Source organism: Mesoplodon densirostris, chromosome 18, assembly GCF_025265405.1.
Source record: "Mesoplodon densirostris isolate mMesDen1 chromosome 18, mMesDen1 primary haplotype, whole genome shotgun sequence".
Classification (NCBI taxonomy): Eukaryota; Metazoa; Chordata; class Mammalia; order Artiodactyla; family Ziphiidae; genus Mesoplodon; species Mesoplodon densirostris.
Window position 1 is genome coordinate 6,123,897 of NC_082678.1, and position 70,513 is coordinate 6,194,409.

The 70,513-nt window shown below is 52.5% G+C and overlaps 2 protein-coding genes and 1 non-coding gene across 3 annotated transcripts; 1 reads left to right on the forward strand and 2 right to left on the reverse strand.

Moving 5' to 3' along the window:
* Positions 1-1,586: 1,586 nt before the first annotated feature.
* Positions 1,587-27,625, reverse strand: LOC132478521 (keratin, type I cytoskeletal 42-like). The gene is given in 19 exon segments (XM_060081702.1): positions 1,587-1,942; positions 2,066-2,115; positions 3,108-3,328; positions 3,533-3,658; positions 4,219-4,380; positions 5,519-5,675; positions 5,799-5,821; positions 5,824-5,883; positions 8,677-8,894; positions 8,897-9,055; positions 9,058-9,153; positions 9,998-10,098; positions 11,245-11,381; positions 11,517-11,582; positions 20,655-20,752; positions 20,936-21,085; positions 24,771-24,924; positions 27,187-27,314; positions 27,556-27,625. Coding segments are annotated over 19 exon segments (2,532 nt in total).
* Positions 18,772-18,874, reverse strand: LOC132479427 (U6 spliceosomal RNA). The gene has a single exon (XR_009530543.1). It is a non-coding gene; the product is annotated as a U6 spliceosomal RNA (small nuclear RNA).
* A 21,823-nt stretch (positions 27,626-49,448) lies between the features above and the next one.
* Positions 49,449-52,090, forward strand: EIF1 (eukaryotic translation initiation factor 1). Its single transcript, XM_060082378.1, has 4 exons — positions 49,449-49,640; positions 50,349-50,512; positions 50,657-50,758; positions 51,212-52,090. Exons 1-4 carry the CDS (start codon positions 49,610-49,612, stop codon positions 51,254-51,256), a joined length of 342 nt encoding a protein of 113 aa, XP_059938361.1. The 5' UTR covers positions 49,449-49,609; the 3' UTR covers positions 51,257-52,090.
* Positions 52,091-70,513: the final 18,423 nt, after the last annotated feature.

The window sequence follows — 70,513 nt, forward strand, 5'->3', positions numbered from 1 at the left end:
CTGGTCTCAGGCCTGTCACCTGTAATTCAGGCAGGCCCTTCAGCTACGCTTTCCCAGTACGGACAAGAGGAATAAGCAGGACGTCACCGTCACTGAGCCCTCCCAGGCAGCTGCCCCCAGCCACACACCACGCCACACACGATCCTGGCCCTGGGTGAGGTGCAGGGGAGACAGCAAGGACCGGTACCCCATCCTGCCTTGGAAACTAGACCCAAACCCACCAGGCTCACCACACAGTAGCTCGGTCAGGTCTCAGATTACCACCCCATTTACAGATAAGGAAACTGGGGCTTGTAGAGGGAGAGTGTCCCAGCGCCCCACCTAACTCAGAACGGGGCTGGCAGGGCTTCATCCTTCATCCTTCGTCGCACACTGCCACAGCACCTATACGCCTCCCCAGGGGCCTGTGACACACTGGCCCCCTTCTGTAGAGCCCTGACACCAAGGAAGCACTGCAGGGGCCGTGGTTCCCTCTGTCCAGTTTTCTGACCCTGTCCCCATCCCTGGAACCCCCTGGAGACGCAGCGTCCTTTTCTGACCTTTCCCCCTCTCTCTCTCACAAGTGGGGAGTCCTGGGCTGGAGTGGGCAAAGGGGAGCTTAGCTGCAGGCTGGGGAAGTGGCAGGCTGAGAGGGGGCATCGTGGTAAAGGCAACAGGAAGAAGGGTGAGGGGCAGGCCCCTTCCACCCTCCTTGCCCCTCCTATTCCCCAAGAGGCCTCAGGCTGGGGGCATATACCTTTGGGTCCCAGCCAGCTGGAAGACTAAAGGACACTGCCCAAGAAGAGGGTCTTCTTGAGACCCCTGACCCGGCCAGTCCCCTCCCCCCCTCCCCTCCCCCTCCCCTCCCCCTCCCCCACCTCCGCTCCCCTCCCCTGCAGTCTCCCCCAGGGGCCCCACCCAGTCCCCTGACCTGGCTCCTCAGGATGGGCCAGGTGCCCGCCCCACAGCCCCACCCTGCCCTGCCCACCACCCTCAGTTCCAGGGTCTCAGCAGGCCCAGTGGGCGGAATGTACTCGTGTCTCAGACTGCCAATGGCTTCCACTTCCCTGACAGGCCCAGACAGCCCCTGCCAGCAGCTGAGAGAGATTCCCCAAGAGCCCAGCAGCTGCTAAGGCACTAAAGCAAGAAGGACGCCCCCCCCGCCCATGCTCACATGCAGAGGGGCCACCCCACCCCACACACCCGCAAACCCAACAGAGCCGGTCTGGACTCCTGGACTGGCCGTGCCACTGCCATCCCTCGCACGCTTCAGCGCCCTGGACCACTTCTCCAGAAAGCCCCCTGCCCAGCCCCTCTCCCTCCGATCTCGACCTTGTACTGCCCCAGGCTGAGACAGGGAGCTGTCTGTAACAGGTGTGGCTCCCCGGAAATTCTATGGGGCCCTCCCAGGGACCAGCCACAGGCAATGGGCACCCAGGGGCTGATTCTCAGGAACTTTCCCAACCTGATGGGCTGTCCCACCCCTCAGCCCTCAAGCCTCCCGTCTCCCTCCTTTGAGCCCCAGGCCCGGATGGGGTGGGCAGAACAGGTTGGCAGGGGACAAGCAGCCCCTAACCCTCAGCAAACTCTCCTTGTCCCCCCATCCCTCAGCCCACGCTGCTCAAGCCAAGGACCAGACCAAACCACAGGAGGCATTGAACTTCAAGCAAAGCTTTAATTGCAGTCACTGGGGCAAACTCAGAAGGTCCCCTTGGTGAGGGGCTGTGAGAAGCAGATACAGAAAGGCAACCGCTCTTGGGCGGTGGCCCAGACGGGCACTTGGGGCGCAGCAGTAGTGTGCTGGGAGCTGCAGGCAATGGCTGCCCCTTGACCCTGGAGGCTGGGCTGTCGCAGGTAGACGGGGCCTCAGTGGGTGAGCAGTGGACCCGCTCGCGGGAGGGGACCACCTTGCCGTCCTGGACTTCCTCCATGATGGCACGCACCTGGAGGGTGGTCACCGCGGCTACGGGCGGAGGAGGAGGGAGGCACAGGGAACCTCAGGCTGGAGGCCCTCCCCAAGCCTCCCACACAGAAGGGTCCTCAGCCTCTCCCCACCCATCCTGGGCAGGACGGGGCAGGCTCTTACCTTCCCGGGTGGGCTGAGAGACCAGGGACGAGTAGTACTGGGTGGCCAGGCTGCAGGGAAAGGGGGACCTGTCAGCCCAGTGGTGTTGGTTGGGAGCCCAGCCCCCAGGGAGGAGGAGCAGCTGGGGAGGCCCCGGCCGAGGGGAGAGAGGTCCCAGCATATCGGACAGAAATCACAGCAGGGAGTATATGAGAAAGAATGGCAACCACAGGGTCAAAGGGCACAGGCCCAGTGGGCGGGAGTAAGGAAAGGGGATACCCCAACAGAAGGCCCAGAGGCACTTTGCGGCCAACCAGGCATTTACAAGGAAAAGCTGAGCAAGTGGTTTCTCCGTTTCCTGAAGGGCCCAACAAATAATTAAAGCAGGAGAGACTGTGGCTAGATTATAGATAGACTTAGCCATCGTCATAGAGCAAAAAGCTGGAATGTGTGACTAAGCATGGAGACTCCAGGACATCCTCGGCCCCTTTACACTAGGGCCCCACCACCCACCCAACTCCAAACCAGATCGCCACCCATCCCAGACAATGGGATCACCAACCACGCAATCACTGGAACCAGAAAGCCAGGATCATTATTAACCACTTCACGTGCTAACTCAAACGTTCATTGAGTCCCGCCAGCAAGCCACACTCGCCCCCGCATTCAGACCTCCAGTCCTGCTGTTTTCAGCTATAACACATCCTCTTGGTGCACCACCTCCCCTTCCCTGTCCTTCGCCCGCCTTATGGCAGGTCTTCTCTAGCCTGACGCCCTTGCTCCAGCCTCCTGACTGGTCTCCCTGACCCCACCCTCGCCCCTCGGATGCATTTCTCCCTCTGCAGCCAGAGTGAATGTTCTAAGATGTCTTGATGATCGTACTTCTCTCTGCACAAAAGCCCCCATGGCTCCCCACTGCCTACTCCATCAAGTGGGACCCCAGCCAGTGTTCTCAGCTTCACCTCCTGCAAACCTCCACACCTCCCCCTGCCTCGGCTGGTGCTGGCCCTCCCTGGGTGAAGCCACCCAGCCCACCGAACAGGTGCGGGCGCCCTCCACTCACTGGGCGTCCTGGCCCTCCAGCAGGCGGCGGTAGGTGGCGATCTCCCGCTCCAGCCGCGTCTTCACGTCCAGCAGGATCTTGTACTCCTGGCTCTGCTGCTCCACGTCACAGCAAAGCTAGCACAGCTGGGCCTCGATGCTGCTGATGAGGCCCTGCAGCTGGGCCAGCTGGGCACCGCAGCACGCCTCGGTCTCTGCCAGGCTGCCCTCCAGCGATGCTTTCTGTGGGTCAAGGTGGAGGTGGCTGGGGAGACCGAGCCCCCAGAAGGGGGCCCCACGTGTGTGGGTTTGTGGGCAGGGCAGTAAGTGGGGAGAGTGTGCAGTGGCAGGTGGGGCAGGCAGTCTCTGGTTCTCCGAGTGGGGGTCCAGGAAGCAGGGCCCACTCGGAGTGACAGGTACAGGACAGGGAGAGGACAGAGGCCCTACCACGCTGAGCCGGGACTGCAGCTCCATCTCCAGGTGCTGCGCAGTGCAGCGTGGCTCCATGATCCCCGTCTGGCTGCTCGGCAGGGCCTCCGTGTTCATGGCCACCTCGCGGTTCAGCTCCTCCGTCTGGAAGGCAAGATGGGCCCTAGGGGCTTGCGGAGGCTTGCAGAGGTGGGGCAGGGGCCTGACCTCCTAGACCTGCCACTCCAAGGCCTCTGTAGGACCCCAAGCCCACCTGCACACCCTGGAACTTGTAGAATTCACCTTGCTCTGTGGTCGTTTGTTTCCTTACTGGACTGCAGGTACTGCTCTAGGTCAGGCCCTGGGTTTCACTCTTTTTGTCCCTGTCACTGTCCGGGCACTGCAGCTGCTCGGTGCATGCTTACTGGGGGCATGAGAGTCTGCATCCAAACACACACCTACCTACGAATGCCCGGGCTGGAGAAACCCTAGTGGGATCGGGAGACCTGAATCTGCTCCCCCGGCCACAGTGAAGGGTTGTGTGAGCGTAAGGCCTCTCTGAGTCTCATGATGTCCCCCTGAACGTGAGGGGTTGGTCCCCTGGTTTCCAAAGCTCCTTCCAGCTGGGAATCCACAGTCTGTGGATCTGTAAGTTTTCCAACATGTGCTCAGCACATGGCACATGCACGCACATGTGTGCACACCTGCTCACGCAGGCCACCCACCTTGCTGAAGAACCAGTCCTCGGCATCCTTGCGGTTCTTCTCCGTGATCTTCTCGTATTGGTCGCGCATCTCGTTCAGGATGCGGCCCAGGTCCACAGCGGGGGCGGCGTCCATCTCCACGTTGATCTCACCACCCACCTGGCCTCGCAGGGCATTCACCTTCTGGGCAGACAGCTGAGCAGGAGCTCACTCAGGCAGCTCACTCAGGGCTGCCTTCTCTGTCTGGGGGAGATGGGTGCAGAGGACAGACAGACACAGACAGGCCAACAGCTCCTCACACTGAAGGTGGAGGTGGATGTCATCACATCTCAAACATGCAGGGCTGTGGATATCAACAATCTCCCGAAACACACACTCGCAGGGTGGACTGTGCCCAGTGCCGGTGTGTGCTGGGCCAGGAGAGATGGCAACCCCCGGTCATGGTGGGGGATGAGCCAGGACAACCTCACTCCAGCCCTGACCACCCGCCTCACCCCCCTGTCACCAACCACGCAGCACGGGCATGGGGAAAGCAGCCCCCTGTCGGTATCGGGGGAGTCAGACCTCACTAGGAAATGTGAATCTGCTGGGGGATGCAATCCCTATAACCAGCCTCAAAGCCAAGTAGAGACATTTTCTGGACTCCTGCTACTCGGGCATTAGGCTCCCTCAGCTCAGGCCAGCCCAGAAGTCGGATGGGAAGGAAGCCACAAGGTTCATTAGTCCCCCTGCAGGGTCTTGGATCCCTATCCTTGGGTTGAGCCTTGGGGTTCCTGGGAGGTGGGAGAAGTGGCAGAGTGGTGGAGTCAGGGTTGGGTGTGGATATGGCTCAGGCAGACCTGAGGGAAGACCCACCCTTGTACAGCCTTGGACAAATTCCTTAACCCCTCTGAGCCTCGGTTTCTTCACTGGTAAAGAGAAGAACCTGCTCCTTTCTCCCAGTGAGGCTGTCGGTATCAGCTGAGGTAATTGCTGTGAAACACTCAGAATGGGCTGGGCAGATATCTGTGGTTGTTATGAGTATCACTATTACAATTAACTATAATAATTAGCCTGCGTGTTCTTAGACTGATTCACCCATTAGATAGTTAACCGCCACCACACAGTAGGCAGTGCCTCGAGGGACAGAGAAGTATCTCTGGGGGGAAAGGGCCCTCCAGGCTTCAACCAGGGCCCAGTGAGAGTCTCTCAGGGTCAGAGCCAGGGACCCACCAGAGATGGAAACTGGATGGAGAGCGTGGCCCTGGCCCAGGAAGATTTGGGGGCCCCAGCCTTGCTTGTTCTCAGGCAAGTTTCTCCTGCATTCCCGAGCTGGCCTCACCTCCTCGTGGTTCTTCCAGAGGTAGGCCAGCTCCTGCTTGAGGTTCTCAATCTGCATCTCCAGGTCGGCTCTGGCCAGGGTTAGCTCGTCCAGCACCCTGCGCAGGCCGTTGATGTCGGCCTCCACGCTCATGCGCAGGTTCAGCTCCATCTCATACCTTGGCGGGGGAGCGGGGGAGGCAGGGAAGCCTGAGCCATGGAGTGCCATTAGGACACCCTCGTACACACAGAGAGCCAGACCCCCACCAGCCCCCTGAGCTGTCCCCGAGACCCAGACTCACTTGGTGTGGAAGTCATCGGCTGTCTCAGGCGGGCATTATCGATCTGCAGCACCAAGTTGGCATTGTCGATGGTGGCCGCCAGGATCTGAGGGACACAGTGGGCTTGGTGAGCAAGCGCCCTGGGCAGCCACAGGAAGACCTTGCAACACCCCTCCTGCAGCCTTTTGGAGAGTGGGCCAGAGTGAGGGAGATGAGGGTCCCTGTGGTTTCCTCCTCTGAGCACCCCGCTGGGGGGCTCACAAGGAGTGGGGGCATGATACCCAGGCACAGGTAACCATGGTGCCAGGAAAGAGACCCATATGCACTCCTCTCCCACCATGAGGGTCACTGCCCAAGCTGCCTGGACCTCACTCCATCTTTCCCCAAGTAAATTCACCTCTAGGGCTTCCTTCATGGCTCAGTGGTTAAGAATCCGCCTGCCAATGCAAGGGACACGGGTTCGAGCCCTGGTCCAGGAAGATCCCACATGCCACAGAGCAACTAAGCCCGTGCATGCACCACAACTACTGAGCCTGCGCTCCAGAGCCTGCAAGCCACAACTACCGAGCCCACATGCCACAATTACTGAAGCCCGTGTGCCTAGAGCCTGTGCTCCGCAACAAGAGAAGCCACCACAATGAGAAGCCCGCGCACCGCAACAGAGTAGCCCCAGCTCGCCGCAACTAGAGAAAGCTGGCGCACAGCAACGAAGACCCAATGCAGCCAAAAAATAAATAAATAATAAATAAATAAAGAAAATAAAATAAAATAAATTCACCTCTAAGCTCAGTTGCCACCTCCTCCAGGAAGCCCTCTTCGATTCCCCGTCTGGGTCTTTCTTCCCCATCATACCTCCCCTCAGCCCATCTCTCTTACACAGTACTTCTCCCAAGTGCAATATTTTTCTGTGGCTTTTTTGTGTGTTTTTTTCTCTCCTCCACTGGACTCTGAGCTCCAGAGGAACAAGGCCCTGTCTCACGTCTGTCTCCTTCAGTTTGGAACCCCCAGCCCTGAGTACAGTGCCTGGCCGAGAGTCAGCCCCCAGGAAACATTAGTTTAATTCAACGATTAATTAAATAATTAATAATATTATGGCTGGCCCCACGTCAAACCTAGGGCAAGGTTTTCTTTTCCCACAGGGTCATCTGGGAGGTTTAAATGACGACAGGGAAGGGAGAGGCTCTGGAAGGAGCAGTGGGTTGGTTATTATTACTGCTGCTGTCGTTATTGTTGGGAGAAATACCCAAGAGAGGCTCTAGTCAAAGGCCATGGGGCTGGGGGGAGGGGGAGGCCCCTCCACACTGCCCAGAGGAAGCAGAGGGGAGGTCGCGGTGGAGGTGGCAGATGAGCTGAGTAGAATCTGGAACTTTTCAAGGCTGAGGGCTGAAGTAAAAAGCTGTAAGAGGGCGCAGCCCCAGTAAACTCATCCTGGGCCTCAGAGCCCGCTTGTGGCCCTAAGTTCTGAAAAGGCACCCTGAGTCAGGCTCCGTTTCCAGACTGAACCCAAGAGCCAGTCTGACAGAACCCACCCCAGGGCCTCACTAGGCCCATCGGCAACCTGCAGACTGGGCCCCCCTGCTTAGGAGGCTGATTGGGTCCAGCGAGGGGGCAGTGCTAAAAACCCGCCGAGGGGCAGTGACTCAGAGGCCTGGTGCGCAGTGCACTGGGGGCTGGCGGTAAGGAGCTGGCTGACCCTGAAGCTCAGGAACACTGACTCACCAGGGCTCCCCTGAGTTCCCTGCTGCCCAGATCAAGCCCAGTATCTGATCCGGCGCTCCCAGTAGCTCTGCTTCCAGTGGGCAATTGCAGGAGTTCCCTTCCAGGCCTGGGTCCCGGGCAGGAGCAGGCAAAGCCCCTCGCAGGGCAGCAGGCCTGGTTCTCCACCAGGAAACTGAGTGGACTGACCCCGGGCCAGCCAGCCCCCAGCCCGGCTCTCCCCAATCCCGGCTTTTGCACCTCTTTGACCTCTCTCCTGCCACTGCAGGCTGCAGCCCTGTAGGTCCCTCCAGGGGCAAGGTTTGCGCAGAAGACCCAAGTGCCGTGTTTACAGAATGCCAAGGTCATGTTCACAGAGATCATAGTGTGTGTGTGTGTGTGTGTGTGTGTGTGTGTGTGTGTGTGTGTGTGTGTGTGTGTGGTCTCCTCCATCAGACTAAGTTAGAGAAATATCTCCCCTTGGAAGCTTCCAGTCTGAGTGGGAAGACACAGCTCCTTTCCTCAGGGACCACCCCCCCAATCTGCATCTGCAAGCAGAGACAGCCTCTGCTCTTAGGGACCCCCAGAGTGACCATCATGGAAGGAGTGAGGAGGACCAACAATGAAAGCAGCTGTGAGAACATGTCAGACTCAGTGAAATCAGCCCAATGAACAGAGCATAGACTGAACCTCAAAGTGCGGAAGGGACCCCCAGATCCAAGGATAAAAGGCAAGTACCGTGCATCCAGGAGGATGGCCTGGAGGAGGTGAGGCAAGCGGGAGGGTGGGGCAAACTCAAAGGGGAATGGGATAGTGAGAAGGAGACATTGAGCCTCATCTCCCCGCAGCCACACCAAACTCGTTCCTATGCCTTTCTCCACACTGATCTCTATACCTGGAATGCCACCTGCTGCCCTCAATCAAGGTTCTGAAGCCTTGCCTGCCCACTCCTCTATCACCCACCCCAAATACCCTCCCCCAGAAAGGAGGAACTCCAAACAGTTTCCCAACATGGGATGTCCTCCAGGCCTGGGACCAGTGACTGGTACAGGGCTGGGCTCCAGAGCAAGTGAGAGTGAGTGAATGGATGAATGGGCGAGGGATGGAGACCTAGAGGCTGGAGGAGACGTGTTGGCAAAGGTCCGAAGTTGGGATGGTGTGAGTTAGAAGCAGGTGCTAAGGACAGGGGGCAGAGAGCGCCCACCTGGTCCCGCAGGTCCTCGGTGGTCTTGACGTAGTGGCTGTAGTCGAGGGTGGGCCCGGAGCCCTGCTTCTTGTACCAGTCGTGGATCTTCACCTCCAGGTCGGCATTAGCCTCCTCCAGAGCACGCACCTTGCCCAGGTAGGAGGCCAGGCGGTTGTTGAGGTTCTGCATGGTCTCCTCCTCGCTGCCCCCCAGCAGGGCATCTTCCACCCCAAAGTGGAGCCAAAGCCCCCACCCAGGCTGCAGGAGCAGCCCCTGCCATAGCTGCTCCCCGTGCCCACGGAGAAGCAGGACGAGGACACAGACATGTTGCCAGAGCTGCTGGCTCCCAGGAGGCTGGGGGGCCGGCAGGCACCCCCAACACGGATGGAAGACATCGAGAGAAACCCCCACCACAGGGCACACACAGGCCCTTGACGGAGCCGGAAGTGGAAAGCCGGTGGATGCTGGTGGTGGGGGCGGCCACGGTGTCCACAAGTCAGGCGCAGGGTCTGGTTTGCACAGAGACCCCAGGTAGCCCTTTATAGCCCTTTATAGCCAGGCTAAAGGGCAGCTGGGCCCCTGGCTCTTGAAGTCAGAGCCAAAACCCCAGCCGTGTAATTTGCCTCTGTACCAGCCGCCCAGGGCCCGGGGCTCAGGCTGGACACACCAAGGGCATCCCGAGCCTGGCCTGGGCACAATGGCTTCTTAGCAGCCCATCGTCTCTTAGAAACAAAGGTGGTATTGGAGCCGCACCCCCGGGGTAGGGTGATCCTCCATTCTCAGCCGCAATTAGGTGGCTGAGCTCGTTCTTGGGGGGAGTCCGGAGAACCCAGCCCTGGGAGCCAGAAAGGGCCTGGAACAAGGCACAGGCCCAGAGCCCGGGGCTGGTCTGGCCCCGCACTCAGCATTCTTGGGTCCCAGGGAGAGGGTGGAGAGATGCGGGGGACACCCTCCCCTACCACGTCAATGTGGCCCTGAGGGAGGCCCCCAGGCGGGGGGTGGGGGGCGAATCAGCCTCTGACCTGAGGGAGCCCCCCAGGTCTCTTGGGATTATTCCAAGTCTGTGGGAGGAGACGTAGGCCCTGGCCTGGGGGCTGCCTTATCTGAGGGGAATAGTCACAGCCGCTGACCTGAGGGAGCTTTGGATCCAAACCTTTCAGGAAGTCAGTTCAAGAGCCTCAGTTGCCTCATTTGCAAAATGGGGTTAATTCCTGCCTCCCAGGGTCTTTGAGGGAATCTGGAGAGACGGTTGACATCAGTCAAGCTGGGGCTGAGGGGGAGAAGGAAGCAGAGGGTTAGGGTGACCACTCCTGCTCACACCGCCCCGCCCCCCCAGTACCCGAGGGAAGACACTTCCTCAGGAGATGCGGGGCACAGGAGAAGCAGGACCTGTACGGCGGGTACCCCTCCACGGAGACGCGCCCTGGGGAAGTGTGGCCTCTGCGAGGACAAAGCACAAGGCACCCGCCCACACCCAGACAGGAGATTACCAGCCTTGATTACTTCAGTGCTAATGATTTATGTGCTGCCAGTACCACGGCGTCTGCAGTCTGCTTGGCCTGTCTGAATGGGGAGCTTCCAGGGGCGGGGAGGCCTTCGGGCCAAGCAGGGGTGGAGGGAGACGTGTGGGTGGCCTGGGCTCTCGGCCCACACACAGGGAAAGAAAGTGAGTGCCCTTGCACGCAAGGGTGTCTCCTTGCTTGGAGAGTGGGGACTCCACAAGCTACTGTGAGAGAGGGGACAACCTGATTGACTGCGTCCTGCTCCCACCCCGCCTGTAAAGTCTGGGGGTTCTCAGGGTTCCTGGGGGCACGGAGGGGGATCAAGGTCAAGGCTAGGGAGCGACGTCAGAACACCAGGGCTCTTCCATGAGGCCAGACGCCAGGGAGGACTTCCTCCTACTCCGGGCCAGTCTTGGGGAAGAGAACCAAGAGAACCTGGGGTCACCTGAATGGGTCAGAGGCCAGCCTTGCACCACCCACTCACCTTCACAGGGAATGACCTTCCCCCTTCCCACTGGAGCCACTCTCCCAGGAAGCCCCCTCCCCCAGGAGCTGACTGATCTCCTCCCTCAGTTCAGAGAAGTGCATATGGAGCAGAACCAGGGGCCTGGGGAGGGGCCCGGCCACAGGGCACCACCCACCCTCTGCCTCGCTCAGAGCCTGCATCCCAGCCCGCACCCCACCGCCAAAGCCCTCAGACCTTAGTCTTGTGGCCCAGTTTGAAGCGGCGGAGAGTTTTCTAACCTTCCTTTCTCCCTCCAAAATCACCAAGGTCCCCCCATCCCCCCATCACTGCCATTTGCCACCCCCGGACGTCAGGCTGTGTGTCAAGGTCTGGGCCTCGGTGGCTCCACACCAGTGACCCCCCAGGCCCTTTGCCTCCGGCCTTTGGAGACTGCCACCTCTGAAGCCCCTCCAGCACCTCGACCCAGAGAGGCCTCACCTGCTGCTGAAGGACAGGCCCGGCTCAACCCCTCTCCCCAGGTGAAAGGACAGGCTCAGAGCCAGGAAGGCCTCCCTGGCCCTCTGGAAAGTGTGGCCACCCTTGGCGGGCCTAAGAAGAACCCAGACACTCCTCCCTCACCGCTCAGGACAGCCCTGGCCAGATCCTGCCAACGACGCCACGCGGAAACCGAGGCCCAGGGTGCCGGAGCGGCAGGGCAGCCGGGCGCTAGCAGCTGAGCCCGGCCTGAAGCGGGGCCCCAGCAGCGCCCACTCCCCCTGCCAGGGGAGGAAGGCCTGGCAGGAGCAGGTCAGAGGGCTATGCCAAGGTCCTCTCGGCTGTGAATTCTCTTGCCCGGGCCTGTCCTCCACCCCCGGCATCCAGAGGGGCACCGCCAGGCCCACAGCCCTCACGGTTGTCAGCAGCTTGGCCCACGAGGCGGAGGAGAGGAAAAGGAGGAGGCCATCCAGCCCCACAGCCTGCCGGGGGTCCAGCACAGCGGGCAGGGGACAGGAGGAGGAGGCCCCAGGGAGACGGCTGGGACAACTCCCAGCATCCCCCAGTGTCCCCAGCCAGCCCCAGCCTTTGCCCAACCCCACCGGCCCTGGATCTCCTCGCTAGAGGCTGCTGAACGGCCAGCGTGCTCTCGGGTTGACTAGGACAGACCCTGTCTCAGATTTGAGCAGGACTAGGGTGTGGGGGGAGAGTCCCCAGGACCGTACCCACCCTACGAGGTTGATGGAAGGCGCAAGGTGTAGGGTGGCCTGGGGGCCCCCGTATACACTTGATGTTCGATAGATGAGTATCGATGTTGACAAAGGTCTCGCCACATCGGCCCAGTCGACCTTGGCTCCTACAGGCCCCCCGAGCATTAACTGTCACCTTCCTAGGACAGTGCCCACCCCCACCCAGAACCCAGGGCACGGCAGGTATACAGCAGGTGCTCTGTACGTGTTCGCTGAGTCGTTAGGAGCAGGGAGCCTGGGCCATGACTGGGGCGGAGACAGGGGCCCAGGACGGGAATACACGGCTACCTCCCCACTCCCCCCAAGGGAAAGGGTCCGTATCAGGTGAGGTCAGGAAAGTGAGAGGCCCAGGATCTGGGGGTGGGCTCCCAGCTGGGACCTAGGCTTGGCTGGTGAGGAGAGGACCCCAAACCCTCCAGGGGCCCCGAAGACTGGACCCCACCCCCAGGCCCTGCCACTAGGGCCTGTCAGCTCCTTTCCTCACAGACACGTAGTCCCTCTCACCTGCAGGCACCTTGCCCAGGATAGGTCACCAAGGAGCTCACGGGTGCCCCTCCCTTTACCTCAGCCCTGAAGCCTCCCCGCCCGTTACCCAAGGCACCCTCACCCCGCCACACCTGCCCTCAGGTGGAATCCTCTTCCTCTATTCGGTTTCCTCAGCCTCTGTCCTGAGGCCCCAGGGCCGCCCCGCCCAGATCCACTCACTAATGATTTACCGCTGACTCCAAAGAAGGCCCCACCCTCCGCCTCGGGGCGGGGCGGGGTTTGCGGGAGGCGTGGAGCGGTCCTGGCTCCCGCCTCCCAGGAGGCACGATTAAGAGCGGGACGGGACGTCCTGCAGTGCCCCCTGAACTCCAGGGGTCCTCAGCGGCTCCCTTCCCCACACAAGCACACGCAGCCACCTCCCCGTACTGGCTTCCAGGAAACATGTGCCTGGGGTGGACCCAAGACAGGATTCAGCCGCCCGGGGAAACCCCGCCCCCCTGGACAGAGCCACCTCAGCTGTCCAGAAAGGGCCCGGAGGTCCCAGGGCCCCCATGGGACCCAGGACAGGAAGAGAGGGCAAGGGAGGGCCTAGAACCAGCAGGAACCGGTGAGGAGGAGGTCTGGGAACGGGATCCCAGGCCTTCCAACGAGGGAGGGAGCCCTTGCTTCTTCCCAGGGTAGAAGACGCCCACTTGACAGGACCAGCTGCTCCCCTCTGCCCCCCTCTCCCTTCCCCCTTCTTTGGCCTCAGGGAGTTATGGGGGAGGACGAGAGGGCGGCAGGTCAGGTGGGCCCCCTTTCGGACCTGGGGCTCACCCCCTCCCCTTTGCCCTGCAGGCTGATGGGGCACTGAGGGCCTGGGTGACCAAGTCAGAAACCACAGCCTCCCAGGCCCCTGGGCCCTGCCCCGCCTGCCCACTCTGCTGTTCGCCCTCCGTAGCCTGCGAGCCTGGCTGTTCTCCATTAGTTCACCCTCACTTGTCCCTGTTCTTCGATGCTCTTGAGTGATTTCCTCCACGGGCAGGTGTGGCCCAGGCTCCCCGAGAGAGAGGCTTTGCCTCTCCCATCAGAGTGGAGGCTTCCTAGGATAGAAGCTGTATCTCCCCACTCAGACTGGGAGCTCGCTGGGGGTGGAGGCCGTGTCTCCCCCGTGTGAGCCTGGGGATGCTCTGAGCACGGCCTGCCTCCTTCCTTCACCTGACAGCGCCGGCAGGAAAGGGCGCTCTTGGCTCTTTGACTACCCAGCCCACCACAGGATGATCCACGTGCCTGACCAACAGGGGAGCACGCCTGTGCAGAGGCCTGGGCTCCATGGAATACTCCGCCCCACCCCAGGCCCCCCACCTGCTCCCCCCCATTAAACCCGGCCTCATCCCTGAAGCTGCCCCAACCTGGCAGTTTCACAGCCCCCTCGTCCCTGCCTCTGCCTCAGAACCCGGACCCTGGGGCTTCTTATTTAACATTTCAGGTGTGATACACTTTCTCCAGCAAGGTTTTGTGGGGGAGGAACCACAGCCCCTGACCTTCACGACCCCCATCGTGAAGCATGTTATCTGTGATCACGACTCCGCACCTCATGAAAAGAGCTCAGAAGGCCAAGTGCAAGAGCCTGGGTCAGTGTGGGCTCTGCCATGGACAAGTCATATCCTTTCTCTTAGACGCATCTGCAAAATGAGGCTCCTCGGCTTCCATGACAAACTCTTTGTGAGGCTTACATGAGATAGCTTGTCACAGCAGCTGGCCCCAGTCCTTGTGCCCGCTAGGGATTCGGGGGAAGGATCAATGACTCCAAAGCTGGCTAGGTGAAGGCCCCCGGGGTGAGGCAGACGTCCCCCCTCCCCGTGCTAGGCAGACATCCCCATCCTTATCCCCTTATATGGCAAAATGGACTTTGCAGGTGTGACTAAGTCAAGAGATTTGCAATGGGGAAATTATTCTGGATTATCTGGTTGAGCCCAATATAGCCACAAGGGTCCTTAAACGAGGGAGGCAACAGGGTCAGAGTCAGAGGAGATGTGACAACAGAAGCAGAGGTCAGAGTGATGCAGCCATGAGCCAGGGAAGCAGACTCTAGAAACAGGAAAAGACAAGGAACAATTCTCCCCTAGAGCCTCCAGAAGGGGCTCAGCCCTGCTGACACCTTGACTTTAGCCTCCTAAGACGCATTTCAGACCTCGGACTTACAGAACTGTAACGTAATAAGTGTGTGTTGCTTTAAGGCCCTAAAGTTGTCATTTGTTCCAAGAGCGATAGGAAATTAATACACTCCCTCAGCCCATTCGAGCACCAGTGAGTGCTAGCCACTCTCACTTGTGTTAGAATTATTTAGCTCTGCTTCCCTTATAGAAAGATAATCCTTTACAGCCAAAACATGGCTTTCTGTTTATCTCTGGACCCACTCTAAGGTCTAACTCGGTGCTTTGTGCACAGGAAGTGCCCAATGAATGCTGGCTGGATAAACGCAGGCAGTGAAAAGCCCAGTGCTGGGCTTCACTCAGCACCCATTCATCGCACTCATGGTGTGGCCGTCACTGGGCTGGGTGCCCAAGAACTCAGCACTGAGTCAGCGAGTCCTGCCCTGAATGAGTACAGGCAGGTGAGTGAGAGACAGACAGATGCACAGTCCATCCAAGCGCCGTGTTACTGTGTGATGATGAAAGTGTGTGTGTACAAGCACCTGGGAGGAGCGGGGAGGAGCGACTCATTCAGACCAGGCTGCTGAGGGCAGTTTCATAGGGAGGGACCAGAAAGCAGGGTTTCGAAGCCAGGGCAGGGCTTTGCCAGGCAGAGAAGACGAGGTGAGAATTCATCCAGGCAGAAGTGGGGACGCGCCCAGCGTGTTTGGGGGCCATCAGGAGACTTGCAGCTGGATCACCATTTCAGGGGGAGCAAAAGGAAAGCAGATCTCGAAGGAAACCCATTTGTTCAGCTACTATTAATTGAGCACCTACTGTGTACTGGGCACTGCCCTAGGCTCTGGGGATATGGTGATGAACACAAAAGAAACCATTTTTGCTTTTATGGAGCAGACGTTCTAGGGGGTAAGATGGACAGTAATCAATCCAGAGAATGAGACATTCTTCACGGAAACATGAAAGGGAATGTGAGCGCTTCCAGGGCAGGGCAGGAAGGCCTCTTCTAAGTGACGTTTAAGGGGAAAACTGAATTAAGGAAGGAGCGAGCGGGTGCAGGGAGGGGCATTCCAGGCCAAAGTAAGAGCTAGTGCAAAGGCCTTGGGGCTGAACCAAGACACTCCTTTTCAGGGAACTAGAAGAAGGACCAGTATGGCTGGGGTGGGGTGAGCAAAGGAGAGAGTGGGGCTGCATAAGCTCAGAAAGGGGCAGGGCAACATTGCAGAGTAGTGGTTCTCAGCCCTGATTCACAGAGCTGGGCCCACGTGGTGCTCATGAGAGCCAAGGCAGAGAACCACGCTCCAAAGCCTGGGAGACCAGGGTAAGGCACGTACGTCCGTGTCAAGAAGTTTTTGTTTGTTTGACTGCAGACTTCCCAGAGCCCTTAACAAGCTAATGTGCATTGTGACTGTACAAGGAGAAGACAGAGCGCTAAGGGTTTCCCAAACTTAATCACCCACGGACCCACTTTCAGGGGGTGCATGTGGAGCTAAGGTTTCTCGGAACCCATTTTGGGAATCTAATGGCCAATTCATAGGGCATATTAGTGGGAGAAATGGCTAGAATGAAAGTTGGAAAGAGAGACCTCCATAAAAAATGTGCTGCAGAGTTCGGACTTTATTCTAGAGCAATACAGTCATCCAAGCATTGCTGTACTGTTTTGTTTTGTTTTTAGTTTGTCTGTTTAGAGATTTTAATTATACAAAGGGAGATGACTGATCTCTTCAATGTCTCAGTTTCCCAGTTAATAATATCTCTTGGAGGGCTTCCCTAGTGGCGCAGTGGTTGAGAGCCCGCCTGCCGATTCAGGGGACACGGGTTCGTGCCCCGGTCCGGGAAGATCCCACACGCCACGGAGCGGCTGGGCCTGTGAGCCATGGCCGTTGAGCCTGTGCGTCTAGAGCCTGTGCTCCGCAACGGGAGGGGCCACAACAGCGCGAGGCCCACATACTGCAAAAAAAAAAATAATAATAATAATAATAATAATATCTCTTGGAGAGCCACCTCACCCTCTTTTTTTTTAATTTATTTAATTTATTTAAATTATTTTTTATTTTTGGCCACGTTGGGTCTTCGTTGCTGCGCGGGCAGTCTCTAGTTGTGGTGAGCGGAGGCTACTCTTCGTTGCGGTGCATGGGCTTCTCATTGCAGTGGCTTCTCGTGTTGCAGAGCACAGCCTCTAGGCACGCAGGCTTTCAGTAGTTGTGGCACATGGGCTCAGTAGTTGTGGCTCGTGGGCTCTAGAGCGCAGACTCAGTAGTTGTGGTGCACAGGCTTAGTTGCTCCGTGGCATGTGGGATCTTCCCGGATTAGGGCTCAAACCTGTGTCCCCTGCATTGACAGGCAGATTCTTAACCACTGCGCCACCAGGGAAGTCCCTCACTCTCTTTAATTTAATCCATCATGACTGTGAGCTGTAATTCACTCACTCCTGTCCTCCCCAAAACGGTGCCCAGCTTTTTTTGCTTTTTACAAACAAAGGTGTCATAAACCTCCCTGAATATAAGCCTGGTGAACTTTTACAAATATATCCTTAGGGGAAATTTTAGCCGTGGGATTCCTGGGTGAAAAGGTAGATCCATTTTCTCTTTTGATAGCTCTTGCCGAATTTTCATTCAGAGTGAATTGAAACTATATCTTTGCTTTAAAATACTCTAATCTCCCCCACAAAAGATGGTGGAGGGTAGAGAAGAAACAAGAATGGCCCCATGTTGACGGACATAGAGACCAGACTGGTGATTGCCAAGAGGGAGGGGGTTGGGGGAGGGGTGGAGTGGGAGTGTGGGGTTAGCAGATGTCAGCTATTATATACAGAACAGATAAACACCAAGGTCCTACTGTAGACTGTAGAGCGCAAGGAACTATGTTCAATATCCTGTGATAAACCATAATGGAAAAGAATATTTAAAAAGGAATATATATATGTATAACTGAATCACTTTGCTGCACAGCAGAAATTAACATAACATTGTAAATCAACTACACTTTGATTAAAAAAATATTGAGGGGCTTCCCTGGTGGCGCAGTGGTTGAGAATCTGCCTGACAGTGCAGGGGACAGGGGTTCGAGCCCTGGTCTGGGAAGATCCCACATGCCACGGAGCAACTGGGCCCGTGAGCCACAACTACTGAGCCTGCATGTCTGGAGCCTGTGCTCCGCAACGGGAGAGGCCACGATAGTGAGAGGCCCGCGCACCGCGATGAAGAGTGGCCCCCGCTCACTGCAACTAGAGAAAGCCCTCGCACAGAAACGAAGACCCAACACAGCCATAAATAAATAAATAAATAAATTATATATATATATATATATATAAAAGAGAAAAAAAAGGAATGGCAGCATGTTGACAGTTATTGAAAGTGAGTGATGGGCATCTGGGAGTTGGTTCTGCCATTCTCTCTACTTTTGTGTATATTTGAAATTGCCACAGTTTTAAAAAAAGGTCACGGGCAGCCCCAGGGCCTTGTACCAGTCATGGATCTTCACCTCCAAGTCTTCCTGAAAAGTTCTACAAATTTTCTTTCCCACCCACTATGAATGAGAACACCTCCTCCCTCCACCCACCCACACCCGTCAGCACTGGGTCTCATCAAGCTTTGAAGTTTGTTGTTGTTTTCCAAGTTTTGTCTTTTTGATAGTTGAAAAGGGCCTCTCTATTGCTTCAGTTTCCATTTCTTTAATCATGAGTAAGACTGACTTAATTTACTTCCCTAACTTTTTTGGTCCCTTCTTGTTGGGTTGGTTTTTTTAATTTATTTTATTTTATATTGGAGTAAGGTTGATTTACAATGGTGTGTTAGTTTCAGGTGTACAGCAAAGTGGTTCGGTTATACATAAACATATATCCATTCTTTTTCAGATTCTTCTCCCATATAGGTATTATAGAATATTGAGTAGAGTTCCCTGTGTTCTACAGGAGTAAGTCCTTGTTGATTATCTACTTTATATATAGAAGTGTGTATCTGTTAACCCTAAACTCTAGTTTGTCCCTCCCCCCTATATTTCTCCTTTGGTAACCATAAGTGTGTTTTCAAAGTCTCTTTCTGTTTTCTAAATAAGTTCATTTGTATCTTTTTTTTTTTTTTTTTTTTTTTTTTTTTGCGGTATGCGGGCCTCTCACTGTTGTGGCCTCTCCCGTTGTGGAGCGCAGGCTGTGGACGCACAGGCTCATCAGCCACGGCTCACGGGCCCAGCCGTTCCGCGGCATGTGGGATCTTCCCGGACCGGGACGTGAACCGGTGTCCCCTGCATCGGCAGGTGGACTCTCAACCACTGCGCCACCAGGGAAGCCCATTTGTATCATTTTTTTTACTGTGGAACGCTTCATGAATTTGGGTGTCACCCTTGCCCAGGGACCGTGCTAATCTTCTATTGCTCCAGGTTTAGTACATGTGCTGCCGAAGCCAGCACCCTTTTGCTTTTTATGAACCAGCTGTTCCTAGTCTTCACCATTTTTTTTTTCCTGTGGCATCTTGTCCCTCCTGACTTGTGTGAGCTTTTGGTCAACGAGGGAAGGAGGCCTTTCCCACGTGGGTTGCAATGTCTTTTCCCAGCTGACCACTGGTCTTCCAACTTTGTTTACAGTGTTTTTTTTCCCAAACAAAACGATTTCCCTTAGGTCACATTTGCTAATTTTTTCCTTTATGCCTCTGGGCATCAGGTAGTTTGAAGAAGCGCTCACTTTGGTGGCGATGTGAAAGCCAGAAGGGGGCCAAGGGCCAGCTCCGGGGCTAAAGGGATGGCCTGGGAGAGAGATGATGAGGGCAAGGATGGGACACAGTGGCCGACAGGGAGATGGGCCTAAGCGGGGGAGGCATCAGGATGACTCTGCATTTTCGGGGTTGAGCAGGGGGGCAGGTAATATGCCATTGACTGGGTCCGAGAAGCCAGAGAGAAAAGCAGGGTTCAGAGGAAGAAATCAATTCACTGACCTCAAAGCACATACCACCCTGTGGTCACACCTGTTTCCTGTCTCCTCCTCTACTCAGGCAGGGACCCTGCCTCTTTTCTGTCCCCAGGAACAGACATAGCAAATGGTGCTTGATAACTGCAGAAATGAATGAATACGTGAATGACCTGAGTTCGAGGTGCCTCTACCTGGGTGGAGATGCCAGGGTGTGGAAGGAGGCACTCAAAACTGAAGGGACTTTCTCCTCCATAATCCCCCACCACCACCACCAAGGGATTGATGGGGCTGCCCCCTCGTCTGAGCCAGCTGGACCTGGCTGGGTCCACCAACCGGCCACGTGGAAGCCTGTCACGCTTTGTGGCAGAAGACAAAGGGCTGCATTTGGTCCTGAAAGCTCTAGCATCCACGGGCTTGGTGGTTGTGGCAGCTGGGGAAGCCTCCTGGGCACCAGGCGAGGAAGTCCTCCACCTAGTGGCCAGCGAGGGAAGCGGGGAGACTCCCGAGGCAGAGCCCTGGGACTAGTTCCCTGGGGAACGTTCTAGAAAAGCTGGCTGGCCTCGAAGAAGACTTCCAGGGCAAGTTAGGAGAGCCAGTCGCGTTTCTGGGTTGATTTCAAGGTCGCCACCTGGAGACAGAGGGTGCAAACACTGACCGGACAGCATCTGACCAGGGAGCAGAGGAAAGGGAGAAGGAGGACACTGGTGGGGCTCCCACCTCACGTGGTCGTCTCTTCTCACCCTTCTGCTCCGTAGCTCCCAAGGGGGAAGCCAGAATGCTTCCATCAGGACTGCAGGGCCGGGCGCTTTCCAAGAATGATCTGATCCTAGTTAAACCCCGGGCTCAAGACCGCGCCGACTGGAGCCTCAAATCTGTAGCGGGAGCGCCCTCTGCTGGCCGCCCTGGGTTGCGCGCCTCTGCCAAGCAGTCCCGGGAGGTGGAACCTGCGACTAGCGTAGGGACCACGGGACTCAAGACATCTTCCACCTGCGCTTCACACCGGCGCCTTCTCCATGGGCCTGGCTCCTCCTCACCGTCTTCAGCTCCTCCCCCTGTAGTCCCATGACCCCCGTAGCACCAGGGGCCCCGGCTGGGCCATTGCGTCCATTCCAGGCCAATGGACATGAAATTCCTTGTTGAAGCTGGCCTGTGCATTGCATTATGCTTCTCCCCTCATTCTCCATCTCCAAAATACCCTTCCCTGCCTCTGGCACAAAGCCCTCCTCCCGCAACCCCGTTCTTAGACCTTTCTATTAAATGGCTCACCCCAAAGGTACTTCTTACCGAGGCTTCCCCAGCCCTGAGCGGGAGGACCCCCTTCGTGAGGACCACCCGCTTCCTGCCTCCAGCTCCCTGGCGCCGCAGCTGCTGTGGGCTGGCTCCTGCTGGAGCGCCCCACACAGAGCATGGCACCTGCTCCCTTCACAATAGATGGGTCACGTCTGCGTGCAAAGCTCTGTGAGTGCCTGGTGTGCGCATGTGTCCGGGCATGCATTGCGCGTGCGTGCACAGCGAGTCCGAGCACCTCTTTGGGGTCTGTAGAGTGACCTGGCTGGGGCTCCTACCCGGGCGGCGGCGGCGGCGCGGAGAGGGAGGAAGCCGGCGTCCGGCACCCCCAGGAGGCAGCACTGAGCCGCTCTGGCCCCGCCGGCAGCTTGACAGGCAGAAAGAGGCCCGTGTCTCACCCATGGGGCCTGGAGAGAAGTGCTTCAGATCTGCGAAGAGGGCAAGGGAATAACAGCCCAAAATCCACACTGCGGGTCGTGGTGAGATGGGAGAGGGTGCTGTCAACGTTTCTAAAATCGGGTGGGGGGTTCACAGGTGTTTGTTGTCTTAATTCTTAAACCCTACCCATATTTTGTAGATATTATTTTGAATCCATTTGGTGGTACTTTTTTTCTTTCTAATAAAGATTGACCTCAGCTCTCTCTAGAACAGGGAAAGACCCCTTGTCCCTCTGAGTCAACTTCTGGAGCAAACATGAGCCTGGCAGCTCCTAGGGTCTCCCCAGACTCCTGGGAGGGCTCCCTGGGGTTGACCTCCTCCCTGGGGAAGGGGAGACCCAAGCTTCTCCCCGAGAAGCCCCGAGTCCCCTGCCACCACCCTCCAGGATTAGCCACACCTTTACACACAGCTTACACGCACATTCACACGCCCATGGTCACATGCTCACAGGCTGACATATTCATACACTCAAGCATTTACACACTCACATTCACACTCTCCCACTCATACAACTTCATACCACACATTCACACGCATTCGTAGACTCTTACACTCTCAGGCACATTCACATACACTCAGGCTCCCACCTTCACACACTCACCCACAGCTTTCACACAGTCACACTCACACTCCTAGACTCACACCTTCACACACTCACCCACAGCTTTCACACAGTCACACTCACACTCCTAGACTCGCACATTCATAATCACAGATGCACATGCACTCACACACTCATAGATCCATACACACTCGCACAGAGTATATACACATTCACAGACACCCACACTCACAATCAGCTCTCACACACATTCACGCAGACTCACACACATTCATACTCACAGACTTACACACCCTGACACCCACACGCCCATGCACACTCACCCGTATCCTCACCCTCACACATGCATACAGACGTGCACAGCCTCACACTGATTCCTATTCACAGACTCACACTCACACTTCTACACACTCATGGGCACTTTCACACACTCATGGGCACTTTCACACTTGTGCACACTCACACTCACAGAGCCTCTCACAGCTCGTCCTTTACCCACCCACTCACATAAAGCAGCCATTGCCATGCACACTGGCCCATTAATCTTGGGTCCTCACCCTGAGGGGGTGGGGAGCTTCTACCCATCTTGCTCTCAGAGAGATTTCTGGAATCTGCCCAGGAGGCCCCAATCCCAAGGTAAAGGGGCGTTTTTCCTCAAACTGAAGGGAGCAGAATCAGGGCCAGGATCACATGACAGCCCTTTACAAGTCTGCAGGCCTCAGAGGAATTCCCCAAGCTGCCTGCACCCATTCACTAGTTCATTCTCTCACTCCCCGACCTCCGTGAGGGAGAGCCCGGGGACACGGCAGGGGACACACATGATAGTGGGCCCTGGTCTTAGGGAGCTCTGTCCCTGGGGGAGGCACCAGACGTCACAAGCTGGTTGAGCAGGTGGGGCCGTGGGAGCACCTAAGAGGGACCCTCGATGCAGCCCAAGAGGCAGGACAGCTGGGGCAGGGGTCTGAGCAGGGACCTGTATACATAAGGGTCACAGGTAGACACTAGCCTTCCTGGCAGGTGACTGGCATGTGCAAAAGCCAGGAGGCCCCAGGGCCTTGCGCCCTCAGGGACGTGAGACGCCCCGGATGGGGGGCGATGGCTGGGGAGGCTGAGATGGGAGCTGGGCCTGGAGAGGCGGGCAGGGGCCCGCAGTGGAAGGCCCTATATGCTCTGCTAAGGAGCACGGCCTCTCTCTTGAAGGCCACAGGGTTCCCTGATCAACCGTGAAGGACAGGCAAGGACAAGGCCTCTCTGCAGAGGCCAATAGTGTGTCCAGAAGCTCTGGGAATGGCAGGTGCCCTCAGCCCCTATCCCAGGAGGAGAGTTAGCTCAGAAACCCCATCCACTGGTTCAGGGAACACCCCACAGGTGAGCCGCGTGCTTCCCTGAGTCATCAGAACACGACCCCCGTGAGTGACAGAGTCTGTCTGTGCAGAGGGTCAGAAACAAACGTGCAAACCAAAAACCTGAGAATCTTCAGGAAAAGTGGCCAGCTTCTCCCAAGCAGCCTGGCCCAGCTGAGCCACTGGCTGTAGCCCAGCAAGGAGTGAGGGGGTGTGGGATGCCCCACGGGAGGGAGCAGGGGCTGGGGAGGCCAGCAGAGCAGAGCTGGGGACAGCATGGGGAAGGCACAGGGTCCTGGCTCCCCAGCCAGCGCCCATTCCTGTATAAGGGAGTGTGGAGCTGCTCCAGCCTACACATTCCAGCTGCTGCCGCACCCTTCCAGCCTGTTCTCACCTGTTCCCACGCTTTCCCAGCCTGCCCCAGGCCCAGTTCTCAGTGCTAACTCCCAGAATCCTTCAGGGTTCAGAATCCAGCTAGAGAGACAGACCCTGGTCTGAATGTCCAGAAATCCACCTCCACTGGGACAACTGCCTCCCCGCAACACAAACGTGTGCACACACACACACACATGCACACACACACACATGCACACACACACTGAACCATCCTTAGCCCAAGGACACAGAGCGGGCTTTCAGGGGCTGAGGCACTGCCTTCCACTGCAAACAGCACCGCTCCCGGGGCAAAGTGCTGCCCTAGAGGGTCCGCAGGAACAGGGTCACCCAGAACGTCAGCTCTCGGGCTCAGCCGTCGGAAGCTGGGGAGGGGGGAGCCTGAGGGGTGCTCAGTGATGGGCCAGATGGGGTGGGGGCTGTACCCACCTGCCCCCCCTCCCCTGGCCCAGGCCCCCTGGTCGCCTGGCACTCAACCTGCTGCCTGTCCAAGTGACATGCTGAGTCGACATCTCAGCTTGTCCCCTGCCCCTCCTCCGACAGCCCTGCTGTCACCCTTCCCGACCTTCCGTGCAGGACAGAATCCCCACGCCCACCCTGGGCGCAGGGCCAGGGCCCGTTGGTTGCCACCAAGGCCTGGGAAGTGGTTTCTGCAGCCCAAGCAGCCCTGGGCCTGCCCAGGAAACAGCCCGGCCCTGCCTGCTGCAGGGACATGACGGAGGCGACCAGCCCAGGCCCCACGGGCTGAATTCAGAACTGCTGAGGCCACAGAACTGGGTGACCCAGGAAGGCAAGTGGCGCCTGGCAGCCATTCGCTGGAGTGAATGAAATGCTAGCTCTACCAGCAGCCCTCAGAGGAAGTGGGGAACCGTGGACAGGGTCCCCAGATCCCAGATTTGAGGTTACCTCCCCTACCCCCAGGCAGGGGCCTGGCCTGACCCACAGAGGCTGATGGGGAAACTGCAGAGCTGGGGTGGAGGGTCCCCCGGTGGGGAAGGGGTGGTGGCCCAGCACAGCCCATCTCAGGTCTCAGTCTCAAGGTCACAGTCCGCCCACCAAGAGCCCAGGGGCTTCACATGCCCCCCGACCCCAGCCTGCACCCCACCCAGCAGGTATGTAGGGGGGTCTGTCCTCTTTTGACAGGAGAGGAAACTGAGGCCCAGAAGAGAGGAGGTGGACTGTGGGCAACGTTTCACAAAGGAGAGGTGGGGACTGACTTTGACCAACCCCTACATAGATCCCTAGCAGCCCCCTGCCCTGCAGAGAGCCCAGCGGGCGTACAGAGGAAGCGGGGAGGGGCAAGCTGTAGGCAGCCCCCAGAGCTGGAGCCCCCGTGGGCACAGGGCCCCCCTCAGAGCCTCCGCCTCAGCACCGCACCTGGCACCCAGGGTTCCAAGCTGCTGAGGACAAAGGCCTCCCTGAGAGACTGGGTGCTACAAACAGGATGAGCCCCCTGCTGCTTCCTGGCCTTGGAGGGGCCCTTGTCACCCCCCAGCTGTCGGAACACCCTTTGCTCTTCCACCAGCGCTTGCTGAGCCATGAGCAAGACCAAGGCCCAAACCACAGGTGGGCAGCATAAGCCTCAGCCTCCAGGTCTCCAAGCGCAGAGGCAAAAGGGGGGCCTGAGGAGGGGGTGAGCGGTGGGCACCCCAATGCCCGGGCCATGGTGGGGGGCTGGGGCTCTGGCAGGATCCCCCCACCCCAGCCTGCACCCCACCCAGCAGGTATGTGCAAGGCAAGCAGTTCCCACACCCCGGTCCAGGCGGCTGCCAGGCGGGGTCCCTACAAGGCCAAGGCCATTGTGCTGAGCTGCCTCTGGTGAAGGCGGGGGCCTGGGTGGGGCCCAGGACTCCTAGCTTGGCCAAGCCCAGACGCACCCAGCTCATGAGGAATGTGGACACCGCCTGGGCTGGCCCTGGGAAAGCTGCCACCCCCGTGGCTCCTGCCCAGCCCTGACTCAGGCTGGGTGGGCCATGGGTGTGGAAGATGCAGCCTCAGCAGGACCCAGTCTCCCCGGCCCCACCCTCCCCTCTGGCCCACGGGGGACTGAAGCAGGGTACAGGGCCTGACAGAGGGGCCGAGAACTGGGACGGCACACACGGGGTCTCAGGACTTGGGAGACAGATCTGAGTTGCCCTTCCCTGCACTGCCCAGGGCCTGCCTGCATCAGATTCCCCCAAACATCAGAGAGCTGGGCACTCTAAACACGGTGGTCTGGCCCATAGGACCCGAGCCCTCTAGCACGGGCATCTCACGTCCCTGAGTCTCAGTTTCCTCATCCATAAAGGGGGGCCAATGATGGTTCCTCCCCACAGAGCCAGGCAGAGGTGGTGGGAGAAGTTTCTGCTTAACCTGCAAGCATTGGACCAGCAGTTTCAATTGATCACAGCTCTGACCAGGCCTGGTAACTTGGGGAAGGGCCCATCAGCGCTGGGGTGGTGCCCCCAACCCAGGGAGGAGAAGCAGAAAGACCCTCAGGTTCCACCACTCCCTAAGTGGCACAGGCATTCACCAGGGAGGCCCGGTGAGCCCTGTGCCCCAGACCTGAGTGACTCCATCTGTCCTCTGTCTCTGTCGCCCATATGGATGTTCCCGAACTCCCCAGGACAGAGGCTGGGCCCAGACCCGGAGTTCCCAAGGTCTGGAGCCATATTCCTCCCTGACGGGGGCTCCCCAGGGACAGAGACCCCGTCTGCCTGTATCGCCCCACAATCCCAAGCCCTGGGCCACAGAAACCAAAGGCCAGTGCAGGTCAGAAAAACTGTGCTTCACCTCTCCAGCGCCATCCCAGCTTCCCCAGGCCCTGACCCCCTCTGCTTACCCACCCAAGCAGCCCCCAAACATGAGGCTGGAACGGCCTCCCAGTGCCCCTGCCCCAACCTGGGGGCTGGTGACTGTCCCATCCCACCCCTGCTGGAGAGGAGGCCTTGCTGCCCCCCAGCCAGGACACAAGGACCCTCTCATACCCTCCCTCCCTGAGCCCTCCCCACAGCCCTGAGCCCAGGAGGGCTCTCTTGCTTAGACCCATACTTCTCCCTGTGAGGTACCTGGCCCGTCTCCGCCTTCCCCGTGCTACCAAGTCTGATGGGCTGAGGTTGGGGCCACACCATCCAAGGCTGCTGGGACAACAGCCCTGGCTCCGCTGAGCTTGAGAAGGGAGGGGAGGGTCTCTAGGCCCAGGGACCCTGCTGCCCCCCTCCCCCGACCCTGCCTGCCTCCCCCCTCCCCCAGCCAGGCTTCTCCCCGGCCAGGTATGAAGGCCCAGGTTCGGGTGTGACCTTGGCAGGGCAAAGAGTCTGTATTGTGGGGTGTTGTGCCTCCATTACCAAGGAGAGAGGCCGGGGCTGGCTCCCTGCCATGTTTGGGCCCCAGGCTGAACGCATGGGTGGGGAGGGAAGGCAGAGGGTTTGGGGTGTGAGCTCAGTCCCCGCTCCCAGGGCCTGCGGGCAGGGAGGGCCGGCTGGGACACAAAGCCACCTGGGCCGATTCAGACTTGCTCCCGCCCTACCTTTCTGCCAGCTCTGGGAGGCACCAGGCCAGGTGGAACCGGGCGAGGGAAGAGCTGGCTCCCCTGCTGCTCAGATGGGGGCAGGGGCCCCCGCACAGCAGGCACTGCTGTGTCCCGACCCTCAGGACTGACTTTGTACCGCCCAGGACTCAGGCCACCTGGGAGAGGGTCCCAGGACTCCAGGTCAAGTCACCACCCCTCTTCGACCTCAGTTTCCCCATCTGTGAAGTGTCAGGAGCTGGCCTGGGCGGTCCCTGAGAAGCCTCCCTAGTTCTATTTGCCCACCATGAGCTGGGCCGGCTTGAGCCGGGAGGCGGAGGGGATCGCAGCCAGCTGGATTTCTGCATGCCGCTGCCCATCCTGGGGCTGGCACACCTGAGTGCCAACAGGTGGCTGAGGGCAGGAGCCCAGGGCTGTGGCCAGGAATGGTGTCAGAGGGGAGGGGGCCTCCCTGTCCCCTCGCCCGACAGCTAGGGCTACCCTTTCTCCCTCTCCCAGCAATGGCCAGGCAACAGCTGAAAGAATCTCGGCCTGACCTCCGGTCACTGCTCACCAGCTCCCAGCCCCTCAGACAAAAGGCAGCTTCAATCGTTAGAACATGCGTTGAGCACAGACTCTGTGTCTGACTCTGTGCTCAAGGCTGGGAGGCCGGACCGAGACCCCATCCCAGCGCCAGGGACACAGCCATGGTGCGGGAGGCCACGGGCATCATGGAGCAGCCCATGGGGACAGAGCAGGGCAGGCTTGGGGGGAGGGGGAGGGGAGCTGAGGCAGAGGAAGGAGGGGACGGGGCTCAGGGATGCGGACAGTCAGCCGCGCCGCAAAGAACACGATGAGCGTGGCATTGGGGGGTGGGGGTGTGGAGGTGCGGCCAAGACATCCGCAGGCAGTCGGGGAGCTGGTCTCCAAGGGCCTTGTGACCAGGTGAGACACTGAGAATGGGGGTCATCGCAGGGGGAGAGGAAGGACCTGGCCCCAGGAGGTAGGGACCCACCTCCCCACAAGCAGACACCATCTCTGGGCCCTGACCGAGGCCCTAGACACACCCTGGAAATCCCGAAACCTAGGTCTTTGCTTTGGATAAACACATGAGCTAAGGCCCATCTAATCCAGACCTGCCTTCCAAAGCCTTAAGTTGGCAAAACAGAGAGAAAAGAGGCTCGTTCTTGCAAGTGCGCCAGCTGCTGGACCACTGGGCTGCTGGAGGTGGGGCATCCACGGGGCTGACGTGGCTGGAAGCAGAGGGTCCTGGGCAGGGACGGCCCCAGGCTGGAAGGGCAGCCAGCGACTACCCTCAAATGCCCGCGGGGCGTGTGGGCAGTGCAGGGGGCTGGGCCCCCAGGGAATGGAGGCCCCCGGGAGCAACTGTCCCCATTTGCTGCTGACACAGAGAATCCCAAAGAGGTCAGACCTCTGCCTGCCTGCTCAGGAAGCTGGAACTCAGGATTTGATTGGGAGGCCTCTGATCTTTTAAATGTAGACACTGATTCCAAAATAACACCGCAGGCAGGTCAAACAGAGCATGTGCCTGAGAGAGCCTCAGAGTTCTCGGGGCCTGAGGGACAATGGAGCAAAATAGCCCCCTGACAAAGGAGTCAACTGAGACCCATAGAAGAAGGACCAGGCCTGCAGACAGTTAGGACCAAGTCGGGCCAAAGCCAAGGCCCCTGACTCTCCCATGCTCCCCCGGCACCTCCACCCACCTCCCAGAGGAACCCTGGGAAGAGCAGCACACACCTCTCCACCCCTCACCTGCCCCCGCCGTGCAGACCCACCCAGCTGAGGGGGAAGGGCCATGTGCCCCTCACTAGCCATCCCCCCTCCCCAGCAGGCCTTTGACCCCGCACTTCCGGCCCCCAGGGTCTCCCACACTCCTCAGACCCCATAGCTGCAGAATTGCTCTCCCACTCTACGGAAAAGGGAAACCAAGGCCAGAGAGGCCAGATCATTTCCCAAAGTTCCTCTATGACAAGTTCCAGACAGTGGGGAGGGGGATCTGTGTCTGTTTGCAGGTTCCTGTAACTCAGGCACCACCGGGAGGCCCCAACTTGCGGGGCAGGGTGAGCAGGGGTGAGTCAGATGCAGGGCCGGGCCGGTTCAGAGCAGCCTGAGCACAGAGCCAAGTGCAGAGAAGCCAGGCCTCAGCCTCCCCTGCTGGAGACTGAAGTGGGGGCTAAGCAGGGGCCCAGGCACCCTTAGGGTCAGGGGTGAATGCACAAGGCAAGAGCAGGCGCCGCCCCCAGTTAGAGAGAGAGATCAGGGTGCTGAGGGCCCAGAACGTCAGTGGTTCCCCACACCGGGGGCCCCTCTCTCTCCTCTGGCACTTTCTGCCATCCCATCCCTTAGCCCACTTCTAACCCTGGGCCACAGCCAGGTGTTTTAATGCTGGCCTTTGCGGGGCAGTGGGGGGGAGGAAGGGGAAATACCCCTATACGCATGTTGTCTGGTGCCCCAGGGCCTCGTGGGCCAGCCCAGGGGTCTTGAGGAGCCACATGCATGCTGGGATGTTCAACGCCTGCTCGGTGCCGGGTCCCAGGCCAGGAGACACGGATGAACAGGCTTGGGCCTGATGTCAGGGTGTCCCAGCCCACGGGGAGAAGAGGGCAAGAGAAAACTAAAATCCCATGGAGCAGCCAGGGCCTTATCACCTGTGAAGTGCAGGCAGGGGGAGAGAAGCGTTCCTAAGCAGCTCATGTGCACAGGATTCATCTCGGCGTTCAATCTGGTCTTTTGTCAACTTTGCATCTGTATCCAGCAAAATGCACGTCAGAGCAGTAGTTCATAAAGTCATCCCCCCATGTGCTATTATTACACATTAAAATGACTTGTTAAGACATGAAAATGCAAATGGATCTTAACAAAAACTTTCCTTTTTTAAGGACATGTGAAAAGCAAAGTTGGAGGATTTAGAATGCTACAATTTAGTTCCTAAAATACAGACATATTTTGAATATAAATGATCTGAGGGACAGACATAGTGTAGGTGCTTGGTCCAGAAAGTGAATTTTTTTTTTTTTTTTTTTTTTTTTTTTTTTTTTTTTTGCTGTACGCGGGCCTCTCACTGCTGTGGCCTCTCCCGTTGCGGAGCACAGGCTCCGGACATACAGGCTCAGCGGCCATGGCTCATGGGCCCAGCTGCTCCGCGGCATGTGGGATCTTCCCGGACCGGGGCATGAACCCGCGTCCCCTGCATCGGCAGGTGGACTCTCAACCACCACACCACCAGGGAAGCCCCAGAAAGTGAATTTTTATAATTCATATTATCGCCATACTTCTTACATAGTAAATACAAAATAAATGTTGAATAAATCAGAAGAAAGAAAGAAAGAAAGAAAGAAAGAAAGAAAGAAAGAAAGAAAGAAAGAAAGAAAGAAAGAAAGAAAAGAAAGGAAGGAAGGAAGGAAGGAAGAAAGAAAGAAAGAAAAATGCATGTGTAATCCCTGTGCAGCTCAGTGAATTTTCACAAAGTGAAACCAGCACCTGTATAACCAACACCCAGATCACAAAGTGACTTGAGCATCTCCCAGAGCCCCCACCCCCCGACCCTGTGCTCCCTTCCAGGTACTAACCACCCCCCAGGGGAACCATTACATCTAACAGCAGAGACTCATAGGACCTGCTTTCATGCTTTATATAATTGGACTCATAACACAGCTCCTTTTATGTCTTCTTGCTGAACATTACGTCTGCAAGGTTTTCTCACTGCTGGAGAGAATCCTGTTGTGTGAACAGATGTGTAGGATGGTGACAGGGACGTGGGAAAGGACATTCCAGGCGGGGGAACTTGGGGGACGAAGGCAGGGAGGTGAGAAACAGCCCAGCCCCCAACCTTGCTCCTACAGCAAGTATCTGGAGCTTGGAGGACCTCGCAGGTGCCCCCTCCTAACCCAAAGAGGGTCACTGCTTAACGCCAGACCAGCTCCCAGGATGGGCATCAGCCAGGAGCCAGGCCTGAGTCTGAAGCCCAAGGCCTCCCCAAAACCCCCGGCTCTGTGTCCTGTCCACCGCCTCCCAAATCCAGTCTGCTCTCCTCCCCCACCACCATGTAATCTGCAAAAAGAGGAAAGGCACCAAAGAGACATGCTCATCGTATGCAAATAATATGCAAATGAACTAGACTCCCTGGGTCAACTTGGACAGTGACCAGAGCAAAGGGACAGCCAGACCTTCAAACTCCAAGGGGATAGACCACCCCCAGCACTGTCTCAGTCCTCCCACTAGTTCCTAGCACACACAGCCCTCACCCCCAAACCTTCATCCCGAAGCTCCAGCCTCCTGCTTTTCCCTTCACCTACTGGTTCAACTTTGAGTCACAAGGGGGCTGCAGGATGGAGGCCTTGAGGTGGGCTCAGCCCCTGCCTTCCAGGAGCTCACAGTCTATCTGGGAAGTGGACACAGACACAGCCACCACTCCCCAGTAAAGAGCCGGGCTCAGGACAGCGCTTCTCAGCCTTGAAATTACCTGGGGAATTGGGAACTCAGTAGTTCTGGGTGTGGCCCGAGACTCTGCATTTCTGGCCAGCTCCCAGGGGATACTGATGTTCCTGGTCCCAGGCCACTCTGCAAGCACCCAGGCGTATAGAGGTGTGTGCACAGTGGCCCTGGGAACACGAAGGGGGCTGGGAGAAAAGCAGGTAGAAGAGCGGTTAGGAACCAGCAGGCCAGGATCAAATCTCAGCCCTCTCCTGATGTGCATTGGGCACGTGTCTCCCCAACCCAGAGCTCGGGGTCCTAAGCTGAAAGATGCCCACGGATAACGGATAACGCCTGCCCCCACCTCACCAGGTTCCCGAGGCTTCAGTGAAACAGGACTTGTCAAGGGCCTCCGTGAAGCCTGGCACATTGCAAGTGCGTGATAATTGGGAGACATTAAAAAAAAAAAAATCCAAGGTTGACTAGGAAAGGGCATGGGGAAGATTTTGGGGCGAAGGAAATGTTCTCTATCTTGATTGGGGTGGTGGTCCTTTGGGTACACGCATTTGTCAAAACTCACGAACTCTGGGACCTCCCTGGTGGTCCAGTGTTTAAGAATCCCTCTTGCAATGCAGGGGACGCTGGTTTGATCCCTGGTCGGGGAACTAAAATCTCACATGCCACAGGGCAACTAAATCCTCGCACCACAACTAGGGAGAAGCCCACACACTGCAACGAAGATGCCGCGTGCCGCAACTAGGACCCTACGCAGCCAATAAATAAATAAACAAATAAATAAACGCATGGACTCTGCACTTAAAATGAGTGAATACTTCAATACCTCCATTAAAGTTGAATTTTTACAAAGAGAGCAATGAGATTGGGACTTGCAAGGTGAAAAGGACAGGGGTTACATTAGAAAGAGAGAACTGCCCAGGTAGAGGCATGGAGGTGGGAAAATGCAGCCACAGGAAGAAGGCGAGAAGACAGGTCTCCCTCACTGAGCACTTCTGTGAGGGGTGGAGGAGAGCCAAGGCCCAAACTGGGAGGAGAGCGTCCTGACCCCCTCCAAGGGCTGCTGGAGACCAGGGTCCATGGAGCCCCTGCTGAGTGTTTCTGGGTGGCTGACATCAGTGACCCCTCATTGAGCACCTACTGTACGCCAGGCACTGGTTTGGGACTTCACCTAGATCAGGGTTCACCTGATCCCTTCCCAAGAACTAAAAATAGTTTTTACATTTTTAAGTCATTTTTTTTAAAGTAAAAGAACAACATTTCGTGACATGAGAAAATTGTACAAAATTCAAATTTCGACGTCCAATAGTAAAGATTTATTGGAACACGCCCACACCCATTTGTCCATGGGTTGCTTCACACTCCAAGGACAGAGTTGGGTAGTTGTGACAAAGACCAAATGGCCAGCAAAACCTAAAATATTTACCATCTGGCCCTTTACAAAAAAGTTTGCCTCTTAAGCCTATAAAGTAGAGGTTAAGACCGCAGTGTACGAATGAGGAAGAAGGAGGGTGCTACGCACCCTCCGTTGCTGAGGTTCGGACCTGCCCCCAACTCCAGGCAGGGCTGACCCCCGCCTCCCTAGCCCTGCTGGCAAACCCGACCCACCTCCTCCGAGCACCCGGCAGAGCAGCAGCGCCCCCTGCCGGCGGTCGGAGGTTGGACGGCGCGCGCCGAGCCCCGACTCTTGGCGTCTGCCGCCACCTGGTGGCCTTCTTTGGAAGTGCAGCCAGGGGCCCGGACGGACGGGGTCCGAGGGAAGGCGGGGCCCGTGCAGATAGATGTAGCAATGACCGAGGCCAACCGGCAAACTATTCAGGCAGAGGTTGAAGCCTTCAAGCTAGTGTCCACTGAAAACGTTTCACCTCGTTCCTGCTTATTTGATGGGTGAGAGTACATGTGACAGTGCCTAGCGGGATGCCTAGATGCTTAAAAACGTCAGGTGTTGACTGTGGCTCTCAGTCTCCACTTCCTGCGGGGGTGGGGGGAACAAGAGCTGCGGCCAGAGGAGGATTGGAAGGGACTTGAAAGATCTTGAACAGACCCAAGTCCCCCAACCATGCACTGGGCTTTGCATGCTTCTCTCATTCTTTCTTACCTTCATTCATTATTCATTCATTCTTCCAAGAAAACTTTCTTGAGCACCAAACGAGGCAATGCCCTGATAACAAGACAGTGTCCTTGCCACGTGCATCTGACAGTCCAGTGGGAAAGGCTATTACCCGATAATTTCAGTAAGGCATGAGGAGCCATATTTAGGGGGAGCGGAGAAGCCTAAACCTGCAGGGCAGCACACAAGGCTTTGGGGAAGGCTTGAAGTGGCCCGAAGATGGGTGAGTGCACGTGCAAAGGCCCAGAGGTGAGTGTGCCCAGCAAGTTGCTGAAAGAAGGCCTGAGAGGCAGGAACACAGAGAGCAGCCAGGCAAGGACGCAAGACGAGGCTGGAGGGAGAAGCGGACTGTGCCAGGTAGAGCCTCCAATGCTGGGTGGATGCACCAGGGTCAACGGGCAGCCCCTGCAAGGTCTGGGAAGAGGCAAGGCACTTCTGTTCCTCAGGCTCACCCATTCCATGACTGGGCAGTTCTGATCGCTGGAAAGTTATTCATTCTGGGGTGAAGCAGCCAGCTGTAAGCTCCCCCTGCCCACAGGCTCCTGTCCTGCTCAGGACGTGCACAGGTGGAGTGGCCTCCCTGCCCCCAGGACAGACTCTCACCCCCTCACAGCCTCACTGGCTGTTCCCTGACAGAGGCGGCCTCACAGGGCAGGTGGGAGGGAGCTCTGGAACCAGGCTCCAGGTGCAAATCCCAGCTCATCCCCTTAACGGCTGTGTGACCCTGGGCCTCTTACCTAACCTCTCTGAACCTCGATTCTCTCCTCTGTGAAAGAGGCACAACACTGCTCACCTCAGAGTGGGTGCACTTGCAAGGGATGGAGGTAGGAAATGCTCCCCGCCCTCGGTGTGCACCCAGTGACTTGGGTCTTAGGTGTCGGTCATCAGTGAGCGCTCCTCGTTTGCCACTTCACTCCCAGTACAGTGCTTGCCACCTGGTGGGTGCTCAATAATTTTAGCTGGATGAATGAATGAATGATCACTGTGCTGATTACATGCAAACCCACAATTGCCACTCGGGACACAGGACAGCACAATTGCGAACGGTGACACAGCTCCCCAGCTGAACCAGCAGTACCCTCGCCCCCATCACATCCCTGGTGAAAGTGCAGAGGCCCAAAGCTCGGAAGACAAACCCACTCAGTTAAGACGTGGAGGAAACTCAAGACTGAGCCCTGCGTGCTCGCGGCGCCCTCTGTTGGACAGACCCATCATTGCGCGCCGCGGGAGGGGGTGGGGGGACACGCAGTCCTTACCCCCGCCCCGCCCCCTCCTCCCCCCTATCCCCGCGAACCACTGGGGATAGCCCCGCCCCTTCTTCACACACCCCGTCGCCCAGGGAAGCCCCAGAGTGTACCTGACCCTCCGCAGACATCTTTGGCCTGCCTCTCGCCTCTCTCCTGCGCCCTCGGCAAGCACATTTCAGGCATTCCTAAATCCCCGCCATCCCTCCCCCGCTCTCTCAGCTGGTCTCAATTGTCAAATGTTGGAGCGGAAAAGGACTTTAATAATAATAGTAAATTATTAAAGTCCCTCCCTGCTCCAACATCGCCCCTCTTCTGGGCCACACAGAATCCCAGAAAGGGGGGAGAATGTGGTGACTGTCAGGTCATTAGTGCAACCATCACTTCGCCTTCGCGAAAATCGGGGCAGGAGGACTGGGAGAGAACAGGAAGAGGAGACTTCGTGGGCATTTGCCGCGAGCTGGACTCTGTGATCGGCCCTTTCCTGGTACAAAGACACTTGCCCGAGGCCACAGTGCAGAGCCAGGACCCAAACCTGCCACTCCCTCCCTGCCTGGTGCTCCTTCCATCCTACCGGGATCTCTCTTGGAAAAGGGACCTTGGAAGAAGGCGGTACAGGAAACACACGCACACACTCACTATAGACCTCCAACTGGTGTCCCCACCCCAGACCTAACGCCCGCCAGCCCTAGAGAGAGGACTCCCCTCCACACACCTCGAGGGAACCGAGTAGCCTTTCAGCGCTTTGGATGCTGGGAAGGTGGTAGGAGCAAGGGGGGGGGGGGAGACCAGGGAGAACCTCACCTGTTCTGAAGCCCGGTCTATGCTGCCATCTTGTGGCCTTATCAGGAAGTGCGCCTGTTCCGCCGCTCTGCGTTCGTCTTGTAAAGGTCCAAGTTAACACGTGGGTTGAGCGAAACTGAACAGTGTGCTCCGGCTCCCAGGGACAGAGAAAGGAACAAGGCACAGCCCGTTCCTTTACAGTTCGTTTAAAGCTTACAGTCTGGCTGGGTGGCTCCAAACAGTGACATGGTCCAAAACGCAACTCAGAGCCAGATGCTCACCAAAATAGGTCTGCAGAAGGTTCCAAAAGATGGAGAGAGGCATCAGGAAAGTGATGTTGAAGCTGGGCCTTAAAGGGCAGGTAGAACTGGGGGCGAGCGAAGATGAAAGAAGACACTCCAGGTGAAGGGACCAGCCTGAGCAAAGGTACAGAGGCAGGAAAACATCGGTTCTAAGGAATCCAGTTTGTCCCAAGCCTAGGTCAGATGTAAGGCATTGAGGGCACGATCATTTGGGAGCCTAACGGGCAAAGCTGAGTTTGTACTTAAATCCTTATGCAGTGAAGAACCAGCAAAAGTCTCTGAGCAGGGGCACTGCTCTGTCAGGGATCTCTCCAGGAAAAAAAAAAAGCATAGTAGCTGCAGAGGAGGGGAGTGAACAGGGCAAACAGGAGAGAAGTTTTGGGCAGCTGAGAAGGTGCTGGGCAAAGAGAACGGATGAAGAACACGCCGCGCTGATGGTGGTACTACTGAGAGTGCTGACAAGCCAGGGCCACCAGGAGAGACGAGGACTTCAGCTTGAGTTGCTCTCTGTGAAGACGTCCTTCACGCACTACAAGTAATAAATTGATAAAAGCGGAAGCAGTAACACCGGCTCACATGTGTACAGACTACATAGTAAAGAAAGCACTTTAACTCATGCATGCCTTTGACTAGTATTTATTGAGCCCCTACTATGCAGCAGGGCCTGTGCTAAATGGTTTGGGATCCATCAGTAAATGGTGGTTGATTCCAGTAGAGACAGACATTAACAGCCTTAATAAATACGTAAAGTACATGGTGTTCTAGAAGGTGCTATGGGAAAAAAGGAGCCATAATGCAGGGAAAGGAGTATGGGAGGACTGGGTGGAGGGCTGCAATTTAAAAAGGGGGGGGGGTGTCCAAGAGGGAAGGGATGTGTTTATGCGTATGGCTGATTCTCTTCGTTGTGCGGCAGAAATTAACACAACATTGTAAAGCAAGTATACTCCAATTTTAAAAAAAGTAAAATTTAATTTAAAAAATATAAATAAATAAAACAGGGTGGTCAAGAAAGGAGACATTTAAGGAAAACCTCGAGAGGAAGGGTAGCAGGGAATCTTAAAAAAAACAACAAATACAAATGAACTTTTTTCCAAAACAGAAAGAGACTCACAGACATAGAAAACAAATTTATGGTTACCAAAGGGGAAGGGGGTGTGGGGGAGCGATAAATGAGGAGGTTAGGATTAACATGTACACGTCACTATATATAAAATAGATAAGCAACAAGGACCTACTGTACAGCACAGGGAATTCTACTCAATATTTTGTAATAGTCTATAAGGGAAGAGAATCTGAAGAAGAATTTATTTATTTACTTACTTACTTTACTTATTTATTTATATTTATATATAACTGAATCACTGTGCTGTACACCTGAAACTAGCATGATATTGTAAATCAACTATACTTCAATTTTTTTAATTTTTTTAGTTTACTTTCCCCTAAGAGGCCTATATTCCCCCCCACCTTCCCTTTTTTCTATTAAGATGGTATTTAAAGCCTGAATTCTAAGCCACCTTGGAATTACTCTTTTTTTTTCCTGGGTACCTCTCCCATATGCATGAGGTATACATGTTAATAAACTTGTTTGTTTTTCTCTTGTTAATCTGTCTTTTATTACAGGAGTCTCAGCCAAGAACTTAGAAGGGTGGAGGGAAAATTATATTTTCTTCCCCTAGAACACTTTGGGAAAGAAAGCCATGTGAATATCTGGGGAGAAGCTTCCAGATCCCAAAGTGGGAGCATTTCTGGCATGTTCTAGGCCCAGCAAGGGAGCTGGTGTGGCTGGAGTTGGGGGTGGAGGGTGGAGTAGTTGAGATGAGCTGGGAGAGGTGATAAGGATTGATACAGGGGCCCTGTATCATGTGAAGACATGTGAAGACGGGCTTTTTCTTTTGAGCAGGTGGCAGTCATGTTGTGATTTCCATTTGAAGGAGCTTCCTCAGGCTGCCCTGTGGGGACCAGACTCCAGGGAGCTTGGGTGAAAGTTGGGGGCTATTGCAACCATCCAAGGCATAGATGATGGTGGTTCAGTCTGGGGCAGGAACCAAGGAGTGTTGAGCAGTGATCAGGCTCTGATATACTGTGCAGAGAGACCTCGAGGTTGCCTAACCACTGGATGTGGGGTGCGAGAGAAGAGTCAGGATACTGTCTCCACGGGGAAGGAGCTGCCATCAGCGGAGACGGGGCCACTGTGAATGGGGCAGCTTGGGCGGGGAGGGGAGATTAGGAGCTCAGACTGGGGCTTGGTAAGTTTGAGGTGTTTATTAAACATCATAAGGCGGATATCAAGTGAATCAACTTCATTCAGCCCACTTGGTAACCATGTGTGTGTGTGTTTGTGTCTGTGTGTTTATTGTGGAAAGTACACGCAACATAAAATTTGCCATTTTAATCATTTTTAAGTATATCATTCAGTGGCATTGTTGTACACATTGTACATTGTGTAGATTCACATTGTTGTACAACCATCATCCAACATCATCCTCCTCATCACAATCCATCTCCAGAAACTTTTCATCATCCCAAACTGAAACTCTCTATCCATTAAACAATAACTCCCCATTCTCCCTTCCCCCAACCCCTGGCAGCCATCATTCTATTTCTATAAATTTGCCTATTCTGTGTACTTCATCTAGGTGGAATCATCCAATAGTTGTCCTTTTGTATCTGGCTTTTTTCATTTAGCATAGTGTTTTCAAGGTTCATCCATGTTGTAGCATGTGTCAAAATTTCATTCCTTATTAAGGCTGAATAATATTCCATTGTATAGGAATTCGTTTTGTTTATCCATTCATCCCTCAATGAACATTTGAGGGTTTTTCACCTTGTGGCTATTGTGAATAGTGCTGCTATGAACATGGGTGTACCTCTGCTCATGTCTCTCTGCTTTCAATTCTTTTGGGTTTATACACAGAAGTGGAATTGTGGACCATATGTCAATTCTATGTTTAGTTTTTTTTGAGGAGCTGCTATGCTGTTTCCCAACCCTGTGTGTTTTTTCCCCACTTTACACAGGAGGGCTTGAGAATCAGACAGGGAAAGGAACTTACAGGAGGTAGCAGAGCCCTGAGCCAAGGATGCTTGCCCCAGAGATGTTTCTGGTTCTCTTGGCCACTGTGATTCGGAAACCCCTGCTAGAGACAGACCTGGAAATAGAAACTTGTGGGAGCTGTATTGAACCAAGGTGCAAACTTAGGAGCCAACTTCATAGAGCTGGTGGGGAATGAGTTTGCCAGTTTGCTGCAGAAGAGAGGAATGTGAGACCCAAGACAGCAGGAAGCAGGAGTTTGGGACCTGGCAGGAGTCCAGAGAAGGAAGGGGAGAGCTGCCTGTCAACACAGCCCCAGGCCAGGCCATCCAATCACAGCTTGCTAGCAGCTGTGTGACCTCGGGCTGGTTACTTACCGTTTCTTTGTTTTTTGGTTTTTTTTTAATTTATAAGTAGGTAAGCCCCTACTGACCCTTTCTGAGCCTCTGTCTCCCCATCTATAAAATGGTGATGATAAAAGTTCTTGCCTTTGGACTTCCCTGGTGGCGCAGTGGTTAAGAGTCTGCCTGCCACTGGTTGCATAGCAAGATATGCTTATGTGACCAGCACACCAAAAAAGCCTTGGTCCCTAGGGCTCCAACAGGACTCACTGGGTAGGGACACTTCACACATGTTCCTACAGTTCCCTGCTGGTGGCCTCTGATGAAGGACTCTGAAGCCTGTACTGGACCTCTCTGGACTCTACCCAATGAAAACATCTTTCCTGCTGCTTTACTCTGTATTTTCTGCCATAATAAATTTTATCTGTGTGTATAAAAAAAAAAAAAAAGAGTCTGCCTGCCAATGCAGGGGACATGGGTTCAAGCTCTAGTCCGGGAAGATCCCACATGCTGCAGAGCAACTAAGCCTGTGCGCCACAACTACTGAGCCTGCACTCTAGAGCCCATGAGCCACAACTACTGAGCCCGCATGCCACAAATACTGAAGCCCGCGTGCCTAGAGCCCATGATCTGAAACAAGAGAAGCCACTGCAATGAGAAGATCACGCACCACAACGAAGAGTAGCCCCTGCTCGCCACAACTAGAGAAAGCCCGCACGCAACAATGAAGACCCAATGTGGCCAAAAATTAATTAATTTTTTTTAAAAAGTCCTTGCCTCATCGGGTTGATGTGACAACTAAACATGATGAACTAGGATTTGTAAAGCCCTTGGCAGAAAGCTGAGAGAGTGTCACAGAGCCCAGGGAGGAAAGAGTCAGAGAAGTGGCTGGGAGAGAGGGGAAAGGCCCTCCTTCACATGGGCTGCTGGAGGGAATGTGAACCAGTTTGCCTCTTGAGGGCAGTTTAGCAAACATCTTAAAGATATGCTTATCTGGGGCTTCCCTGGTGGCGCAGTGGTTCAGAGTTCGCCTGCCAATGCAGGGGACATGGGTTCGTGCCCCGGTCCGGGAAGATCCCACATGCCGCGGAGCAGCTGGGCCCATGAGCCATGGCCACTGAGCCTGCGCGTCCGGAGCCTGTGCTCCGCAACGGGAGAGGCCACAGCAGTGAGAGGCCCGCGTACCGCAAAAATAAATAAATTAAGTAAGTAAGTAATTAAATAAAAATAAATAAATAAATTTTAAAAAGGATTCTGGCACCAAGAAGTTTGCAGCAACCAACCACACCCCCTCCCCTTTTAGTATAAAAGAAGCCTGAACTCTGACTCAGGGAAGACAGTTCTTTGGGACACGAGTCCACCATCTTTTCTGTCTGCTGGCTTTCTGAGTAAAGTCACCCTCCTTTGCCCCAACGACTGGTCTCTTGATTTATTGGCCTGTCCTGCGGTGAGAAGTACGAGCTTGGAGTCGGTTACAGCCTGAGGACACAGAACAGACAAGTAGCAGGACAGCATCTCAAACGGTCCCTTGACTTAAAACCCCTATTTTGTTAGCAGGGCCTCCTGTAGGGACTGAGATGATTCCCCTGGGTTTGGGCTGCAACGCAGGAAGCCCTCAGATCCTCAGGAGCATCTGGGAAGAGAGAAAGGAAAACACGCACGAATACATGCTCACACTCACTCAGATATGCATCCACACGCACACTGACACTCACATGCCTATAGCCTGCTCATACACTCTCACCTGCACGTATTCACACACACCCACCCCCCCACACACACACACACACAGTTGTCCCGCTCATCTCTGAAGCACAACTGAACTCTGGCGGCCCCCTGACCCTTCTGTCAAAGTGTGGGTTCAGCCACTGTTTGTTTAAAGAAAGGAATTAGGGATCCAAAAAATTGTTTGTTTCGTTTGTTTGCTGTACACGGGCCTCTCACTGCTGTGGCCTCTCCCGTTGCGGAGCACAGGCTCTGGACGCGCAGGCTCAGCGGCCATGGCTCACGGGCCCAGCCGCTCCGCGGCATGTGGGATCTTCCCGGACCGGGGCACGAACCCATGTCCCCTGCATCGGCAGGTGGACTCTCAACCACTGCGCCACCAGGGAAGCCCCCCAAAAATGTTTTTTAAATCCTAGTCTATGTGCTGTGATAGCTGCCCTGTCCACAGCAGCAGTGACCACCCAGACTCAGTCCTCAAGCATGTAGTAACATACCCTCCTCACCCCAAGAATTGGGATGCACTCCCAGGCACTAGCCCCACCAAGGAAATGACCAACCCCCTTACAAAGGCAGAATCACCCCAAGGCTTCTCCTGGAAACCCAGCCACTCCAGGTGGCCATGCTGCCCAGCAGGAAGAGGGCCACCACCACCCTGGCCAGTGTCCTTGTCCAAGCCCAGGCTTGGGCAGAAGAGCTAATGCCCCCTGCTTTGTCAGAATCTCGTGGGACAGGAGTGGGAAACACTCAGCACAGCATGTAGTGAGTAGTGGGTACTCAATAATTGTTCGTTTCACAAAATGAAAAATGTATTGCCCAAGAGTGAACGCTAATGTAAACCATGGGGTTTGGGTGATTGTGATGTGTCACTGTAGGTTCATCAGTTGTAACAAATGTACCACTCTGGTGGGAATGTTGACAGTGGAAGAGGCAGCTCTACCTGGGCGGAGCCAGAAGGTACTTTCCTCTCGGTTTTGCTGTAAACCTGAAACTGCTCTAAAGAATAAAGTCTATTTTTTGGTAATTATTTCCTAGAATTGCTCTTAGGAAGAGTCTTAGCTAGGGGTAGAGAGGACAGCATCTAAGCTGTTTGGGGCAAAGGACAAGGTTGGTGCCCCAGCCCCTGGGGCATGGTCAGGTGGACATATTTGGTCAGTAGCTGGTGGAGGTGTCAGCTTGGGCTGGGCGAGTGAAACAAAAGGAAAGACCTTCACCTTCCTGGTGGTAGAACCCTCAGCCCTGCCCAGGAAGAGACCCAGTTTGGGTGGGGGAAGATAAGCCACTTGGGAAAGGAAAAGATCATGTAACTCTCTTCACATGACCGTCCCTGAGCTGTTTTCTAAACTGGGAGCAGGAAGCAATTCGCAAGCTCATCTGAGATGCTTGAGGCTGGAATAGGAGACCAGGAAACAAGTCTGATGTTGGTGAGGAGAAGGCTGGGGGGAACAGCCAAGCGTATGAGTGTGGATTTGCCATGTGCTGTGTCAACGAATCCTCTCTTCAGTCTGGAATCATCTAGAGCAGTGCTTTCCAGTAGAAATATAATGCATGCCACCCATGTAACTTTAAATTTCCTGGTAGACACATTTTTTAAAAAGTAAAAAGAAGCAGCTGAAATTAATTTTAATAATCTATTTTATTTAACCCATATAATCCAAAATATTATTATTTCAATAAGCAATCATATAAAAGTTATTGAGATATTATACTTTTTTTTTTTTTTTGGCTGCATTGGGTCTCCGTTGCTGCGCACAGGCTTTCCCTAGTTGTGGCGAGCAGAGGTTAATCTTCATTGCGGTGCACGGGCTTCTCATTGCGGTGGCTTCTCTTGTTGCAGAATAAGGGCTCTAGGCGCACGGGCTTTAGTAGTTGCAGCACGTAGGCTCAGTAGTTGTGGCTCACGGGCTCTAGAGCGCAGGCTCAGTAGTTGTAGTGCATGGGCTTAGTTGCTCTGCAGCATGTGGGAATCTTCCCAGACCAGGGCTTGAACCCGTGTTTCCTACATTGGCAGGCAGATTCTTAACCACTGTGCCACCAGGGAAGCCCTACATTAGCTTTTTAAAAAATAAAATAAAAATAAAAATAAAAATAAACCTGAGGAGGTATGGTCTCTGTCCAAGAAGACTGTCAAACACACCTGTGAGGTTCTCCCAGAGAGGGACCAGGTGTGAACTGACCTCCCCACAACAACATCTGATGCTCTTTACTCCATCTGGAATGTCTACCCCCACCCCAACCCCACCCCAGGGGACTCCTACTGCCACGCTCAGAATGCAGCACCCTCTGTGCACCTGTGCCCAGCACTTCCTCGCTTCCTCCTGGGCCCCTGGCTCGTTGGGGGCATCTTCTGAACCCTGCCACGCTGTGAACTCCCTGAGGGTAGGTGCCAGGTCTGGCCCTTCTAGGCTTCCTCTGCACTTCATCCTCCCCGCAACCAAGTCTGCAGTTCGCCCGCCCAGGCGAGGGGAACCAGGGTCTCTGGCCTGTACCTCCCTTCCTAAGCAAAGCTGCCTCCCCCTCATCCCAACCACAGAGGGTCCTGCAGGACTTCCAGAAGGAGGAGGAAGGAGAGGAGGGGAAGGAGCAGAAAGCAGGAGGGGGAAGGCAGATGTTCTGCCAGCAAAGAGGGACTGAGCAGGAGTCCCTGGCAAGCGGAGGAAAAGTGAGAACAAGAAGAAAGCCTGGCGGTGGGAGGAAGCGGCAGGGGGCGGGGGGATGGCTGGAGGGGAGTAAAGCACACTAGGCTTAAGGGTCCAGCTCCATGAATTTTTACCACCAGGATCAAGATCGAGATTGTTTTCAGCACCCCATAAGGGTCCCTCGCGTCGCTTCCCACTACACACCCTGGGGCAGGGGAGGTTGAAGGGGTGATGTATCATGAGCGGAACCCCAGCTGGGGGCTAAAGCACATCTCACAACAACCCCGTGCAATCTGGGTCAGTGCTGCAGCAAGCCCAGGTCTGCCTCCTTTTCCAAGTAGTAAGAATAGCAGACTTTATTCACTGAGGAGGGGTGGGGGGACATGATTCCCATCATGTACATACATACGGGTAGCTCCCAAATAAGGAATGCAAGAAAGATCGCATTTATTTGACTTTCTTTCAATCAAGTTAAATCCTGTGCCAGTTATCCCACCAGCTGCCCAGAAATCTGACCTTGGATGTGACAGGGCCTCCAGCGATCCCCAGGATTCCCTCTAGGTCACGGGGTTTTCTGTAGCACCAGAGCTACAGGGAGGCCGCTTGGACCAGATCAGCCATCTGCCTTGGTTACCATGGAGATGCCTATTTCCCCAGAGGATGTGATCTTTTCCTGGTGGGAGATTCTGCTGCTTCCATGCCAGGTTCAGAGCCCTGGGGAATCTTAATCAAGGCTGAAGGTCCCAGGAGTCCCACACAGCCATGCCCTTGCCATGTCCCAAGCTCAACCTGGAGAGGTGCCCACCTCTGTCCCCCCATTCTCAGGGACTTGCTCCTGTCCCCTGCTGCTCTGAGCTCTCTCTCTTTCCCTTCTCTGCTGAGAATCTGGCATAATCTACTTAGTGATTTAATAACATTACATTTTTATCCTGTCACACTTATTTTTCTCTTTAAATCTCCTCAAAAGCTTAAGAGAGAAAGTATTCGTATCCCTTTGTGCAGATGAAAAATATGGAGGCTGGGAGACTAAGTCACCCAGGCAGGAAGAGGTGGGGTGATACTCAGATTCAGGTACTCCAGAGCCTGTGCTCTGGGGTCAGGACTCGGAACAAGGAGTGCGGTAACAAACAAGCAGTATTATCAGCAGGCACAGATGTCACTTTCAGACAAATTTGTCCTGGCTCCATCATTACTCTACAAGCTCCCCGGGCTGGGACAACCTCCACACTAGGTGGTGGACTCTTTTTAATAAGATTTTTTTTTTGATGTGGACCATTTTTAGTCTTTATTGAATTTGTTACAATACTGCTTCTGTTCTATGCTTTGGTTTTTTGGCCCCAAGGCATGTGGGATCTTAGCTCACCTACCAGGGATCAAACTCGCACCCCCTGCATTGGAAGGCAAAGTCTTAATCACTGGGCCACCAGGGAAGTTCCTGGATAGTGGACTCTTATAGACCCTCCTTGGAAATGTCCCCAACGGGAACACAGAGCTACAGACTTTAGACCTGGAAAAGGCCTTAGAAATTACTGAGTCCTCCTTCTAGGGGATAAAATGGAAGCCCTGAGAGGCAAACAGGGTCGCCCAGGAAGCTGGTGGTAACCAAGAACTGGTTGTCCCACTTTCCTAGCCACCTGCCCCTGGCCTGGCCTCTGAACAGTAGGCCTGCCAAAGCAAAGCCTGTGTGTGTTTGTGGCAATAACTGTTTACAGTGCACGGAGGTCAGGTCTTGCACCGGACACCAGGTCCCTGTAAGAGGAGCTGGGGAACGTGCTTATCTAGGGCCACCCTCCCTGCCCTGCACCAGGAAGCCAGGTCCAGGAGCTCCCTTTAGAGCCCAGAGTCGGACCTCTGAAAAGGATCTTTTCTCAGTGCTTCACCCCAGGACTCTCTAAGAGGGCGGCAGAGGTTGCAGCCTGGAGCCAGGGGTTGGCCATTCCTAGTAACTGAGCAACTATGAGACAAGTTGGGACCTGAGATTCTTTGCTGCAGTGTTTGCACCTGAACAAACATCTCCTAGAGCAACAAAATGCAAAGAAACTAGGAGGGACTAAAAATAACTGCATGTATGCACAGTTGGGGCAAATTCTGGACAACAAGATACAAAAAGACCAAAAACCCAGCTGCCACTTCTGAAGACCCAGGAGCAAAAGCAGGGTACTGCGCATGCCCCCTGCACTCAATACCACGAAAGGGGTGGGCAGACCCCCTGAGCCGCCCCTCTGGCCCGACCCCTGGACACACCCGTACCTCACCCCGTATAGGGAACCAGCTCGTTTTTGCTTGTTTTTGCTCCCCCCTGCTGCAGCAGGGCCCCCAGTGAAGCCTTGCCTGAATTTCTTATCTGGCCTCTTATCAATTTCTATTGATTAAGGAAGGCCGAGAACCCTAACTGGTAGCACCTACAATGCCTGTTCATTCGACAAGCATTGAGCACCCACTGTGTGCAGGCACCTACTGCACATACACAGCAGAGGAGAGAGGCACGTACCCTATTCTTTTCAGCTCACAGTCTAACAGAGAGATAAATAAGGGAACTGGCAAAGCCAGACCACGGCATGTCCCCTGTGCCATCACACAGGGCCCCACGCTTCGAAGGGCCCTGTGCTTGGCTTCATGTTCTGCTGTCGCTGTCTTCAAATTCTGAAGCATTTTTGAACAGAGAGCCTCACGCTGTCATCTTGTACCAGGCCCAGCAATTTATGTAGCCAGTTCAAGGAACAGGCAAGCAAAATGCAGTGTGATTAATGCCAAAGAGAGGAAGCGGGGGCACAGAGAAGACTCCCGACTGAGTCCTGGAGGATGAGTGGGAGACATCAAACAGAGAAGAGGGGGGAAGAAAAGGGACAGGACGTACAGACCCTGCAATGAGAAAGACCGGGTGCTTCGTAGAACGTTGTAGAATGTGGGGAGTGGTGACACACCATGAGGTGAAGGGGAACGAGGGCCAAGAAAAGCCAAGATAATCCTGAAGAGCAAAACAGAGGAGCTCATGCTATTGGGCACAGAGACTTCTTATAAAACTCCTATAATTGAGAGATTAGGGCTCTGGAATAAATAGAGCAGTGGAACAGAACAGAGAATCCGAAAACGAACCCATGCATAAATGAAAATATGATTATGATAGAGAAGGCAGGACAAATCAGGTACTAGCCAATAAATGGTGCTGGGACAATTGGCTATCCACATAGGAAAAAGAATTAGACCCCTCTCTCACATCTCACACACACACACACACACACACACACACACACAATTCCAGGTGGTTTAAAGACCTAAATGTGATTGGGAGATTGGGATTGACATATATACAGTAATATGTACAAAATAGATAACTAATGAGAACCTGCTGTATAGCACAGGGAACTCCACTTCGCTGTAGAGTAGAAACCAATGCAACATTGTAAAGCAACTATATCCCAATTTTTAAAAAAAGACCTAAATGTGAAAAAGCAAAGCTTTAAAACTTTTGGGGAAAAAAATCAAAAAAAACCGGGTATCTTTATAAACTGGAGGCAGAGAAAAGATTTCTTCAATATGACATAGAAAGGATCTTTTCCTAAAAGGAAAAGATAAGCTGGACCACATTGCTATTTTAAATTTTCTTATAACAAAACATGTATGCACACTGGGGGAGCCAGCTCTGATTCATTCACTCTCTCTCCCCAATCCCCTTTCAAGCACAGCCATGTCTGTGAGTGTAGAGGTTTCCAGGTGGAGGAAAGTTGTGTCCTTAGCTTCTCAGACTGGGATGGGTGTGAGACTGGGACGCCCATGCCTTCTAGCCATGGTTCCCCAATTCCTGATATCAAGGAAGCCAGATGATTATTCAAAAGACCACTTAGTAAATACAGAATCAAAAAAACTATCAAGAAAAATGGTATAGATGATCTTACTTGCAAAACAGAAATAGAGAGACACAGACATAGAGAACAAACGTAGGGAAACCAAGGGGAGAAGGGGGGGTGGGGGGATGAATTGGGAGACTGGAATTGACATATATACACTATTGATACTATGTATAAAACTGATAACTAATGGGAACCTACTGTATAGCTCAGGGAACTCTATTCAGTGCTCTGTGGTGACCGAAATGGGAAGGAAATCCAAAAAAGAGGGATATATGTATACATATAGCTGATTCACTTTGCTGTACAGTAGAAACAAACACAACATTGTAAAGCAACTACACTCCAATAAAAATTAATTTAAAAAAAACTATCAAGTACACCCAGCTTTTCCTCCTTTGGGGTTTTCCATATGATGGGCTCTTTCTCTTTAAGCATCAACTGGGAAGTCACCTCCTCAGAGGCCTCCTGAAGCCCTTGTTGTGATGTGCTCCAAGGACAAAGAACAAGATAAACTCAAAGGGCCAACACCTCTGGAACAGAGAGTTACCGGACCCTTATCACCCTGTCACAATGAGACCATTGCAACATCTCTGAGCTTTCCCAAGCAGCATGCCTTGCTCCTTTCCCATCCCATATAAAGGAAGGTATTCATCCCACTGGAAACATGTGGACCCTACCCAATTGGCAGGTGACTCACAAGTCCCTGGCTATAAAAACAGACAAGCAACCCATGCTCATCGTCGACTTTCCCTGGCTACCAGGAAGTCGGCCCACTGTTCTTGCAGCGGCCCTTCTCTTTAATAAACTCTTCCTTACATTCTGCCTTGTGTCTGGAAATTCTTTTCCAACCCATGCTCAGACCATGACACTTGTCACTCTCTCATGTCACCTTATTTACTTCTTTCTTGGCACCTGTCACAATCTGTCATCTTATTTATTGTCTCTCCCTCCCATTAGACTCCACTGGTGCAAGTGACCCTGACCATCAAGAGACATAAACCCACAGTCCTTGGGGCCAGCATACATTTTTCTGTTTGCCTTGCACAGTGTTTTTCCAAAATTAAATTTATTGGCAATGTTTAGAAATCAAAAGATTTTATAGAAACATCTGAATTTCAGGGTTCTCTTGAAAAAGAAGATCTAGCACAATGGGCTGGAGCCGCTGCAGCCTCTGATTTTCACCCCAGCGCTCACCACACCCCATTACACCACGCTTGGCTGTCTGCACTCCTTTACCTTACCTCCCTGGCCCCTGGAAGCCTTTGGAGTCTAAAACCACACTAGGTACCCCTGCAACTATAAGCATTTCAATTAATAAATTGAAAGTGCAAGAAAGGTTGACTGTTTTGAAGGAAATAGTTCAACTAAGCGCTGGGAAGGCTCAACCCCACACAATTTGTATGACAAAAGTGCGTGAATTCTTCTTGGCCCCCAGAACCAGCGTTACTCTCCCTTGAACTTGTGCTAATGATCTGGGCATTCTTTCCTTAGACGATCTAAACGATACGTTTAAAGTAGATTAATCCATTTTTAGATTAGATTCATCTAAATGATAAATTAATCTAAATGATAAAGTTAAGGTTTTGGTTATACTATTGTACGTTGAAAAAGTGCCGCCCTAAATCTGTTACGGAGCAAATCTGTAAAGTAGGGAGTAAGTGGGTAGTCGGGTGGGTATGAGATAGTGGGAATTTGTCGTGCTTGGGAGGGTCAGCATCTAAATCCCCTCTAAGGAGTGCCAATCTACCCCAGGAAAAAACCCTTCCCTGCAACAGGGTCAAGAAGGCGGAACAAGCCAGAGAACATAGGGTGCAGGCGCAGAAACCTCCGTCAGTTGTCTGCACCGGCCAGACACCTTCCTCCAACACTGCGCAGGCGCCTAGATGAACCAACCCTTCCCTCCCCCTTCCATCTCTCCCCTAGTCAAGAGGACGCCCTCCCGCAGCACACAGTTCCTGCGCAAGCGCCGTCCCGCGTCCCCGCCTCCGGACCAATTGGAAGCGGCGGCGCCCGGGCGCAGGGGGCACAACGCCGTGGGTGGGGCCTGCACGTGAGGGCAGCGCGCTGGCGTCACAGGGGCGGCTACATAAGTGAATACAGGCACCGCCCCTCCGCCCCAGTCCCTGAGCCGTCGCCGAGGACTCAGCAGCCTTCCCCTCGAGCCCCTTCGCTTCCCGACGCTCCGTCCCCCCCGCCTGCCTTCTCCAGCCGCCGCCTTCCGCAGGCCGTTTCCACCGAGGAAAAGGAATCGTATCGTATGTCCGCTATCCAGAACCTCCACTCTTTCGGTAAGTCCCGGAAAGGTCCCAAGAGGAGGAAGGCCCGGGCGGGGCGCTCCGGATCCGCAGCCAGGGCCCGGAAAGCTGCTAAGCGTTCCGTACCTTAGTGAACTTGGGTAGAGGGGAGATGTCCGGGCTCGCAGGCAGTGGGGCCGCGGCCTGGGCCCTGGGATTGGCCCCTGAGCGCGACCGGAAGGAGCGGGCGGGAGGTCAGCCCTTGGGCGGGTCCGACGTCTCGGGTGGCGCATTTACTAATGGCTCCCTGGCCTCATCGGGCCACACCCGCCCCTCCCGCCACCCTTTCGTCACATCCCATACGTCACCGCCGTTGTCACGGAGCCGGGAGGGAGAGGCGGTGCCAGCCATAAGTGACAGCTGCGCGCGCCAATGGGGCGGGAAGCGTGGCCCCGCCTCGGAGCTTGGGTTCCGGCCGGTTGCATCAGCTGGGTGGGGCGCCGCCGGCCAACCCTGGCTCCCCCGACATGTGATCAGCTTTCGAGGGCGGGCCTGGGGCAGGAAGCCCAGACTTTCTCCCGGACTGGGGAAGCCGGCCGTCCCGGACTGACCTGTTCGAAGAGAGCCAACAAAGAACATATCTGATCTGACCAGGCCCTGACGATTTCAGTATCAGTTTCTGCACACGGAAGAGATCCAGTGGGAGGGTGGCAGTGGGATCTGAGCACAACAGCACTAAACGAGCTTGACCTTTATTCCCAGACCCCTTTGCTGATGCAAGTAAGGGTGATGATCTGCTTCCTGCTGGCACTGAGGATTATATCCATATAAGAATTCAACAGAGAAACGGCAGGAAGACCCTTACTACTGTCCAAGGGATCGCTGATGATTACGATAAAAAGAAACTAGTGAAGGCGTTTAAGAAGGTAGGTTTTTAATGAGATTGTAGGGAGATCGTATTTACCTTGCCTACATGGGGCTGCTGTCCTGTATTACTTCCTGAAAAGGGTTATTAGTGGCATTCAGGCCGTTGCGCTGCCTAACTTGTTTTGCCTGCATTGTCCTTGCAGAAATTTGCCTGCAATGGTACTGTAATTGAGCATCCAGAATATGGAGAAGTAATTCAGTTGCAGGGTGACCAGCGCAAGAACATATGCCAGTTCCTCGTAGAGGTGAGTTGTCACTTCCTGTTAGTACATTTGTGCCTCTGCCCTGGCTAACTAACCTGAGATCTGCCTAGTCTAGTCAGTTTCTGCTGGGGACATAGAAGTTTGTTTTCTAAGGCTAAGCCAAACAGTTGAGTTTTTGAAGTTCATAGACAAAATGTATTCCTGAAAGCAAGGGATTTTTGTCTGCCTTAAGTTTACTGTTTACATGGATCTACTTTAAGGGTGCAATTGCATGCAGACAGATACTAGAACAAGCAGGATGTCTGGTTGGCTGTTCCTAAGTGCTAAAATCCTATTACACCATTGGTGGTTAACTGAGTGTACCCTGAGTTGAGAGCATCTGGGCTCTGGGACTTCTCTTGACCAGTGTAGAAGCAGGAAGACAGGATAGTTGTCATCAGAAATGGAGGCTGTAACTCTATTTCCTCTTTAAAAGTGCCCTTTTTTCCTTTGCAGATTGGACTGGCTAAGGACGATCAGCTGAAGGTTCATGGGTTTTAAATGCTCCTGGCTCAGTGACGCTTAAGTGAGGATTTCCATGCAATGAGTAGAATTTTCCTCTGTCCCTTGTCACAAGTTTAAAAACCTCACAGCTTGTGTAATGTAACCATTTGGGGTCCGCTTTTAACTTGGACTAGTGTAACTCCTTCATGCAATAAACTGAAAAGAGCCATGCTGTCTAGTCTTGAAGTCCCTCATTTAAACAGAGGTCAAGCAGTCGGCACCTGGCAGTGTCCAGCCTGAAACAAAGCAATAACAGTGATGTTTCAGCCAAGTCCAGAGCCCTAAGATCACAGACGGCTATGTCTGGCCAGAAGCTCCTCAGCAATCCCTCTACAGACTTCCCTGCCCTAAGAGAATGTCGCCACCTGAACAGCCCTCGGTGACGCTGAGAGTGGAGGATGGGGTGAGGCAGCGACGCCAGCTGTACTGCTAGAGGGAGTCTTTGGTCATCAGGGGGAAGATCCCCTGGTAGCTCCAAGGTGACCAGGTGGGCAGAGCTTAGAGCAGCCACCTTCCTTCTGTTGAGGTGACAGGACAGCTGGCTTGCCACCAAGGTCTTTTTGCCCAGACATAACCCTAGCTGATCAGTGTCCAAACTAGAATGTGAGGCCAACCTTCTATCAAGAGTTAAACTTTTGACAAGGGAACAAATTTCAAACCGACGTATCAGTCATGTAGCTGTAGAGCTCGCAACTTACTAGCAACAGCTGCCCAATGCCATGTGAAGTAACAAACTGGTTTTTGGTTTTGGGGGGGTTTTTTTCCCCCCTTCAGTTTTAATGTTATGTAATGTATTTAAACCCTTATTTAAATAAAACTTGTTTTCAGAAACACCTGACTTGCAGATTTCTGTTTAATATATAGTCATAGTCAATCTTGTATGTGTGGAGGAAGCACAGAAATGGCAGTAGAGGTTACTTGTGCACCTGCAGCTCCTCAAATGGGGCCTCAACCTCTTAATGAAAAACTAGTGAGCTTGTCCCTCCACGTGCCCCCCCACGTCAGCTGTCCTGTAAGCATTCAGCCAGAGCTGTGCTGTCCCATTAATCTGTCCTGAAAGAAGGTGCCGCTTGGCTGGTAGACACTTGGCCAACTGCCTGAGTGGTTTAGGGGTTGTGGAGGAACTTGCCTTGTGAGATGCCAGCAGGGTTGGTTTGGAAATCCTTGACTTCCCTCCTTAACAGGTCTTAAGGACTGGGACAGAATGATAAACATGGTGTGCAACTTGGGGTAATCCACAAACCCCAGAAAAGGCATAACGAAAGTACTTTTTCTAGAGGATAGGTTTGTAGTATTAAAAATCCAGTGACTAAAATGTTGGAGAAGCTGATACTTAATGTTGAGAGGCCATCCCTTGACAAAGGGCAATGAGCAGTGAAGTGTATCAAAGTCTGCCCTTAGGGCCATTCTATTAAACACAAAATCTTCCGTTTGTGGATTATGAACTGGTCAGACTTCAAACTCTGAGAATGGTCATTAGGAGTCAACCCTTCCCCTCTTGGTTGCCGGCCAATTTTGTAAATAAAGGTTAGCCTCCCACATAGAGGCCAACCTGGCGCCAGGGAGGTGTGTGTGGAAGAGGACCAATGAGATGCAGGGCTGAGCCAGTGGTAATTGCCCTGAAAAGATTCTAACCCCAGAGGCAGAGGCTTGTAACCCAAGATCCTACAAAACTGATTGTGTTTAATAAACAACTTACCACTTGGCTCCAAATGAAGCGGCGTTGTTCAAATTATTTGAATGATACTTTTAAAAATCAGAAAGATCTGACTGTTAACCAAAAGGGCTTATAGGGGCTTCTATTATAGAACAACCTAGGGGCCAAACCCACAGAAGACCACAATCAGAAGATGGGATGAGGGGCTTCCCTGGTGGCGCAGTGGTTAAGAATCCACCTGCCAGTGCAGGGTACGTGGATTCAAGCCCTGGTCCGGGAAGATCCCACGTGCCAAGGAGCAACTAAGCCCGTGCACCACAACTACTGAGCCTGTGTCTTAGAGCCTGTGAACCACAACTACTGAGCCCGCGTGCCACAACTACTAAGCCCACGTGCCTAGAGCCCATGCTCCTCAACAAGAGAAGCCAGTGCAATGAGAAGCCCACTCACCACAATGAAGAGTAGCCCCCACTCGCTGCAACTAGAGAAAGCCCGCATGCAGCAGCAAAGATCCAATGCAGCCAAAAATAAGTAAAATTTTTTTTAATCTGTTTAAAAAAAAAGAAGATGGGATGAAACAGTAAGAGAATCCTGTGCCGTTGGTGTGCTGGTCCTGTGCTAGGTTGTTAACATCTCTTGTGGATATTAAAGACCTCCAGTTCTCCAGAAGGGGACTGTTCTTTGGAAAACTAGCAACATCAGTATTCAATCAGCTGTCTGGAACCAACCAAGACAAGTATCTGAACATAATGGCAAGAGGTTTGTGAACATTTTTTTTTCTTTTTTTTTGGCCTCACCAAGTGGCATGAGAGATCTTAGTTCCTCCTGACCAGGGATCAAACCTGTGCCCCGCTAGTGGAAGCTTGGAGTCTTAACCACTGGACCGCCAGGGAAGTCCTGGTTTGTGAACATTCTAATCAAATTGATGTGACTTGGGTGTATCTCAGGGAATGAAATAATTAAGAAAGGCTAGGGACTTCCCTGGCAGTCCAGTGGTTAAAAATCCATGCTTCCACTGTGGAGGGCACGGGTTCAATTCCTGGTCGGGGAACTAAAATCCCACATGCCGCCTGGTATGGACAAAAAATAAATACACAAATGGGCGTGCCCCCCCCCCCAGAAAAAGCCTAATTGTCTCCATTTGATAGTTAAGAAATATGAAATGTGGAAATTCCCAAGGCTGATAGGTGGTTGCACATTTTCTAGAACCCAAGGCTCTCCATTGCTCTTCCCACCAGGTGACCTAAATAGTTTATTTTACAGAGGTTGCATGCTTGGTATATGCAGTGAAGCATGCAAGGAATCGTGGGCCTCAAAAAGGCTAGTCAGACACCCTGTGCTTGGGATGCTGACCCCAGATAGGGGTGTGAGACTGGCACACAGCTGTGACACAAGGCAGAGAGGGGTCAAGGCCACCAGTGGCTTTACCAAAGAGCTGCAGGATCTCTGAGGATTGGGAAATCTTCCCCACCTCCATAGGACCTCCCATAGGACCCGGGAAGGCTTCATAAAGGAGGTGCCATCAGAAGCAGGACATTCCAGGCAAAGAGAAGAAGTCAAGACCCAGGGGTGGAAGCACCTATAGTGTGTGCGGAACCCATAGCTGGAACAAAGGCTCTGCATAGAGCAGAAATAATTCAGTACTGCCTCTCACTATATGCCAGGCCGGTGCTAAACGACTCATTTCACAGTACGGACTCAGTCCCATGGTAAACAGATGCAGAGAGGGAATATAACTTAACCAGCAAGTAGGTGGGGAGGAGGGGGTGGAGGAGAATAACGGCTGGGGGGAAGATTGGTGTGAGGTCAGAGTGGGCTGAGCCACAGGCTCAGACGTTTTGATGTTAATATGCAAAAAAAAATCACAGGAGGGCCTCCCTGGTGGCGCAGTGGTTAAGAGTCCGCCTGCCGATGCAGGGGACACGGGTTTGTGCCCCGGTCTGGGAAGATCCAACATGGAGCGGCTGGGCCCGTGAGCCATGGCCGCTGGGCCTGCGCATCCGGAGCCTGTGCTCCGCAACGGGAGAGGCCACAACAGTGAGAGGCCCACATACCGCAAAAAGAAAAAAAAAAAAAAAAAAAATCACAGGAAAGAATGTCTCCCAGGGATTTCCCTGGTGGTCCAGTGGTTAAGGGTCCGCGTTCCCACTGCAGGGGGCACAGATTCGATCCCTGGTTGGGGAACTAAGATCCTGCATGCCATGCAGCTCGGCCAAAAAAATAAAGACTGATTAGGAAGATGATTAATAAAATTTACGGCCAAAAAAAAAAAATCTCCCACCTCTCTGCTCCTTAGTTCCTTTCTCCCTCCCCCAGTTTTTTCTCTCTGCCTCATCCTTCCCCTCTCTTCCTTCAGTCTCCCTGCCCAGCCCAATGCTCACCCTCGGCAACAGGGACAAGCAGGGCCAAAGACAAAATGAAGGCAAAATGCAGACTGGTGAGCTAAAACTACTTTAAAACCTATTCGATTTTTAATCTATAAAGAGGTCAAAGAAACCCAGTATATTCGTGAACAAACATTGTACCAGGAGGCTCTAGAGTTGACTCCCTTCCTTGTTTACCAGCCTGGGTGATACCCCCTTGTGGCATCAGTGTCAAAACACTTTACTATTAATCTGAAAAAGAATGAATATATGTATATGTATAACTGAATCACTTTGCTGTACACCTGAAACTTAACACAACATTGTAAATCAACTATACTCCAATAAAGTTTTTTTTAGAAGAATTAAATTTTAAAATCTATATGGGAGGGACTTCCCTGGTGGTCTGGTGGGTAAGACTCTGCGCTCCCAGTGCAGAGGGCCTGGATTCGATCCCTGGTCAGGGAACTAGATCCCACATGCATGCCACAACTAAGAGTTCACATGCCACAACTAGGAGTCCACATGCCGCAGCTAAGAAGTCCACATGCCGCAACTAACACCCGGAGCAGCCAAAATAAATATTTTTTAAAAAATAAAAAATAAAATCTATATGGGAACAGAATCTAAAAAAGATTGAATATATGTATATGTACAACTGAATCCCTATGCTGTACACCTGAATAACACAACATTGTAAATCAACTGTACTCCAATAAAATTTTTAAAAAAGAATTAAAAAACAAAACAAAACAAAAAACTACTGTCACAATTACTTTGAAATTAAGAGCTCCTTGACTAATTTTTAACTTTTAGGAAGACATTATTTCAAAATTAGCCTATAATCTGAGGCTTTAGTGATTTCTTCTCTTGCACTCAACTCCAATTAAAATATTCATAAAATGCACTGTTCTTGGGGGAACCTGTTGAAAATTCAGATTCTAGGCCCCTCCCAGGACAATTTAGCTGTACTGGGTATTAGCTAACCAGTGCCCGGGTCCCAGCTACTTTTCAAGGACCTACAGAAATGTCTAAGGACTGAAGAAAAATGCATCATTTCCAAAATCTGACTCAAAAACTGCAAAATCAGCATAATTGTTTAAGACTACAAAAGCTAACATTGTCAATAGCTGCAATATAATTCTTATATAACTATATGTAAACATAATAAAGGTTCTAGAGAAAGAATAATATTATTTTTAACAAAACTCAGATTTGTAAAATTTATCAATATGTTTTCAAAAATGTTACAGAATTTCTTCCTCCCTCCTCAAAAAAAAAAAAAAGTTACAGAGAATGTATGTCTATATGGCCTGTGAGTACATTTTATTCATTTGGTATGAGGTGTGACGTAGCCTCGGAGGATATTACAGAGGCCTACAAACTCCAGGAAATGGCCCTGCCTTTAGGGCCAGAGATTCTGATCCAGAAGCTCTGAAATGGGGCCCAGGAACCTGCCCTTTAACCAGCATCAGCCAGTTCCTATGGGAGGGCCACAAACCCCATGTGGGAAAACACTGCTGTGGCTAATGGGGAGATATTGAAGAAACTTGAGCAGGAGAGAAGCATCAGCAGAGCTAAACTTCAGGGCAAGTAATGAAGAGTATTTTATCTAAGGGACTTCCCTGGTGGTCCAGTGGTTAAGACTTTGCCTCCCAAGGCAGGGGGTGCGGGGTCAATCCCTGGGCAGGGACCTAAGGTCCCACATTCCTTGCAGCCAAAAAAACAAAACACAAAACAGAAGCAATATTGTAACAAGTTCAGTAAAGACTTTAAAAATGGTCCACATCAAAAAAACTTTTAAAAATGAGTATTTTATTTATTTAAGATGGTAGAAAAAGGGGTGACCAAGGGTTACCAGCATCTGAGAAACCAACCCCTGAGACTTTGTGAGAGTTCATGTATAACGTACGTGTGTGCATTTTCTTCAAGACCTTCCATAGCTTTAATCAGATTCTTAAAGGAAGCCACTACCCAAAACAGTTAAGAATCTCTGGCCCATGATTTCCTCCCAAGACTTGCAAAGCCCCAGGGATTATCAAAGGTTTTCCAGGCACATCACTACAAGCAGTAAAAGTGCCTATTTCAATATCGATTTTTAAAATTAATAACTATTTAAAATATTTAAAAATAACTCTGAAACAGAGCGTGTGTTGAGCAGAAGGCGCACACAGCGGCCAGACTCTAAGGCGCTCGGAAGCCCACACACGACTCATTCGCTGCACAGCCACTATCACCAGCCTTCATCCAGCCACAGCCATTCAGATCGTTGCGAGGTTCAAATTGTCTTTAATCTTGGACCTTTATGGTTAATTTATACCCAGAATGGACAACTGGTTGAAAACAGGAAGCATAGGGAACGCAGAGGTTGGAAAATGTTAATGTGGGAGCATAAACGTGACAGTCATTCTGTGCGTGTGTCAAGTCATCGATTCTCACTCCATTTCTATGAAACAGTAGAAAACAAACAGGACCAAATCAGGTGCAGGGAGATTGTGACTTACTTAGGTTCCATTGTCCCATAATGGAAACAAAGCTAAAGACCTGCTGCTCAGCAGCACCTGGGAGCTTGTTAGATGTGCAGAATTTCAAGCCCCACAGTAGACTTACTAAATCAATCTTTTTTTTTTTTTTTTTTTTTGGCTGCGCTGGGTTTTCGTTGCTGTGCGCGGGCTTTCTCTAGTTGGGGCTACTCTTCATTTTGGTGCACGGGCTTCTCAGTGCAGTGGCTTCTTTTGTTGCAGAGCCCTGGCTCTAGGCGTGCAGGCTTCAGTAGTTGCAACGTGTGGGCTCAGTAGTTGTGGCTCGTGGGCTCTAGAGCGCAGGCTCAGTAGTTGTGGCGCATGGGCTTAGTTGTTCAAGGACATGTGGGATCTTGCTGGACCAGGGATCGAACCCGTGTCGCCTGCATTGGCAGGCGGATTCTTAACCACTCGCCACCAGGAAAGTCCCTCAGTCTTCACTTTGACAATCTTCATTAACAAAGTTTGAGAAGCACCAGCTTGGACCATAAAACTAGCAGACCTCATAGAGTGATCTGCAAGCTGGTTAAAGAAAGACGGTAACGTTATGAGTTTAAATTTTTTATAAATGCATTTTCCATTACAATTTCAGATAGGCATTGAAATGCACAAAAACAGACCGTTGAAGAATGGAAAGCAACAGTTATGAGCTAAATATGAACTGATTAGTACCATGGTACACTGATTAGTACCACGCATCTCCAGATTATTCAAGCAGACAGCACCTGAAAATTATTTTTCTCCTAACATGCTGTTTTCGTTTATGACACAGCAGCTCCTTTGTAAGTACCAGGTCATATCCATCCCTTGGTACATATCTCTATTTGCTTTTAGACCATTTCTTTTGTTTAAAAATAATAATAATAAAGCTGGTTCTATTGAAACGCAAAAAATAAATAAATAACATGGCTCCGGCTGAGAGGTGCAGAAACCTGGCTGTCACAGCAGTCAGCTGGGGCACTCTTTACTGGTACCAAGCCTGAGCTCAGCCCACAGACCTCAGGCCAGAACCCCTGGAGTGGCCCATAAGTGATCTCTCCATTGACCACTACCGAACCCTACCAGATCTGCAGGTCCTGTTCGTCTGATTAAGGATGTCAAAAACAATGTTGGAGGAGAAAATACAGTGATGGCTATATCAAATGTGGCTTTTCACTTACTGGGACCAAAGACAGCGCCCATCTCTCATGTGCTATCTGTAATGTGCTTGCGTAAGTAGCCTGAAACTCTCTTATATCACCCTCCAGGAAAAATAATACAAAGTTTATTTAAAAATATAAGGTGATCCGTATGGACTACAGCTTTAAAAAAATACATAATGAAATTTAAATCTGCATTTTAACATATATTTGTTCTCATAACCAAGCATGATGCAATATCACTTTTTAACTTGTCTAAAATCGTGCTTTTTCTTCTAATTAAATATAAACAATGTTTTGTCACTTTTTAATGGGAAAGTCAAATTTTATCTTTAAATGGTATGATTATTACAGATATTTTATTTTATTTTTATTTTTTTATTGAAGTATAGTTGATTTTCATCGTTGTGTAAATTTCTGCTGTACAGCAAAGTGATTCAGTTTTACATATATAAATACATTCTTCTTTATATTCTTTTCCATTATGTTTTATCACAGGATATTGAATATAGTTCCCTGTGCTATACAGTAGGACCTTGCTGTTTATCTATTCTATATGTAATACTTTGCATCTGCTAACCCCCAACTCCCACTCCATCCCTCCCCCATCCTCCATCCCCCTTGGCAACCACAGATCTGTTCTCTATGTCTGTGAGTTACAGATTTTTTTTTTTTTTTTTTTTTTGCGGTACGCGGGCCTCTCACTGTTGTGGCCTCTCCCGTTGCGGAGCACAGGCTCCGGACGCACAGGCTCAGCGGCCATGGCCCACAGGCCCAGCCGCTCTGCGGCATGTGGGATCTTCCCGGACCGGGGCACGAACCTGTGTCCCCTGCATCGGCAGGAGGACTCTCAACCACTGTGCCACCAGGGAAGCCCCAGATTATACTTTAAATTAAGTTTTAAAGAAGAACCTATCATTACCAACCTCAAATAAATTATCTTTTACTTAAAATGCCTGGCGTATACCTAGCATATGATGAAAATGATCTAAAATTCCCAAGCTGGTTCTCTAGATTCTTGTGGTGGCTTGTGGTGGCTTGTGGTGGCTTATGGAATCTTAGTTCCCCACACACTCAGCAGTGAAAGTGGGGAGTCCTAACCACTGGACCGCCAGGGAGTTCCTCTCTAGATTCTTTTTTTTTTAATTTATTTATTATTTATTTGTTTATTTTATTTATTTTTGGCTGCATTGGGTCTTAGTCGAGGCATGTGGGATCTTTTATTGTGGCGCGAGGGCTTCTCTCTAGTTGTGACCTCCGGGTTTTCTCTATCTAGTTGAGGTGTGGGAGCTCAGTAGTTGTGGCACGTGGGCTTAGTTGCCCTGCAGCATGTGGGATCTTAGTTCCCTGACCAGGGATCAAACGCACATCCCCTGCATTGTAAGGCAGATTCTTTACCACTGGACCACCAGGAAAGTCCCTCTAGATTTTTCGTATGAGAGTAAAAAGGATCATTGATACAAAAAATTGAGACTCACTGAGAGAGATCTCAGATGCTTTGCTGCTGGAGGCAGGACAGAAGACATGGCATGGGTGACTCTGAAAAGCTTTCCCAGGTTTATGACAGCGCCCAGTGAGCTCATGTAACCCAGGGTTTCTCAGCCTCAGCACTATTGATATTTGGGGCCAGGTAGTTATTGGGGGGAGGGAGAGGAGGTGGTCTGTCCCGTGTATCATAGAACGTTTAGCAGTATCTCTGACCTCTGACTTCTACGAATTAGATGCCAATAGCACTCCTTCCCCTACCCCACCTCCCCAGACAACCAGAACTGTCTCTAGACATTGCCAAATGCCCCTGGGGGCAAAATCATACCTCCCTTTTGAGACCCACTGATTTCTCCCATCCTTTGCCTCCTGCTCTACCAGATAGGCTAACCTTGCTCATTTTAAACTTCTCGTAGCATGAGCCATTCATTCATTCAATAAACATTTATTCAGCACCTAGTATGTGCCAGATAGTCTTTGAGGCACTGGGGATATAGCACTAAACAAAGATCCCTGCCCACGTGGAGTTTACATTCCAGTGGGGGAAGACGAACAAAATCAAACAAATGAATTAGATCCTCGTCCAGATGGTGATAAGTGCTATGGAGAAAAAGAGAGCAGAAAAAGAGTGCCTCTCCCTGTCACACATGGAATGTGACCCCTTGCCTAAACACAGTGGAAATAATTTAGCTATTTGTACAGTGGTTGGCTTAGCATCTGACTCCCCAACTAGAATAGAAACTCCGTGAGAAAAAGGTGTGGTTTGACTTGTTCGTTGCTGAACCCCCACATGGTACAGCGCCTGCACCAAGTAAGTACTCCGTAAATGTGAATGAATGAGCAAATGAATGAATGAACACAGCCAAGAGTTGGCAATGGGGTCTGGACATGGAAGAGAAGGTGTGTCTGGAAACAGAGCTTTAAGATCATGAACGCTGAAGTCATGACAGGGTGAGACCATCAAGGGAGAGAGAAGAAGGATCCAGACGATCCCTGTGGAACTCCTATATTTGGAAGGAATGGAAGGTTCAAGCAGGTAGAGAGGTTGAATGGTACCTAGCAGGAGACCTTAAAGAAGCCCAGAGGGCTGGACTATAATGTCAAATGCTGCAGGAAACAATTGTAGGCAGCTAGGAGACACCCAAGGCCAATGAGTTGGTGACCTTGATAAGGGTCAGAAGCCCCTTTTCAAGCAGTGGGGGGGGGTGGTGGTGAAGAGGTGAGTGCATTGGATACACACTACTCTTCCTTAAAAATATATTTTTTATTTAACTATGAAAACGATATGCACTCACTGAAAAATTGGGAAACAGCAAAAAGTAGGAAAAAAGAAAACAGAAATCTATGTAATCCACTATGTGAAAATTTCCCTGTGTCCTTAACTGTTTTTCAAAAACACCATTATTAATGGCAGAATGATATTTCATCATTAAATCCTCTTGGCCTGTCATCTTTATTAGAGGTAATTCTTTGACAACTCCTTCAATTTCTTCCATAATTTTGGACTCTTTGAGTTTTCTTCTTGATTTTGGAAATGTGTGTTTTTCCAGAAAATTGTCCCCTTAATTGAGATTATCATTTTTATTAGCATAGAAGTATGTACAGTATTTCTTATCATTTTAAAAATCTCTATTTTTTTTAAACTAAATCCTCTTTCACATGTCTAACCACATGTGATATCTGGTTTTTGAATAATTAGATTTGCTAGATGTTTCTCTGTTTTATTGATTGCCTCCCCAATCCATTCTTAGTCTTATCAACCCTATCATTTTTTTCTGTTTTTCTCAATCATTCATTTCCACTTTTATCATTTTTCTTTCCCCCTTACATTCATTGGTTGATTTTGTGGTTCTTTTTCTAACTTCTTGAGTTTAAAGAGTCACACATTTGTATTAATTCCTTTGCTTGATGACAAATGCTTTAATGTTCTAAATCAGATTTGGCCCCATCTCTTAGAATTCTCACGGCTGTAATTTTCTAAGTACCTTGTGGTATTCGTTTCCTTTTTGCAGGTTCTTCAAGAGAGTGGGGGTTTTTTGGGTTTTTTTTTTTTTTTTTTTTTTTTTTTTTGGCCATGCTGCACAGCATGTGGGATCTTAGTTCCCTGACCAGGGATGGAACCCGCACCCCCTGCATTAGAAGCAAGGAGTCTTAACCATTGGACCACCAGGGAAGTCCCTCAGGAGAGTAGCTTTAAATTTCAAATAATCGATGAGGAGGGAAGGGTTCTCACTTCTTAGAGTAATCTGTATGCTCCCATCTTTTGGGGGTGGTTATCACAAACCTTTTATTAACTGGGGCTTTCTTATTGTGGATTTCAATTGTGCACATTTGAAATCACATTTGATAAAAACTTGCTACTCCAAGTGTGATTTGCAGACCAACAGCATCAGGCTAACATGGAAGCTTTTTAGAAACACAAAATCTCAGGTCCCCTATGGGACCAAATGAATCAGAATCTACATCCTAAAAAGACCCCCAGTGGGTCTCATGCACATTAAACATTGAGAAGCACTATTAGGAAACCCACTTTAATAAAGCCTCCCTCTATATACTGCATTTGAAATAACTCAAATTACCCCCAAATTAAAAATTGTCAAGAATTATCACAGGGCTTCCCTGGTGGCGCAGTGGTTGAGAGTCCGCCTGCCGATGCAGGGGACACGGATTCGTGTCCCAGTCCGGGAAGATCCCACATGCCACGGAGCAGCTAGGCCCGTGAGCCATGGCTGCTGAGCCTGCGTGTCCAGAGCCTGTGCTCCGCAACGGGAGAGGCCACAACAGTGAGAGGCCCGCGTACCGCAAAAAAAAAACAAACAAAAAAAACCCCAGTGAGATGACACTTCACACTCAGTAGGATGGCTATAGTCAAAAAGACCAAAAATAACCATTTTTGGTGGAGGATGTGGAGAAATGGGAACCCTCATACATTGTTGGTGGGAGTGTAAAATGGTGCAGCCTCTGAAGAAAACAGTCTGTCAGTTTCTCAAAAAGTTGATCATAGACTTACTCTGTGATCCAGCCCTTCCACTCCTAGGTATATACCCAGGAGACCTGAAGACATATGTTCACATAATACTTTGTACATAAATGTTCCTAGCAAGCATTGTTCATAATAGCCAAAAAGTAGAAACAACCCAAATGTCCATCTGATCATGTTAATTGATGAATGAATAAATAAAATGTAGTATATCCATGCAATGTGATATAATTTGGCAAAAAAAGGAACAAAGTACTGATACATGCTGTAACATGAGTAAATCTTGAAAACAATGCTAAGTGAAAGAAGCCAGACACAAAGGGCCATGTTTTGTATGATTCCATTTACATGAAATGTCCAGACATGTCCAGAGACAGAAAGTTGATGAGTGGTTGCCAGGGGAAAGGAGGAATGAGGAGGGACAGCAAAGGGGAACAGGGTTTCCCTCTTGGGGTGATGAAAATGGTATTAAATAATGGTAATATCTGGGTAACTTTGTGAATATCCTGAAGGCCCCTGGATTGTATACTTTAAAAGAGTGAATGGTGTGATATGTGAAATATATCTCAATAAATAGGTTATATGTATTTTTTTAATTGCATCCTTTCAAAGCTGGCTGGGTGAGCAAATTATGAGCAGGGATTTTTGCCCTTGCCACGTGGCACCACTTTGGCTGGTGAACACAAATGTCCTCTACCCTCTGCCAGGGATCGTGTAGAATGAGATGGGTTTATAAATTCAGGAGAGGGGCTTCCCTGGTGGCGCAGTGGTTGAGAGTCCGCCTGCCGATGCAGGGGACACGGGCTCGTGCCCCGGTCCGGGAGGATCCCACATGCCGTGGAGCGGCTGGGCCCGTGAGCCATGGCCGCTGAGCCTGCGCATCCGGAGCCTGTGCTCCGCAACGGGAGAGGCCACAACAGTGAGAGGCCTGCGTACCGCAAAAAAAAAAAAAAAAAAATTTCAGAAGAACTTCAGTAAAGCCTAGAGAAATACACTGCCCCCTCTCCCTTCCCTGAAATAGCTTTTCACAATAGCCAAGTGAGGTCACAGGTAAACTCAGCCATCAAAACCTCCTCCCATTTCTCCTTAGCCCCACTGTCCCTCCAACCAACCCCACTCAAAGACTGCCATACAGGGAACAGAAAAGCAGCAAGGAAAGACTTTTATTTAATGCTTGTGAAATCAAACTGCCTAAGTTCAAATCTCAGTGGATGAGCCCTGTGTCCTGGGCAAATCACTGTGTTGACTTTGGGATTGATTTGATTGATTTGATTTTATCCTACTTACGAGCTGGTAAGTTATTCTTTGATCAATGCCGGCAGAAGACACAAGACTCCTGGGTCAGAGACAAATAACCTTATTAGTTACAACCCAGCTAACAGCATGATTTGCATCAATTCCCCTCGCCCCTCAAGCTCCACAGTTGGTGACACAATATGGACCCAGATGGATGCTTTGTGGGCAGTAGTTGCACCTGAGGAACACTGAGCTTGGGGAACCTCCCTACTCCCATCGGGAGATCAAGAACCTCATCCTTCAAGGTTACTCGCTCCAAAGACATCCCCGAGACATGGCCCAGGTGAAGAGTGGTCATAACCTTGCATTCTTGGCCTCCTCAGCAAGAACATTCAGGGATGCTCAAGGTCCATAGTGGATTGCTTCATTGCTTCTCCCATCAATCACCAACTCTTTCTGTGCCTTGGTTTCTTCAGCTATAAACTAGGGACAAGAGTATTACCCTCCTTGTGGGGTTGTGGTAGGGATTAGAAGACATAATGCATGTAAAGTGCTTACCATGGAGGTCTGGCCATAGAAATGCTCCCTAAATTTTAATCACCGTCATTCTGGGAAGAGGGAGGGGAAACGTGTTATAGATGTCAGGAGGCTTTCATGGAGGAGAGCTTCAAGGTCCAGGGTGTAGAAGGGTAACTGAGGACATGGGAAGAGACGTGACCCAAGAATCGGCTCACCTAGCAAGCTGGGTGCGTGTGAATGTTTCAGGACTGCAAGCAGTACTGATTGCTCTGGGCACTGATCCACGCATGTCCTCGGTATAACCGGGAACATAAGGAAATAAGGAGGTGCATTGATTAGTTGTTCAAGGCCGACACAGCCTGCGCTAAACAGAACACTTTGTATTAGATAAAGTTATAAGTAAAGTACATCCAGCTCCTGAAATGTGCTTTTAATTACAAAAAGTATAATAGAGGTAAGATAAAGCCTAAATAAATACGCCATAGTGGACTGAGGGCTTTGCGGTTTTGCCTGAGCGAGCAACAGCCCTGTACCACTGTGCTTTAACGCATACATCTCGTGTGTTGGACTCATTTTCGTCTCTGACTGAACAACTGCAACACAGGGAAATAGACAAGGTTCCCCTGCTTACATCGCCCCCAACCACCTGTGGTACCTTAAGCTCGCATCATACTGTCTTTCCTTCAAGAGAAAAGGCATGAAGACCCTCTCGAACAACACTGTGTCCCCAGGGTCAGCACAGTGCCTGGCACTAAGTGAGAACTTAGAGAATTTCTGTTGAAGAAACAGATGAATGCATGAATGAACGAATGAAAAAGTGAAGGCACAAGGTCTCTAAGCAGGCAGGAGGGTCTGGGATGAAGGACCCCGGTAGGGGGATTGATCTTGAACAGAGCTATGCCCCCTCTAGTAACGGCAGAAAGGAGAAAAGGATGGAAGGCAGGGATTTCCCTGGTGGTCCAGTGGTTAAGACTCCACACTTCCACGGCGGGGGCACAGGTTCGATCCCTGGTTGGGGAACTAAGATACCACGGGGCCTAAAAAAAATTAAAAATAAGAAAAAAGGATGGAAGGCAGACTTGGACAACCTTGGTCATGGTGGAGAGATGGGGGCTGATGTCAGCTGACTTTGAGAGTGAAGGGAGAGATTATTCACAAGGTTGCCAGGCAACAGCCCAGCTGCAGACTATTAATCTTCAGACTATTAATCTGTAATTGAATCAACCAGCCACTTTCAGGGACTTTCCTGTTTGCAAGGAGAGGGAGACAGAAACTAAGGGGTAGTGGCATCTTCTACCAGGAACTGGGGACCAGCCTGGCAGGTTCTGACAAGGACAAGAGCAGCAATCCAGATGCACCACACACAACTGAAATGACAAACCCTGTGGCCCAGGCTGGGGAGGAAAGTGAGACCGGGAAGGGTAGGTGGGTTGTGAGGACCCACACGGGGTTGGGGAACTGGAGGTCCCAGCAAAGGTAGATTCAGCAGGCGCTGGGCTTCAGGAGAAAGGGTAGAACAGGAGGCTGTGGGCGAGGAGAGGCTGCAGTAGCTGGAGACCAAGACGACGGACCAGGTTTACAGCTCAGCCGCCTCGTCTCCTACCCGTGGGGTCTGGGGTAAGCGACTCAACCTGGCCGACCACCCCTAAAGTGCACCTGAGGAAAGAGTCCTCTCACATTAGTACTTTTAGAATTATTTTCCCATTTAAAAACACTATCGATGGGACTTCCCTGGTGGTCCAGTGGTTAAGACTCCATACTCCTGATGCAGGGGGCTCGGGTTCGATCCCTGGTCGGGGAACAGATCCCGTGGGCTGCAACTGAGACCTGGTGCAGCCGAATAAATATTTTTAAAATAAAAACACTGTCGTGGAGGTCGGGGGGAACTTCCCTGGCAGTCCAGTGTTTAAGATTCCGCGCTTCCACTGCAGGGGGCGCGGATTTGATCCCTGGTTGGGGAACTAAGATCCCGCAAACTGCGCAGCACAGCCAAAAAAAAAAGAGAGAGAGAGACAGAGAAAGAAGGTGAGAGGCAGGGCCAGGGAGAGAAGGCTGGGATGGGAGCACCTCTGCTCTCTCTCCTCTCCGCCCCGCCTGTCACCTGCCCTTGAGGTTGGCGGGTGGCCTCTCCAGTTCAGCCTGAGGGCATCATACGGGCTGTCCTCTAGGTCCTGCTACCTTATGACCTTCGGACAGCAGGTGAGGCCAGAAGTCGTGAACCCACCTCCCTCTCCCCAGCCCCAGCCCCAGCCCTGGGAGGAACCGTGGATGCCCATGTGGATATGAATGGCACCCAGGTGTCACTGTTTGTCCCAGCACCTTCACACCCTCCAAGGCCCCCCGTTGCCTGGGTCGGGGTGACTGAGTCACCGTCAACCTCTCCCTTTTTCCATATCAATAACTGATTAGGAAGCCAAGGCACTGCCTTCCAGACAGCAGCTCATCAGAGGTTTCCCAAGGCCAGTCCTGGCAGCAGGGAGTGTAGCTGGGGCGAGGGGTGGGGGACGTGGTGGCAGCCGAGTCCAGGGAAGCTTTTCCCCTTGACAGGGAACCATCGCTTTTGTCTATTTTATGTGTTCCCCCTCCTCAAGAATCTAAACTCCACCAAAGCAACGAGAGGGCCGGTCACAGTCACCTCTTATCCCCAGGGCCTCATCCAGACCGTGGTTTACAGCACATGCTCGATAACTGGAACAAACATGGACTAGATGGACAGTCAGATGCCCTGACAAACATCTCCCTTAACTGCACTGGAAAAATCACCCGCAAACTCACTCAGGGTCCGTTCTCACTGACAGAAGCCTTCAAAAGGCTGGAACTCCTTGGATTCATTTTCTAGTGTTGCCATCATAAATTACCACAAACTTAGAAGCTTAGAACAACGCAAATTCATCCCCTCACAGTTCTGTAGGTCAGGAGTCCAGGTAGAGCATGGCCCACTGGGCCGAAATCAAGGTGCTGCCAGGGCTGCATTCCTTTCTGGAGGTGCCAGGGACAAATCCAAGTTCAAGTTCATCCAGGTTGTTGGCTGAATTCAGTTCTTGGCAGTCGTGGGGCTGAAATGCCTGTTCCTTGCTGGTGGTCAGGGGGGACCACTTCACTCCTTAAGGTCACCTGCTTCCCTCATCTCGTTGCCCCGCACCCGTCTTCAGACCAGCAAGGGCTGGTCCTTCTCACTCTTCAAATCTCTGGTTCATCCTTCAGCCATGTCACTTCTGCCTCTGGCCGAGGAGCGCTCTCTGTTTTTAAGGACTCATCTGATTAAATTCGGCTCACTCTGGGGCTTCCCTGGTGGCGCAGTGGTTGAGAGTCTGCCTGCCGATGCAGGGGACACGGGTTTGTGCCCCGGTCTGGGAAGATCCAACATGGAGCGGCTGGGCCCGTGAGCCATGGCCGCTGAGACTGCGCGTCCGGAGCCTGTGCTCCGCAACGGGAGAGGCCACAACAGTGAGAGGCCCGCGTACCGCAAATAAATAAATAAATAAATAAATAAATAAATAAATAAATTGGGCTCACTCAGATCATCCAGGGTAAACTTCCCTTTTTTTTTTTTTTTTTCTTTTTTTTGCTGTACGCGGGCCTCTCACTGTTGTGGCCTCTCCCGTTGCGGAGCACAGGCTCCGGACGCGCAGGCTCAGCGGCCATGGCTCACGGGCCCAGCCGCTCTGCGGCATGTGGGATCTTCCGGGATCGGGGCACGAACCCGTGTCCCCTGCATCGGCAGGCGGACTCTCAACCACTGCGCCACCAGGGAGGCCCTCAACTTCCCATTTTAAAGTTTGTCACCGTAATCGCATGTGCAACATCTCCTTTGCCACGCACTGTCACATCTTCACAGGCACCAGGGACTGAGGTGTGGACCTCTTTGGGGGACCATTATTCTGCCCATCACACCCCCGACTGCGAGGAGAAAGATCCCAGAACTAGGAGGATAGAGACCTGAGTTTCCAGCCCAGCTCTCCTTGGTCAGTCATGTAAACTCGGGACAGGGATTGCTTCACCTGTCTGAGCCTCAGTTTCTTCATCTGTAGAATGGGGACACGCTAGCACTTGTGTCTGAGGATCATGGTGAAGAGCAACTGCATTCATTCCCCCGAAGGGCTTATCAGTGCCTGGCATTCAACATGGTCACTACCGTGAAGACAGGGGCAGGGTCCACAGGCAGCAGGAGGGGGCTGGGCCCCAGGGATCTGCTCTTCAACTTGGTACACCCAGAAACTGGATTTTCTGGTAACTCAGTTATAGTCAAAGCGTTGGAACCAGGATTCCACCTTGGTCTCATCAGTTCCAAAACCCTGTGCACACCAGTAGGTGCCGGCCTCTATCCCTGCCACCCCTTTCAATAGCAACTCAGGGCAGGTGTCAGGCCAGCAGGAGGGAAAACCTTGGATTCACAGATTTTGCTTTTTAGGGAACTGCGTTCCTTAATCCTTGGCTGGGGGGGGCGGGGAGAAGCTCCACCGTGTATGCAAAACGTGTGCATAGGTGTTGTCACATTCCCCCTTCATCACAGCCCTGTGAGGTAGGAATGAGTGATTCCCATTTCACAGATGAGGCTAACTGAGACCCAGAGAGGCTAAGGGGAGAAGATGCAAACAAATTAGATGCCCACGATATTCTGGGCAACTGTGCTTTATGTACATCATCTTCAAGACTCCTCTCCAGGGGCTTCCCTGGTGGCGCAGTGGTTGAGAGTCTGCCTGCCAATGCAGGGGACACGGGTTCGTGCCCCGGTCCAGGAAGATCCCACATGCTGCGGAGCGGCTGGGCCAGTGAGCCATGGCCACTGAGCCTGTGCGTCCGGAGCCTGCGCTCCGCAACGGGAGAGGCCACAACAGTGAGAGGCCCGCGTACCGCAAAAAAAAAATAATAATAAAAATAAAAAATAAAATAAATACATAAAAAGACTCCTCTCCAAATTACTTCCTTCATTTCCTGGGGGGATAAAACAGCCACTGCCCAAAACTGGAAAAGGACAGAGCCAGGAAACCCTTCCCTTTGCCATTGGACAAGCTCCCCTTGTGAGGAGAACATGCAGTTTCTGTGACTGTGAGCCCCACCGCAGGCCTGCCAACGCCCACCAGCAGCAGCCACCTTCCACCATCACCTATTGCATGGGAGTACCTGCTTCTATTTTGTGCAGTGGCCACCCCTCCAGCAACCAGCCTGCAGAAGAACAGCCAAAGGAACATAGCCCCCTCCTCAGCAGAAATCAAGCCTTGGGCCCTATACAGCCAGGGCTCTGCTGTAAGCTTATAATTTCCTGTTACCACAGCAACGCAAATGCCTCTATTCCCCTAGCATGTGAGCAGAGCTGCTCCCCACCCCACCTTTTCTCCCAAGCCCCCTCAAA

Excerpts from the sequence above, each read along its gene's own strand:
- EIF1 (XM_060082378.1), top strand. The coding sequence starts at position 49,610 with ATGTCCGCTATCCAGAACCTCCACTCTTTCG. Across the intron at positions 50,513-50,656 it reads TAGTGAAGGCGTTTAAGAAG|AAATTTGCCTGCAATGGTAC; the intron begins GTAGGTTTTTAA and ends TTGTCCTTGCAG. Across the intron at positions 50,759-51,211 it reads TATGCCAGTTCCTCGTAGAG|ATTGGACTGGCTAAGGACGA; the intron begins GTGAGTTGTCAC and ends TTTCCTTTGCAG.